Here is a 72,089-nt window from a genome sequence, read left to right as displayed (position 1 = left end):
ATAATATAAATATATTTAACTAGGCAAGAACGACAGATAAATAGTTTCGTCTCTGATTGCCAGATATAGTTTTCACACGAAATTCGTTGTTCCTATATCAAACCACTTTCTGCAGTTATTCCTCACAGTTATGAGATTAAGACATCGGTATATAGGCAGTCGTTTATATTTTCTTTCACCTTTAGTCACAAAGGTTGAACGGCAGCAAAAAGTGCTTTCTTCTAACACTTCAACAATTTGCGGAAGGAAACACCAACAAATGTTTAACACTCAGATCATCATCTCAGCTACATATTCATAAAGAACGAGGAGAAAGATAGATTGGCCTGTGAGTGAACATAATCGCTATGAATAAATGAAACTCTTAGAAGGATTTCCAGTGAAAACACAAATAATTTAAGAAAAGGCCGCGCGGGATTAGCCGAGCGGTGTAAGGCGCTGCAGTCATGAACTGTGCGGCTGGTCCCGGCGGAGGTTCGAGTCTTCCCTCGGGCATGGGTGTGTGTGTTTGTCCTTAGGATAATTTAGGTTAAGTAGTGTGTAAGCTTAGGGACTGTTGACCTTAGCAGTTAAGTCCCATAAGATTTCAGACACATTTTTTTGAACATTTAGTGTCGATCACCCCGTCGACGACGAGGTCATCAGATATGGGACACAGGATTAGATTTTGGGGAGGTTGTAGAAGGAAATAACAAGGACGTGTCTTTCTCGTAGGGATCACCCCTTATTTTGTCTGACGTGATCTAGGGAAACTGTATCTCGTCTGACAGGGATTTGAGCAAGCAGTAGCTACCAGTAACGAGCATGACACCCAGTGGAAGGATTTAAATATAATGACAAACAGCAGATACACCAATATCTATTCCAATTTACGCGAAACATATCAGTTAACTAACAACAAACACAGACAAGTACTTTCACAAGTGATTAAAGATAGTCTGTTGGAAAACGCTAATCTCTAAAACCACTAGTCGAAATTTCATGGGATTCCCACAGGTAACTTTAGCGTATCTTGAGGCCAGCGTATAGGCTTAATTTCATCAAAATCAAATCCCGATAAAAAAGAAAAAAAATATCCGTACGTACTACAGAAGCGTGTGTATGTATGTATATATGATCTACATCTCCTCCTAAACCACATGACCGTTTTCAACCAAACTTGGAACACATATGACTTAGTATCAGGAAAGAATCGATGTTGGGGTAAGAAACACCTAACGGTCAAAGGGATAGGGGTGAGGATGGAAAAGGAGTGTAGTCTATGACGCGTGACTACTCGTACTTCATCCATCCAGTATTTGAGAGGGAAAGCACTTAGTGATTTTCAACAAGTTTTATTCATGATTTTAAACATTCAAAACACTTTTTCGAGCTGACAACCCCCACAAAATAATGAGAGGAACAACATTTATCATTTACTACACTTCCGATATTCATACAGTAAACCTGCTGCATCAGGCATAACATTTTAATTTGTTACACCTTTGCTACTAACCCTATTCGCAACACATTTCGCAGCCAGTATTCACATATGCTACCAATTGTACACACAAAATTGTATTGTGTGATACAAAGTTCAGGAGATATTAGGTCGTAAACACAGAGCTGCTCGGAAACGAAACTGCATTGTAAAATTCGATAGAGACACAGGCGAACTATGTGCACAAATGTAGTATGTGGAATGTGTTAAATATGTATGTGAAATATATGTGACATGTGCGTACATTGGCAAAACCACGGATAAGAAGCACCTCTTAAATCCCTGTACCGATTTCAACCAAGCTTGGTACACATACTAGGGGGACTTCAGTACTTACTATCTGGAAATAAGTGCTGTGGGTGAGACCCAGCAAACTCCTATCCTCGTAGGGTGGTAACGTGGGGAGAGGAGAGGGTAGGAGGAGATGGACAGACACAGAGGAAGAAGAACTGATGGACTTAGAGGGGATGAGAAGGAGGTAGAGGGGTGGAGGAGATGGACTTGCAGGGTGAGGAGGAAATAGATGGAAAGGAGAGGAGCCGATGAACGGTTGTGGGAGGAGCAGATGGACAGAAAAAGGAGAAGAGGAGACGAACAGAGACAGGTGAAGGAAGAGGTCGACAGTAATAGGGATGAGGATGAGATGGACAAAGTGTAAGGAGAAGGAGATGGTAAGAGAGAGGGAGGAGGAGAAGATGGATCAATAGAAGATTAGAATAAATAGTTACCCAGGCAACGTTGGGTGTTCAACTACTATACAGAATGAAGAGTAATATAGAAATACAAATTCTCATGAATTGTTCGAAGATTATTCAGAAAACAATTTTTCCATAGCTTACAGGGATAAGCACATGGAAGAGCGCACGTGATGCACCCCACAGATGAATCGACGACCTGTACACATTCACAGATTTAAAAATAGATGATACCATCCTCATAACAGAAAGTAGCCACAAACTGAGACGGAGCGAGGTGGCGCAGTGGTTAGCACACTGGACTCGCATTCGGGAGGGCTATGGTTCAATCTCGCGTCCGGCCATCCTGATTTAGGTTTTCCGTGATTTCCCTAAATAGCTCCAGGCAAATGCAGGGATAGTTCCATCGAAAGGGCGCGGCAGACTTCCTTCCCCGTCCTTCTCCTATCCGATGAGACCGATGACCTCGCTGTTTGGTCTTCCCCCAAAAAAACCAACCCAACCCGGAAACTGACCTCAAATACGACTTGGAGAGAGCATAAGTATATTTATTAATATAGTTCAAATGGTTCAAATAGCTCTGAGCACTATGGGACGTAACGTCTGAGGTCATCAGTCCCCTAGAACTTAGAACTACTTAAACCTAACTAACCTAAGGACATCACACACATCCATGCCCGAGGCAGGATTCGAACCTGCAACCGTAGCGGTCGCGCAGCTCCTGACTGTAGCGCCTAGAACCGCTCCGCCACTCCGGTGCCACTATTAAAACAGTTGTCTAGATTTTGGTATTTCTACAGCTATTTTTAACACTGGTTCATTAATATTTTCACGATATTTATCGAACTTATTGCAAATATTTTTTGTGGATAGGCATTAAATTTAATTCTTCTTGGTCTTTTTATAAGCTACATCCTTTCGCTCTGGTCATCTGAGATTCATACTTTAAATATTTTTGTGTAACAACGTAAAGTAATCAGCGTTGCAGCAGTCATTCGTTGCAGCAATTACTGGGGGATTCAGCTTAACAAGCTACAACAACATTGTGCTAAAGGCAGATTTTTTAATATTAACAGAAAATTGCTGTTTTGGATTGTCAACAAAATAGCCATTTCAGTCTAGATATCGAAGTGCTTCCCAGATCAAGGGTGCTCCATTGTCTAAAAACCCACTGGAAGCCAGCCCATCGCGAAGGAGCTGCGTGAGGCTGAATGTAGCAGGTACGAGACAGCGACATAGGAGAACACGGAACACCATTTTAAACTGATGCACAGTACTTTGGACTACTAAGTTTTCGATGCTCTGTTTCACAAATTGAAGTAGTTCGGTCATCCTCTAAATAATCTGATATAATGTAATTTATGCCTCAGAAATAAGTAACTGTGTGCCTGGGTGTGAGCTTGCTTAATGCTAATCGAAAGTCCACATTTAAAAAGGCATCTCGTGCATAACGCCCCCATTTTCACTGTTAAGTTAGTGTACCCAACTAAAAATAGAAATGGTAATGGTGACACAACCGTATTTTCTTTTAAAAAAACTTATTTAACTTAAATTATCAATGATATTATGTTTTATTGTAGACATGATCAACTTTTGTATTCATGTGTTGTAGTACAACATTGTCTCGAAGCATTTCTGAGGATTTCGATCGTGTTATATTTTAGCAGCACAGTACATCCACACGAGTACTGGCACAAAACACAAATCATTGTAAGCAATAAATATGTAATTCCTATTTAAGATAATATGTGTGCTATTAGGTTGACGTATATCTGAAGTTTTCTGGTTCCATTATTGTTAAAGAGTTCTAATTAAATTTACAAACCAGAATTTTGTCGTAGAATGAACATAAATACATCGAATACGATGACGATATAGTACGTAAATAACATGAATGTCACTTACGTCCTGGCGTTTCTGACACATAAGAATGAGCTGCATGAAATATGTCCCATAATACAATAAAAAATGTATTTCTTCTGATGGCCTTATACATTAGGTGCGCCTCCTAAAATGTTGACAAGCTTTTAGATATGATATCCAGAAAGCTGTTGAGTACGTTCTCTTTTAGTTTTCTGCCTGCTCATAGAGGAGAACATAAAATTTTATTTCGCTAGTTTACTGCTCGAAAACTGAGAAACAGTGCTGTATCTGCAATTCCTTAGTGTTAAATACCGTTGACGCACAGATGTGAAGGGTGACCAAAGAAAATATTGTAATGAAAGATGCCCTAAGAGTAACGTTGACTGACTACTCGTGGTTATCATTATTTAATGGAAAATTGTGAATCAGGAAGACGCAGAAGTTCCTTTTACCTATATTGGCATATTTCACTAGTTATGAGAACACTGCAAAATGTGTACTGTTTAGTGATCTTCAGATTTGGTAAAAGTTCTTAGGGATGAGTAACATATCATCCTTGGATTACTCACCCTTTGCTGCCAACTAGAGGCAAAAGGCCACAGTAAGAAAACTGAAAAACCGGGTCGGAAAATCACGCAGGAACGAAGGACAATCAATACACAAGAACATTTAACGTAAACTTCAACGGCCCTGACAGCCCGCGTTCTTATAGGATCTTCATTTAACTGAACCTCTGGACTGCTATTATCGTGAGTTCGTTTTTGGCAGTAGACTCTAGTCAAGACTTAGTGAAGCAATAGTCTCCATGGGACTGTTGCTTGTGGAGCAGACACGGAGCTGAAATGCACTTCGGACTACAGAATACTTACAGCTCATCAAGTTGATGAATATGGATTACAATGTTAATGGCCAGAGTACATAAATGGTATTTATGCTTCAGCTTCCAGACGTTCTAGATAACTATCAATATATGCATAGTAAAAATCTACTTCGAACAAGGAAGCTGATATCTGTGACTATTTCTACAGTACTTATTTACAGTTGCAGACTTCCATACGAATAATACATTTATACATCTTAAGGTGGAAACACTGGAACGAAATTTGATGGCACCTATCTATTGATACACGTGTGGTGTGGTTGTTCAAGATGTTATGGAGTGTTGTATGACAGTGAAACAAAGCCACATGCATGGGATATTAATACCGTGTCCTGTCACTACATGGCAAAAGCCTGAATAACCACCATCTGCAGCGTGAACCCTTGCGAGACGTGCAGGTAGAGAGTCAGTGAGGTTGTGGAAGGTACCGACAGGGATGCGGAGCTGTGTCGACTCCAGTGCCTGGAACAGTTCTGTTCTTGACGATGGAATGGCGGATCAAAGACGCTCCGTTGTCCAAAAGCCCACTGAAGGTCAGCCCATCTCGAAGGAGCTGCATGAGGCAGAATGCAGCAAGTGGGAAACAGCGATATAACCGTAGTCAGCTGTGCAAGGCTTCTCGGTTGAGGCTCGATGGCGTGAACAGCCCGATCGAGGTGATTATACAGATTTTGGTTTAAACCCGGGCAGTTTGGTGGCCAGGTGAGTACGGTAAACCCATCCTGGAAACCTTCGAATTACGCTCATACACTGCGAGCTATGTGACATGTTGCATTGTCCTGCTGGTAGATGGCATCGTGCCTAGGAAGAACAAACTGCAGGTGATCATTGTCACCATGGATAGATGCATACTTGAGTTAATCAATTGTGCCTTGCAGAATAACTCAGGGAATACCACGAAAGAATTCCACAGAGCATAACGCATGCCGTACATGCCAATGGCCATCTGCCGGATGGAGCAGAAAACGTTATTCATCAGAAAAGGCCAGTTGTAGTATCGGCTGCAAATTCCAGCTTTCGTCGCCGACGAACAGCAATCGGCATGAGTGCATGAACCAGGCGTCTGCAACGGAGCCCCATACGCAGCAGTGATAGCTGAACGGTCGTTGAGAAGACACTGTAGGTAGCCTCTTGGTTCATCTGGGTTGTGAGTTGCTCAACATTTGCACCTCTATTTGCTCGTACACATCGCCGTAGCGGTCGTTCACTCCTTCCGTCTACGGCCGTGGTACACCACATTTGGTTCAAAAAATGGTTCAAATGGCTCTGAGCACTATGGGACTTAACTTCGGTGGTCATCAGATACTCTAATGCGTTAATGCGGACGCAGTTTAAGGTGGTGAAAAAATAGTTACATTTTGGCCACCAGAGGCAAATCTGTGCTGCTGTGAATGCACGAAAGACATATAGCCGGCTGGTGTGGCCGAGCGGTTCTAGCCGCTTCAGTCTGGAACCGTGAAACCGCGATGTGTGTGATGTCCTTATGTTAGTTAGGTTTAAGTAGTTCTAAGTTCTAGGGGACTGATGACCTCAGATGTTAAGTCCCATAGTGCTCAGAGCCATTTGAACCATTTTTCAAAGACATATAGAAATGTTTCTGTGTGTAATGGGTTAGGGACGGAATGTGGGCAGATAAAGTCAAACAAATGAGAAAGGTACACTGTTGATTTTATTATTAACCTCCGCTTTCACAAACTGTTCAGTATGATCACCAGAGACCTTGGAAGGATGTTGTAAAGCGACAGATTTGCAATTGGTGGTCAACATTGGAACTAATTTTTTTCCAACGTGAATCGGTTTCCCAAAACGCATTAGCTTTTCTACCAAGTTTCGCTGTCATACGATAATTACAGCCAACAGTGGACCTCAGTCAGTAGCAGCAATTTAATTATAACCAGCCGGTACTGACCTCATACTGACTGATCGTAGATGGAGGCCGTAGGTTGTGGAAGAATAAAACCGCATCCTGCATGATGAACAGCTCTCGGGCTTCCAGTCGGGTAGTAACGTTAAGATATCGCATCCTTTCGACGAGCGTCATAATAACTATCTTCGTCGCCAGAAGATGATGAGTATAGATGAGTAAGATATTCTTCGAAATGACGCATTATCTTAACGCTATCACGCGGCTGGAAACCAAAGGGATTTTTATGAGTAGTATACGCCGTGAAAGTCTACATTCGTACATGCACCCCTCATTTTCACTACCGCCCTGAGAGAAGTGCTGTGGAGCAAGAAATATCACCTCCTTCATGCAGTGCAGGGAGCTACTGGTGTTTTGTGCTTCGTAGCGCGCTGAAGTGACATACAGGGCTAACGAACTCTTAAATGTTTTGATTAATTTAGAAACTGAAACCCCCTTGTAAAGTACAACACAGCTAAAGTAGATCACCCCACTCCTGAACGAGTCTTCATTCCGAATACTGGTTAGATGTGGCTCTCTATGCTAATCTATCCTGTGCAGACCTCTTCATCTCTGCATACCTATTGCAACCGATATCCATTTGAAGCGGTTTATCTTCATGTTCCTGTACAATTTTTATCCCCCACTCTTCCTTCCATTAACAAATTGGCGATTCTGTGGTGCCTTAAGTGTGGCCGGCCGTTGTGGCCGATCGGTTCTAGGCGCTTCAGTCCGGAACCGCGCTGCTGCTACGGTCGCATGTTCGAATTCCTCCTCGGGCATGGATGTGTGTGATGTCCTTAGGTTAGTTAAGTAGTTCTAAGTTAGTTAAGTAGTTCTAAGTTCTAGGGGACTGATGACCTCAGATGTTAAGTCCCATAGTGCTCAGAGCCATTTGAACCATTTTTGAACTTAAAGTGTGTCCTTGTTTTAGGTAGGTATTGTCACAGATGTCTTAATTCCAAAGTTATATTCAGTTATTCGATCTACTCATTTAATGTCCAACGTTCTTGTGTTGCACCGAATTCCAAAAGCTTACATTCTCTTCCTGTCTAACCTGGTTATCGTCCGAGTTTCACTTATGTACAAGGCTACACTCCATACAGATAGTTACCGAAAACATTTCCCAATACTAAAATTTAAATTCGATTGAAATACTTCTCTTTTTCAGAAATGATTTTCTTGCTGTTGCCAGGTTGCATTTTATATCCTCTCTACTTCGGCCGTCGATAGTTATTTTGCTGCCATAATAGCAAAACTCGGCTATTTTCAGTGTCTCATTTCCTAATTTAATTCCCTTAGCACCTGATAGAATTACACTACGTTCCTTCGCCTTGTTTCACGCTTGTTGATATCCAGTTGATAACATCATTCCAAGACACCATCCACTCCGTTCAATTGCTCTTGAAAACCCATTGTCGTCTCTGACATAACTACAATGTCGACGTCAAACTGAAAAGTTTTCATTTTTTTCTCCCTAAACTTGAATTCCCTTTCCAGATTTCTCCTTTGTGTCCTTTGCAGCTTGCTCAGTGTAGTGACTGAATAACATCGTGGAGAAGGTACAACTCTGTCTTACTCAGTTACTAACTACTGCTTGCCTGTCTCGTCCTTCGACTCTTGTAACTGTAAGTTCTCTGTAGAAATTGTAGATAACTTTCGCTTCCTGTCTTTTATCTCCGCTAACTTCAGATTTTCGAAGCGTGTAATCCAATCAACAGTATCAAAAGCTCTCTCTAAATATACAAATGTAATAAACATATGTATGCCTTTCTCCAAGCTATCTTCTAAGATAAGTTCTGGGGTTAGTATGTTCTCATGTGTTCCTACATTTCTCTGGAATACAAGCTCATCTTCCCCGAGGTTGGCTTCTGTCAGCGTTTGCACTCTTCTATAAATAATTCACTTCAATATTTTTAACACGTCTTATGAAACTTTCCGCACGTACCTTCTTTGGAATAGTAATTACACTACTGGCCGTTAAAATTCCTACACCAAGAAGAAACGCAGGTGATCAACGGGTATTCATTGGACAAATATATTATACTAGAACTGACATGTGATTACATTTTCAGGGAATTTGGGTACATAGATGCTGATAAATCAGTACCCAGAACAACCACCTCTGGCCGTAATAAAGGCCTTGATACGCCTGGGCATTGAGTCAAGTAGAGTTTGGATGGCGTGTACAGGTACAGATTCCCATGCAGCTTCAACACGATACCACAAATCATCAAGAGTAGTGACTGGCTTATTGTAACGAGCCAGTTGCTCGGCCACCATTGTCCAGACGTTTTCAGTTGGTGAGAGATCTGGAGAATGTGCTGGCCAGGGCAGCAGTCGAACATTTTCTGTATCCAGAAAGGCCTGTACAGGACCTGCAACATGCGGTCGTGCATTATCCTGCTGAAATGTAGGGTTTCGCAGGGATCGAATGAAGGGTAGAGCCACGATTCGTAACACATCTGAAATGTAACGTCCACTGTTCAAAGTGCCGTCAATGCGAATAAGAGGTGACTGAGATGTGTAGCCAATGGCAACCCATACCATCACGCCGGGTGATACGCCAGTATGGAGATGACGAATACACGCTTCCAATGTGCGTTCACCGCGATGTCACCAAACACGTTAGCGACCATCACGATGCTGTAAACAGAACCTGGACTCATCCGAAAAAATGATGTTTTTCCATTCGTGCACCCAGGTTCCTCGCTGAGTACACCATCGCAGGCGCTCCTGCCTGTGATGCAGCGTTGAGGGTAACCGCAACCATGGTCTCCGAGCTGATAGTCCATGCTGCTGCAAACGTCGTCGAACTGTTCGTGCAGATGGTTGTTTTCTTGCAAACGTCCCCATCTGTTGACTGAGGGATCGAGACGTGGCTGCACGATCCGTTACAGCCATGCGGATATGAAGCCTGTCATCTCGACTGCTAGTGATACGAGGCCGTTGGGATCCAGCACGGCGTTCCGTATTATCCTCCTGAACCCACCGATTCCATAATCTGCTAACAGTCATTGGATCTCGACCAACGCGAGCACTAATGTCGCGATACGATAAAACGCAATCGCTATAGGCTACAATCCGACCTTTATCAAAGTCGGAAACGTGATGGTACGCATTTCTCCTCCTTACACGAGGCATCACAACAACGTTTCACCAGGCAACGCCGGTAAACTGCTGCTTGTGTATGAGAAATCGGTTGGAAACTTTCCTCACGTCAGCACGTTGTAGGTGTCGCCACCGGCGCCAACCTTGTGAGAATGCTCTGAAAAGCTAATCATTTGCATATCACAGCATCTTCTTTCTTCTTGTCGGCTAAATTTCGCGTCTATAGCACGTCATCTCCGTGGTGTAGCAATTTTAATGGCCAGTAGTGTATTACATCCAACTGGAAGACTGAACATATTTAGCCTGTATATCTTACAGAAAAGATGGAATAGTTTTGCCACGGCTCTTTTTCCCGAGAATCTCTATAATTTTGAAGGAATGTCGTCTACTCCAGCCGACAAGTTTCGATTCAAGCCTTTTTCAGAGCCCTTTCAGAATCTTCTCGCAGTATCATATCTCCCATCTCATCTTCTGTTACTTCATCTTTTTTTTCTACGAGTATAATATTGACTTCACCTTTGATTCCATTATATATACCCTTTATGTTTTGTAAGTAGGCTGTTTATGTTTTCTTATTAGCAACGTTACGTAGCGCTCTGTATGAAAATCACTTGCTGTGCTGTGTGCAGTCTGTGGCTAGTTTGCATTGTTGTCTGCCATTGTAGTGTTGGGCAGCTGGATGTTAACAGCGCATAGCGTTGGGCAGTTGGAGGTGAGCCACCAGCAGTGGTGGATGTGGGGAGAGAAATGGCGGAGTTTTGAAATTTGTAAAAATGTATGCCATGAACTGCTGTATATACGTATTATGACTTTTGATGACTATTAAGGTAAATACATTGTTTGTTCTCTATTAAAATCTTTCATTTGCTAACTATGCCTACTAGTAGTTAGTGCCTTCCGTAGTTTGAATCTGTTATTTAGCTGGCAGTAGTGGCGCTCGCTGTATTGCTGTAGCTTGAGTAACGAAGATTTTTGTGAGGTAAGTGATTTGTGAAAGATGTAGGTTAATGTTAGTCAGGGCCATTGTTTTGTAGGGATTTTTGAAAGTCAGATTGCGTTGCGCTAAAAATATTGTGTGTCACTTCAGTGAATGTTTGACTACGTTCAGTTTTCCTCAGCTGTTTGAAAAGCAAATAATGTAAGAGGTTTATCAGCACAGTAATTCTAAAATTGTTCTAAGGGGACGTTTCATATGGCGACCCTGCCAGGATACCTCACTGGAATGTTCTGATTTTTTCTTGTAGTTTGTGTAATTAGTGTAGATTTTGTTTATTGCTAGTGCGTATATGTAGAGAGAATCTCCTTTGTAGTTGCAGTTTTTCATTGTTGTACAGTAAGACAGGTGTGGCACGCTTGTAAATTTGCACCTAAATTTGCACCAAGTATTTCGCAGCTGCGCTTGCAATTAACTAGATATTATTTTCAGTGCTATGTTAATGTGTTCTCTTAATTTTGCTCTTCAAATTGTGTTTTTCTGTGTTGTCGTGTGAAATATTGTGACAATAATGGCGTGTGAAAAACGTAATACTAGGCTCCAAAGTAAATTGAGAAATAACAGTGAAGACGAAAGCAGTGTGTTAACGCCACCATGTAATGAATTAACAAATATTCAAAGTAGTAATTTGGTAACTGTGCAAAGGGGAAATGGAGTGGGCGTCAAATAATGGTATAGGCAGTGAAACAATTAGTGAACAGGGACAGTGACAGGACACAATCTTGCAAATACTGTAGATTCATGTTTTGCGTCCTCACCGTTTTCTCAAATAAAATCAAGACACATTTTCTGCTTTTTCAAATGCGAATATTGCCGGTTCAAATGCACTGCCGAATAGCACTGAGGAACATGTTTCAGACACCAGTGCACTGTTATTACAGTTAATGCAACAAATGGGACAAAGGCTACAAAAGTTAGACACAACGCTTGAACAAAATCAGAAACAAATGGGACAAAATCTTCAAAAGTTAGACACAATGGAACAAAATCTTCAAAAGTTAGACACAATGGAACAACACCAGAGACAAACACAGCAACAGTTAGACGCAATGGAACAAAATCTTCACACCACACTTGAACAAACACATGAAGATTTAACTACTGAGTTACATAACATTGAATCGAAATGTCAAAAAGTCTGTAATGACGTAAAAACACAAATTCGTGAGCATTTCCAACATATTTTTTCGCGGCATGAAAATGCATTACAGAATCACGTAGCAGCCATAAAAGAACTGCAAACTATTGTTCATGAAAATCATGAGACCTTGCAAGCTAAAATTGACTCAGTTGCATCTACCGATTTGGTTACGCAACTTGCAAAAACTCAAGAAAACTTACAGGACACAGTAGATACCCTGACAATTGGTTCAGAAAGACACATGGAGGAAATTAGTTCATTATCAGAGAAAGTAGTTGAACTTTCGGATCAGCTAAATAATTTATCTACAAAGGTAGATGATGATGTGAATGACACACGACCTGTAGCCTTTACTGAAACTGAAGAGTATGCACAAATTAGAAAATTTCAGACAAAATCAAAATCAAATCAATACACTGTACAAAAGAGAAATCCGGGAAGTACAAGATCAGTTGGCACAAGTAATACAAGAATTACATATTTCAGAGGACACTCGCGCTCCAGTACGGGAAGAGGGACATAGAAATACGGCGCAACCACAAAATAATAACACAGGACACTTCGGAATTTATGAAAGAAATTGGCAAAGTACACCGAATTTTGAGATGGAACCGCCGAAACGACGTAACAATGACATACATTCGACTCGCCGACATGATGATTTTGACTATAAGCTGTTCATTACTACACGTAAATTCAAAACATTTAAGAATCCTGACAACGACATTCATCCACAAGCATGGCTTCATCAATTCTCTCATTGTTTTCCTCCCAACTGGTCATTAGAACACAGATTAGAATTTATGTGTGGCTACTTAGAGAATGAACCAGTTGTAAGAATGCGATCGGTCATTCACGATTGCCACAGTGAAGGAGAATTTTACATGCCTTCCTCTCAGCATATTGGTCTCAAGCCACACAAGACCGAGTAAAACATGGCATCATAATGATGAAACATTTCGAACAATCTGAACTTTCCAGTCTTGTGAAATATTTTGAAGACATGTTGCACAAGAATCACACCTGTCAAACCCATACAGCCCCTCAGAACTCATCCGCATTTGTTTAATCAAATTGCCTGAACATTTACGACATATTATTTTGGCAGGACGTTGCAAAGACGACATTGAAGCTTTTCAGGGACTCTTACAAGAATTAGAAATTGGCACTGACAATCTCGGAACGCGAAAACAGGAACACAACAATTACAGGTCACATCCGTCGCAATTCCGCGATGAAAGAAATAATAACTGGACGCGACAAGGCTATTCTCACAACACAAATCGTGACCAAAATAGACACCACCCATACGACAACCGTTGGCAGAGTATTAATAATTACAGGGAAAGATCACCTCTTCGCGGTAATGACTATCACAGAGACAATAAGAGAAACAGACAATATGGGAACCAAAATAATTATTATCAAGGGAGACAGAATAACTTAAGATGCAACGGTCCAGCGCGCAGTTACGATTCAGGGAGAAATTTTCCACCACGTGACCGACAAGAAAGAAACTATGAAATCTGCCGACATGACGACAGACGATATGATCGTAACGACAGACCTGAATTGCATGAGAACTGGCGGGATTCAAACAGAGCAGAGCCCTATCGACAAGGTGAATTTGTAGAAGTTAGGTCTCCAAATCCCAATAACGACGCGCGCCAACAAAGACACAATAGGCAATGACTCATACCGCTGGCAGCCAAAAAACGTACTTATGAAACTGACGACGCAGCTGCCGTAACTAGGAATTACGTAAAAATGGAAGACATTAGGGAAATCTTACTCCAGGAACACTACCTAAAACATAACAACATTGCATATCCTGTGATTCACATTACAGTAAATGACGTAAAATTTATGGCAGTACTTGACTCTGGCAGTCCCATTTCAGTAATTAGTGAAACAGCCTTTAGCAAATGCAACAAATCGAACGATTGTCCCACACTTCCGTTACGTAAGATTAAATTACAAGGTGCAATCTTTGGAAAAAGTGTAGATGTACGCCAACAAACCAACTTAGAATTCTTTTGTCAAAGCCACAGCTTCTCTATGAACTTTCTTATTGTTCCATTATTGTCGAAGGAAATTATATTGGGAGTAGACTTTTTGAATGAATACAAAGCAATCTTAGCCCGCATCTCGTGGTCGTGCGGTAGCGTTCTCGCTTCCCACGCCCGGGTTCCCGGGTTCGATTCCCGGCGGGGTCAGGGATTTTCTCTGCCTCGTGATGGCTGGTTGTTGTGTGCTGTCCTTAGGTTAGTTAGGTTTAAGTAGTTCTAAGTTCTAGGGGACTTATGACCACAGCAGTTGAGTCCCATAGTGCTCAGAGCCATTTGAACCAAAGCAATCTTAAACTTTCACGATGCTGAAATAAGTTTAGAGAAGGAAGGTAAGTCAATTGCTTTCAAATTTGAAGATGGGCTCTCAAACCATGACGAAGAAATTAATCGGCTTTACCTCCTGTTAGACAACAGTTCGGAATTTTCGACGGAACTTGACACTAAAAATCACTCTGCAAGTACTGACAGGAATGATATCGACGGCGCATTTGATACTAATGAAATAATTCAGAATAAAATTCAAACAATTGAGAATTGTAATGACACTGGTAGGCAAGACCTTTTTGAGATTTTACAAGCACATTCCACAGTTTTTACTCACAAAACAGTAACTATCAAGGGATTTCAATACCAATTTCGTGTTCGTGAACATACTAAATTTTGTGTTAGACCATACGTAATTCCGGCGCATTATAGGGACCGTGTTAGAACAGAAGTACAATCTATGCTTGACGAGGGCATTATTGAGCCTGCAGTAAGCTCATAAAACAATCCATTACATGTTGTTGAGAAGAAAAATGGATCGATCATGCTTGTCTTAGGTTCGAGACAAATCAATACTATTATCATTCCTGAAACAGACAGGCCGCAATCGTTAGAAGAACTTCTTCAGAATTTTAATGGTGTAAAAGTGTTGTCTTCTATTGATATCAGATTCAGCTTTTATCAGATCGAACTTCATCCAGAATGTAGAAAATACTGAGCTTTTCTTTTTTTCGGCGTTTGTTATCAATTTCGGAAACTTCCTTTTGGTTTGAACATTTCTTCGGCAGCATTCATTCGCGGGCTAAATTCCATATTACCTGAGTTCTTAAAACGTCACATCACCTTATATGTGGACGATATTCTGATAGCAGAAGCCTCATGGGAACAACACAATCGCATCCCCAACAGCGTGTTACGTATTTTTGCAGAATCTGGAATTACAGTTAACTTGGAAAAGTCTGAATTCGGTAGGTCAAAGGCGAGGTTTTTGGGACATATCATTTCTTCTGAAGGCATTCAGCCGGATCCTGAAAAGTTAGAAGCAATCAAAGCCATTCCAGTTCCATTCACAAAAAAACAAGTCCGCAGTTTTCTAGGTCTCGTAAATTTTTACCGTCGTTTTCTGAATATGCAAATTCTTGTTACACCAAAACTTTGTTCTCTCACCGGAAAAAATACTATTTGGAACTGGGACGAACAAGCACAGTTGGAATTCAATTCTTTGAAAGAATCGCTACTTAACGCGCCAATACTAGCTCATCCAGATCTGTCACAAGATTTCTGCCTTAGCACGGATTCTTCTAAAGTCGGTCTTGGTGCCCACTTATTTCAAGAAGCCATAGAAAATGACACTACTGTTCAGAAAACCATTGCTTTTTCTAGCCGAGTGCTAAGAAAATCTGAAAAAAATTATTCCGTTACTGAATTAGAAGCCTTAGCTATCGTTTGGGCATTTAAAAGTTCCGTTTCTTTCTTTCTGGTAAGCACGTAAAAGTATACAGTGATCATCGTGCATTACAATTTCTTATGTCTTCAAAATTAAATCATGACAGGTTAAAACGTTGGGCATTGTTTCTGCAAGAATTCCACTTCACAATAGTCTACATTCCCGGCAAGGAGAACATTGTTGCGGACGCACTGTCTCGCGCACCGGCTGGGCTTGGGAAAAGTACCACAGAAGGCAACCTCGAGAAAAATTTCAGTATTCTTTACATTCAGAAAGTCGCCTTTGAAAACTTCATCACCACATCTTTAAAGGACATTGCTCATGAACAAGATAAAGATCCGATTTGGAAAGACATCAAAAGTAAATGGCATGAAAAGACACACACTCAGATTCGGCATTATTATCTGGTTAGAAACAACGTACTGTTCAAACGCTGCACTGTTGATGACAAGCTATGGGTACTTTGCATTCCTGACGATTTTGTTAATAAGCTCATTTGGTACATGCATTTCAGCTATGCACATTTTGGCCCACGAAAATGTTATCATATTCTTCGAACGACTTGTTATTTTAACAATATGGAAAAGAGAATTCGAAGAGTCTTGTCTATTTGTAAACTTTGTCAGAAGGCGAAACCATCTTCTATCTCCCATCGTGCTCCACTGTTTCCTATCATTCCTTCTAAATTAAAAGAATTTGCTGCTGTTGATCTCTTGGGACCGCTTGTCAGAACATCTAATGGATTTTCGTACTTTCTAGTCGCTGTTGAACTTACTTCAAAATTTGTTTCTTTCACACCGTTACGTAAAGCCACTGGACGGTCTGTATCCAACGCCTTTGTTAAAAATTTCTTACGTGAAGTTGGACACGTTAGTAAAGTCATTTCAGATAACGGACCGCAATTCAGATCTGCTGTTTGGTCACGCATGCTTCGGAACCATAAAATCAAACCTGTTTTTATTTCATTGTACTCACCACATTGTAACCCGTCTGAACGGATTATGAAAGAAATCAATAAGCTTTGCAGACTTTATTGTCACAGACAGCATCAGCATTGGGACAGATATTTACACTTATTTCAAAATGTGCTGAATGAAATGCCTCATGATTCCACTGCTTTACCACCTACTCTTGTACTAAAGAATGAAGAACCTCCGAACAGAATCAGAGAGCTTGTACCTTTCCCGAATACACATAAACTTCGACACAAAGACATAATTGATTTGGCTCTCAAAAATATAAAATCTGCAGCAGACAAAAGGAGAAAACTACACGGTAAAGCAAATGCGAAGAAATTATATATTGGTCAGAAAGTTCTCATTAAACCTCATTCATAGTCACAAAAGAAGAAACACTTGAGTCACAAATTCTTTCTAGTTTACAATGGACCTTACAGAATCCGACGTATACCACATGATAATTGCGTTGAAGTTGAAACTCTGCGTACTAGGAAGAGTAAAGGTTTACACCACATTTCACATGTAAAACCGTTTATTGAAAGATAATCTGCTTTTTAACTTTGTCTTTGCCATAAAACGTTTCACTTCACATTTCTAGAATGCATTGTCAGACTTAGAAACTGTTACCATGCAACAATGTTTGAAGTTAAATATCCAGTCAAGAACCAAGAGAACTTATTTAAACAGAAACTACGAAAGCATTGTTATAGTGAACAGACGACACAGTGTTGTTATTTGTACATTCTTGCTTGTTAGTTGCACGATCACGTAACGACTATAAGGCTCATATACTTAGAACATATACATGTACTGCTAATGAGATTTTAATGCAACATTTTGGTTCACTTGAAAATACATTCTTTATTTGAAGTACTTTCTGTGGAACTAAAGATGACTTAGCATTTGGTTTCTTTGACAGCTACACGATTATATCACGACGCTACTAATGTGTGACACAATTTACATTGTTGCTTTTGCAGTGTATCTGTTTTTCTGAATTCTTCTGGAAAGTAAAACATGTTTTAGTAGTAAGCTACAATGTGACAGCCTTTTTCATAGCACAAAAATACGTTACAGTATAGTACTTTGTTGATCACGGTAATGTACGTAATAACTACGATATCTATACACAAAGCATTTCACTTTCGTTTATGATGAGGTAAGTACATTGACTTCAGCAGAACTTTGCTTACAGAGGACGATAATTACGACACTTCCACAGAATTATCTTACAGCAAGACGCACATTTAGCGCTACAGGACACGCATTTGAGTGATTAATTTTGTACTTAAACCATTTATTTTTCAAGATTTTTGAATTACAAAGAAAGTTTTCCATGATACATTTCATTCCATTGCTGTAATCTGTAACACCTGAGGGTATAATTACATTAATACTCAGGGGGGTACACGATTACTTTGTGTATCATGTGTTTGGCAAGCATAAGGAGCCCTAGCTAATATGGTATTTGCTTATACAACTTTACACATCGGTACCATGATTCTCTAACACAGAATTACACAGCTATCTGATCATTTAACTGGGAGAGACAAACATTTATTTTACTACATCAGTGACAGATGTTTACGTAATTACACAGTTGAATAACTTCACACTTATGAAATTGTATTTTGTCTGTACTTTGTGAACTGTTCATATTTTTTCGGAACCATTGTGATACTATGAGTGCTTTGAATGATATATTTGGTATGGGATCACGAGTTTTAAAGTACGTTTGAGGTAGATGACACTATTGAAATGAGCAGATAATTTTTTTTAGGTTTTGAAATTATTTGAGGAAGCTACAACGATTTTGAGATTTGACTGAGGTGTTATGATGTTATTATTACGATGACGATGTGTATTATGCTGCTGAGGTATGTTTATCATCAATAAGCTGATGCTATATGAGGAATTTGATTATGCTACGTATTTATTATGATGAAATATTGAAGAAGTGTCGACGAATATGTATATGTGTAATAAGGTAAGGAATAATGAGTAGTGGTTAGGGACTCTGACTTGTGAAAAAGTATGTTGGAAACCAAGAATCGTACTTTAAGAGTTATGAAATGTGTCTAAATGGGTGAATGTATCACAATGCCGACGAATATTTTTTGGACACTGTTATATTTATAGGATTTTGTTTCTACAGATTTGCAACGCAAATTCTCGAACTGTGAAATTTTTATATGAGACTGTCACAGTAGTGCAAACTGGTGTCGTAAATAATTCGGTAAGAAATCCAAGTGACCTTGACGTAATGCGTCTTGAGCGGCCAGCTGTGTTAGATGCCTGGAAAAAAGCCATTAGTGTTAGCCTTTCACAGGCACAGGTGGAGAAAAAAGGAGACCATTATCCTTGCTATTGACATTTCTTTGTAGAAAGCATCACAAATACGACATGCTCAAACTTGAAAATATATGATTACACTGTGGAGCTCTTAATTTATGATATTTACTAAAATGCCTAATGAAATGATGAGAAACATTTTACATCTATTGTCTTTCCAGTTGAGAGATTGCTCATTTTGTTTGATATCTAGTTTCTAGCTGCACTGCAGCATTGGTTAAAATAAAATTTAATAGATGTACTAATATAGATATTTTATGCCTACAGATCCAGTAAATAACCATTTTATAACCTACTTCAAAAACACGAGGGAGCACAAAGAGACATTTCCCTTCACAGGAATTGCATACATAATTTTTGACAATGACTGGGTAACTTATTTAGTAGTGTAAGTTAAGGTGAAGCATCACCCTAGTGTTAAGACGTGACATAGGTATTAAACATGGCCATTTTTACTGTAATATTTTTTCTGCTTGAGCTTTGTCATGTTTAGATATAAGTTATTCCATTTGCTCCTGCTGTTTGCCAGGCATAATGTTGCTGAATTTGACTTTGTATTACGCTGTTAAGCCAGTTTTACTACGGATTTATTATTCTTGTTTGCTGCACAGTGCCTTATATTAGTTGTAATATTGCAATTGCTTTGCCAATTTCCATTTTTTGTCATTGCTGTTTGTGTTAATTTGGTATGTGCTGCTGCATTGCCTTGTCCCTTAGTTTATGCATCTGAGCTCAGTAGATTTAAGTTAAGTTTAGAGGGGGTAGACTATATAAGAAACTGACTATGGACAATAGGGAAAGAATGCATTGAGAAGTTATATGAAAAGGATTTGGGCCAAAATGAGTATTGTACACTGAGAAATAATTACTTTGAAAGAAATATGAATAGAATAGAGAAAGCAGGTATAGATAGGACTTTTTGGGAATAATGATGAATGAAGGGAGATCTCCAAGAAGTAAAGAAAGTTTTGTTTGCAAAATACTGCAGTAAAACAAACCCTGTCCTTTCCTTTTGTATTATTCCGCTATATGTTTGTGTACCCTTGTGTATTTGTGTTCATCCTGTCTTTATGTGTTTATCTGATACGTTTTATGTTGTAGAATTTTTCTAATACTCAGCTACATTCACTATGATGAGGAATACCATTACCCTCAAATATAATTTGCATTAATATTATGTTATTTACATTCTAAAGGTGTTTACACATGATTTATCTGTTCTGTTTTGTTGCTCATGTGTGAAGTTGATGTTTTGAAAGTTATTCTGATCTTTTATGTATGTACTTATGTCATAATTCCTGTAACACTGATGCATATGTTATTTCGATTCTTTTGTAAAGCCTGTACTACAAATGTTATCTGTATTGTTATGTTTTTAATGATGTATTTTGTACCTTAGTAATTGTATTCTTATGTTATAAAATTGTAATTGACACCAGTTCATCATATTATTAACTTGTAAGTTCCATTTCACTGCACACGTTTCTGTTGGTTATAGAATATGGACAATATGTGAGAAGTAGGGACTGTTAGTGTTTGCACATGTGTTAATAATTCAGCAAGGGACTGGATAACAGCATTGCTGGTTCTAAGGACAATTCCAAAAACTTTGTGAGTGCCCAAGTGGTGGTTATGGACTTGCTACATTATCTGCAAGACTCTTCAATGGTGATTGTGCACCTGCACAGTCACAACAGATGGCTGCTGGCCATCTCTACAAGGACTACAGTGGGTCTGCATCTTTGATGACCCACCAATTTCTACAAGGACTACAGTGGGTCTACACCTTTGCTGACTCACCAGTACCATTATTTCTACAAGGACTGCCATGGGTCTGCACCTCTGGTGGCCCACCAATACCACAATCTCTACAAGGACTACAGTGGGTCTGTTCTGTGATGACCTACCTACCAATATTCTTCAAAACGTCGAATGACTCTGCTGTGGGTTTGCTCTGTTGTGGCCCATTACCTGTCAGCATGTCAAGAGTCAGCACTGTCTTTTCGTTGGAAGGACAACACTACTTCTTCAAGACTGCATGGAAATCCACTACTTCCATGTGCATTTTCTTCTACTGCTCAGACTTTGAGAAAAACACTGCTATTTTACTGTGATGAACGATCAGGACTGTCTTTATGGACTGTGATAAAATTTTAGCTTTTGACCAACATTGTATCAATAAGTGTGTGCATTTGATATCTTTGTTATTGTAATTATGAAAAATTTTATCAAATCATTATTGGCCACTGCCCAAAAAAATTTGTAAAATTTTTTGTGGGGAGCATGAGGGCTATGTAAGTAGGCTGTTTATGTTTTCTTATTGGCAACGTTACGTAGCGCTCTGTATGAAAATCACTTGCTGTGCTGTGTGCAGTCTGTGGCTAGTTTGCATTGTTGTCTGCCATTGTTGTGTTGGGCAGCTGGATGTTAACAGCGCATAGCGTTGGGCAGTTGGAGGTGAGCCGCCAGCAGTGGTGGATGTGGGGAGAGAAATGGCGGAGTTTTGAAATTTGTAAAAATGTATGCCATGAACTGCTGTATATACGTATTATGACTTTTGATGACTATTAAGGTAAATACATTGTTTGTTCTCTATTAAAATCTTTCATTTGCTAACTATGCCTACTAGTAGTTAGTGCCTTCCGTAGTTTGAATCTGTTATTTAGCTGGCAGTAGTGGCGCTCGCTGTATTGCTGTAGCTTGAGTAACGAAGATTTTTGTGAGGTAAGTGATTTGTGAAAGGTATAGGTTAATGTTAGTCAGGGTCATTGTTTTGTAGGGATTTTTGAAAGTCAGATTGCGTCGCTCTAAAAATATTGTATGTCACTTTAGTGAATGTTTGAGTACGTTCAGTTTTGCTCAGCTGTTTGAAAAGCAAATAATGTAAGAGGTTTATCAGCACAGTAATTCTAAAATTGTTCTAAGGGGACGTTTCAGTTTCCTTCCACCATTCAGCCTTCCCTTCTTTGCTTAGTGCATGTTCGCTATGTGGGCTGCTAATAGTCAAGCTGGTGTCTCTCTTTTCTTCAAATCATTCTTTAATTTGCCTATAAGCTGTATCTGTTTCCCACAGTCTTTCATGCCTCTAAGGCCTAGCTCTTCTTCTCCAGCCATTCTTATTTACCAATTTCCACATCATGCTGAACTCATATTTAGATCTTTTGCCTGCTTAATTGTCGCAGTTTGGTAGTTTATCCTTTCATCAGTTAGATTCAGTATCTCAGGTTTTTTCAATTTATTTAGGTCCCATCCCTTTAACTTTGTACCTGCCTGCAATTTATTCATATTTAATATGCAGTTCATAACCAATAAATTATGGTCGCAATCCACATCTGCTCCTGGACATGGTTGGAAGTTTAAAATATGGTTTTGAAATCTATACCCAACATTACAAAATGAGTCTGAAATCTTCCGGATTCTCCAGGTCTCATCCGTTTATGTATCTTCTTTCATGATTCTTAAACCAAGGACTGGCTATGGCTAAATTATGCTTTCAACAAATTTCAACAAGATGTCTTCCTCTTTCATTCCCCCCTGAGTCCATGTTCTCTTCCTGTTTTTCCTTGTCGTCCTTTTTCCGTTATCGACTTTCAATCCCCCGTCGCAATTACATTTTCGTCCAGCTTAACTATTTGAATAATTTTTTCACCCATCACTCGTTCTTTCCGTGCATTTCATGGTCCGATCTGTAGAACGCCTGTATGTTTCTTTTGGCGACGACATCCTCCGCAGTACACCAGGACATTCGAATGAGGGACCATTTAAGCTTCAGAATATTTTACCCTGAAACATGCTGTCTTTACGAAGCCAAACTGTAAAAGTGCATGTACTCGGTAATACAATGGCTGTAGGTTCCCCTTGCTTTCAGACGTTCATAGGAACAACATATTTAGTCCACGTTGGCTAATGTCACAAGGCCTAATTAGTCTATCATACAGACCTGTGCCCCCATAGATACGTTGCTGCCCCTCTTCAGGAACTAAGTGTTTGTCTAGCCTGCCCACATATAGCCCTCTGTCGTGGTTGCACTACGTCACAGCAATTTGTGCTGTGCAGACACGAAAGCCACCGTACCTCAGAAAGGCCTGTGGCTCGTGGGGCACTCGTTAGTTAATGGCTCAGTAACTGTAGGAAGTATGGTAATGGCGGCCCACTTACATATTTCACTCCAGGCCTCTTGCTTCGCTAAATTGCACTTCCTAAAAGTGAGGTGCACTTAACATATATGCTAACGGGGTTTGGAGTGGTGTACAATGTCTTTAGCATCCACGATTATTTCACTCTCACTACATAAATAATACAAAAATAAGTTACAATAAATTATGTCTCTTAACAGGCTGCAATGAGCAACAGACAATGTTTGTGAATAAAAAAGCTTTTCATACATGAAACATGAATAATATACTCAAAATGAAATACGTATTAGGCACTTATGCACGAAGTCCACTATCAGATCATTGTCCAGGAGAGAAACAGAAAAATAACTTGAAGCCAGTTCAACTTAATCATCATATATTAAGCAGATAGTTATGCAATAATACAAGCAGACATGACAATTATCACAAATGTAATGAAATTAATTCTAAAAGCAAATGATAACGGCGGTTTACAAATAATATGATGGTCTTATCCCACAATTGGGTAACAGTAGAAATAAGGTAAACCTGTCATCAACCCAAAGAATGAAAACCATAGTGCCTTACTAGACATCGTCCAATAGCAAATGCGATGCCGTTGTCATCCACCGACCTTTCAACTGACTTACCCCGCAGTTATAGGGAGACCAGCAGTTTAACGTGGACTCCGAGTACGGTGCTATTTACTATTTTTCACTTGAAAAGCACGTTGCAACATGTGAAAGAAGTGATAAGTGGTAGATGAGCCTCCTAGGAATAGCCGGGTATCGAGACTAGGACCTTTAGACCAGTGGCCTGGGACTTGACTACTGAGCCACGGAAAACACTTACACTGAGAGGCTGGGACACTTCGTACAAGTACTGGCGATCTTCTACCCCACTGCATTCCAAAAATAAGCAAAGCAAAATAGTTACCCTCTGGCGTCTCATATAATCCTCGTAATAATTAAGAGAGATATACGATAACAGAAGCTGTGGTACGCAGACTTCCTCGAAAAATGGATTTATAAATTTACCCAAGTGTGTGTGGTTGAGGTTTACAGGCGCTACACAGCGTGGTCATCAGCTCCCAAACGCATGAAAACAGGAACACATGCAGTGAAGGGACGAAGTCGAACAGCGAACAATAAATTTACCCAAGAGTGTTCACTAAAATAATGTGGACTTTCTTGAAAACGTTATAATTTAAGTTCCCTAAACGTCTGTGCTAAACTTTCGAATCGATTATATAGAACAATTACGGACCTATAAAAGCATCTCTGACGCCTAATTTCATATACATTTAATGATAAATCTACATGAATACTCTGCAATTCACCTTTAAGTGCTTGGCAGAGGGTTCGTCGAACCACGATCATACTATGTCTCTACCATTCCACTCCCGAACAGCGCGTGGGAAAAACGAACACTTAAACCTTTCTGTTCGAGCTCTGATTTCTCTTATTTTATTTTGATGATCATTCCTACCTATGTAGGCTGGGCTCAACAAAATATTTTCGCATTCGGAAGAGAAAGTTGGTGACTGAAATTTCGTAAATAGATCTCGCCGCGACGAAAAACGTCTTTGCTGTTATGACTTCCATCCCAATTCGCGTATCATATCTGCCACACTCTCTCCCCTACTACGTGATAATACAAAACGAGCTGCCATTTTTTGCACCCTTTCGATGTCCTCCGTCAATCCCACCTGGTAAGGATCCCACACCGCGCAGCAATATTCTAACAGAGGACGAACGAATGTAGTGTAAGCTGTCTCTTTAGTGGACTTGTTGCACCTTCTAAGTGTCCTGCCAATGAAACGCAACCTTTGGCTCGCCTTCCCCACAATATTATCTATGTGGTCTTTCCAACTGAAGTTGTTCGTAATCCGGACGTTGTAGCAATACTCTAGAAATCCCGCTGCGGTTCTCTTGTACACAATTTCCATGTAAATGAACTTCACTTTCACAAAACCATCGAACTAATCTAAGTCTTGTGTTCACCTTCCCTGCAGTAGATTTTTATGTGTTTGCACCATTTTATGTAACTTTAAAATTTGCAGAGTGAAAAAGAAGTACACTCCATGAGCAGCTTTGTCCGCCGCTCGCGGTAGCGTTCTCGCTTCCCGAGCACGGGGTCCCGGGTTCGATTCCCGGCGGGGTCAGGGATTTTCACCTGCCTCGAGATGACTGGGTGTTTGTGTTGTCCTCATCATTTCATCATCATCCAGGAAAGTGGCGAAATTGGACTGAGCAAAGATTGGGTAATTGTACGGGCGCTGATAACCACGCAGTTGAGCGCCCCACAAACCAAACATCAACATCATCATCACTCCATGAGCAGCCGCTATGCAGTTTCTCCACCTTTGGTTATTACAACCGTCATAATACCGAAGATTTTAAGAATGAACCCCCCTAGAGGTGTGTCTCATAAATTTTGCGGATACTCGCGAAGACTTACAGCAACACAAGTACTTTCCAGTACAGTGCAATTTGGTACGAAACTCAACGAACGCGAAACAAGTGAGCTGGGCGTACGAATATCAGGCGGAGCTCGTAGTATGCAGCTGACGCTTCTTTCAAGTTTTATTCTAGTTACGTGCCCCGCCTGGTGACAATATCAAAGTTTCGTCCCTCGCAGTCTCTTCTGGAAACGCTGAATTTTATGCGCCCTCGCAGTACTAGAGAAAGAAGAAAGCTTCTCCGGTAGACTCAGCAATATAAATTCGTATCGGTTGCTGCAGCTTGAAAGTTTCGAACCCAATTTACGCACCGAAATATTTTTGCTCTGACATTCCTGTAGAATACGTGATGCGAAATCGGTTATAAAAACGGACACAACATGGTTTTTCCACACAGTTATCGACTGAAATACAAAAATGGCTATTCGTAATGGACAAAAAATTTGCCTCTCCCGAGAAAAATCCCTCTAATTTCATATAACACTGCCTCTCGCCTTGATAATGGCCTCTTTTTGGCGAGAAAGGTAGTCCATAAGATTATTCAGGTACGTCACATCGAGCGGAGGCCACTTATTGATTAACAGTTACCGTAGAGCTACCAAACTGCGTGCTTGTGGAGACAGACTTTTCACCCGTTGTTCCAAACAGTCACATATATTTTCTATAGGAATAATATTGGGCGACTTAGCAGGGCAGTCGAGGTGGGATATAGGGCCTGAGTGGAGCACTATGAGTACAGCTTTTGTCATCTTGGAAGACGGAGTATCCATAGCATACTAACCACGAAGATCGACAAGAAAGGGCAATATTTGGTCGCAGAGAACGTTCAGTTAAACACCCTGGTTCATCTTCACGGTAACTGTAATGAGTGAGGACTTGTCATGGTACGAAAAACAACATAAAATATTAGAAGGACCACGTCCGGCCTGTGCTGCACCCTCCACACACTGTGGGTTAAACGTCTCACAAGATCATTAGTGCATACCACTCCTTACGATTTTACGTAAATTCAAGTTGTGTTTTTAAACGAAGAAATTGTCATTTAATACAGAATTGATATTTTGTGACCAGTTGGTCCTGTAATTGTTTATTGCTTATGTTAACATCGTTTAAATGCACCAAGTGTGGCTGAAACTTTTATAATGAATAACGGAAGCTACTATTCCTCCTCATCGGCCGCTGCGCGAAAAGCGGACGCTGTAGCTGCTGTCTGCTGAGGTATGGCGCATGTCCTTGTCTGTAGCGCATTCCGTAATTTCAGCTTTCGGAAAAGTTATCAGTGAACACAAAACTTTCGCCGTCTCACTCACTGCAGTATTTGCATTGTATTTATTTCGGCAGCTGACGATATTAGTGTAACCTTTGGTTATGAACTGAACCACGAGTGTACTAAATGGATTGTCGTTAAACAATAAAGGCAATCGAATACTGATTCCGAAGTAAGTTATGAATGCAAGGGCACGATCGTAAAGGTCACTCCGTGTTACAAGAACACTCCCTTAATCATATCACTGGCTATCTTCAGTACGGTATCGCTTTGATGCTGTGAATACATCCATCTGTTGAACAGCTTAAGTTTCAGGCGCAGGGAAAGAGAAATTTGTGTCTTGCCTTATTAAACCCTCTGAAATAAATATTATGTCTAGATTCTCACGGTCACCAAGTTCTCAAGGAGCTGATTTGGTTTTAATTAATTCTGAGATTTACTGTGAATTTAGAAGCGAAGTTAACTCAAATTTGTACTCAGAATTCAGAGAAGAAAGCAAGCCAAATTGATCCTAATGCCATATTCTGGCAGATAGCTTTAAACTGCTGTACGTAATTAATTACTGATATTTAATTATTGGATTATGAATTTTCAATTACCAAAATTTACGTCAGAAAATTGAAAGCAAAGGCGACAAATCCACAGATACTTAAAACTGCGTTTTAAATGAGCTGCATTGTCAGCATTGTATTCAAAAATGCTATCTCTAATGAACTCGATGTCGACGGGTAGTTAAACAAAATCTTCCTTCCTTCCTTCTTTAAATGCCTATAGTCTTTGAAAATATTATCACGATACTAAACATCGTAATTTTCACGTAAGTTATTGTTGTAAGAAATGACAGAGGACTGAGAATCAAACAGTAATGAAATAACGAAGTCTGATTACTGTTACTAATAAACTATAATGTTCTAAGCAAATGTTGTTTCTCAGTGACTGATACTCTCTTAACAAAATTATTTTACTGAACAAAATTAAAACCTTATCTTATCGTGATTTGCGTAGATGGGAACGTATTGTGATCGGTTCGTCCAAACGGTGACGCGCTATGATCTTACGTAGTTTTTTCTTAATTAACGCATCAATCAACTCTTTAGAGCAGAGAAATCGCTTTCAGTCTAATAGTTAACTAATATATTATTTTAAATTCTTAAAATACGAGTACAACGGATAGAGATGGTAATAAATTTTACAAATTTACAAAGATATCTCTGTTACCCAACCTTCACATATAGTTTCCAGATTAATGGATCCATACGTGCACCGAAAGCGATCTTAAAAAATGTGTTATTGGTGTATACGCTATAGTTTTTCCTTTGAACGACTTGCGACCGAACCGCCGAATCTTTCCATCAGTAAATGGGGTATGTTCTCAACTGACTCGGTTGTTTTAACCCCCTCCTCTGACGGAATGACCCGCTTCCTAATTCCGTATGTATAAAACCAATACGGACTTGTAGCTGTCACGCCTTTGCGCTTACTGCTACGTATTTTAACTGTAAATAGCTCAGTCCTAATGGTAAAAGGTAGTAGTGAATTCACGTTGTTAATATTTGAATACAGCACAGCTGCCACAAGCTCAGTTCACTTTTACTCCACTCCTACCCTCGCCATTGCATCACATTAACTATGTGCTACGCGGACCTTGTTAAATTCACTTGCGTGTACATTTTGACCGTTACTCGCCAGTATTTACCTAATGATTAGCACACTCCTAACCGGACTATTTCCCAAAGAGCTGCGATGATTGAACGGGTTCGATCCACGGCCTACAGTGCCCTACAGTTCACACGGTAACACTGCTTACCTGACCCACTTAACTTGGTAGTGAGCTTATGTATCCAATCACCACTGCTAGCAGCAGTGGATAATCCTATCAGCACGACGAGAGCAGCAGACTTACCGTCGAATCCTCCTGAAAATACTTGTAACTACGGTCGCCATCTCTGAAGGAGCAAAAGAATAAATCAATTTTTGGCTCGTTTCAAAGTGAAACGGCTTGAGTTGAATTTAAACTTAATTCTGAATATTACTATTTCTGACCATTCGAGGTGATTCTACAAAGCAAATACTCTTTCAATTTCTGTGAGTTGGCTTGGTAATTACTACCAAGACTATTTATGCATCTTGGGTTAACAAAATTGTATCCTTCAACTTTATGTACTGATTTTGGATATTACTCTTTGGACAATTGATATAGAATTACTTAAGTGAATTTACTTGAAAGGTTACTCAGAAAAATTTAAGCAACTGTAAATAGGCGACTCATTCTGGTGTGACCATTGCTCTTTTCAACATTCTTATACGCTAAACTATTCAACAACAAAAAGAATTGTAAATGAAAGAGGTGATGGTGGCCTCAGTCTGATTTCACTATACTATGTTTGAGGTTACTATACTTTACAATGAACAACATGCGTCGTAATTGTACTCATTACTATATTCTGTCCTCTGTACTTGCATAAAAGAAAACTGGTATTCTCCTTATACATGTACACAAAGTTCGAATTAACAATTGCAAGCAGCCTTGCCTTGGGTAGACGTGTCGGTGCTGGTGGTGAGATGCATGTGGCTAACGCAGCTCTTCACGCCTCATGCCCTTAATGGCGGCTGGAACTACGAGCCGTAGCACTCGTATAAGCTACTGCACGTCCGCCATAAAATCTGGGCGCAGGGACTCTTAAAATCAGCCCCAGTGGCATAGAGGCGGCTTCGATAACCATTCGTCGCGTTTTACTCCACAAACGGCGACGATATTTGCCTCTTCGCTGTTGCACAATCACTTTTGCGTGAGCACCGTTACACACGTCCGATCGCGTCAACACTCCCCAGGCCATTCCATTGTTCAGTTCCTGTGTCTCCAGCTACTCCTAGGTACGCTCGTATCACCAAGAGTTCCCCTACCACCTTTTTACCGAAATCATTTAGTACTTAAGAACATTTATATTTATTACCCTGGAGTTCATACCGGTCATAATAATTTACTACTAGCGCTTTATAACATTAAATCATACAGTAATAACTTTTAATTACCAAGAAAAAGAATACATTTGACTCCGAGAGCTTAGTGCATTGTCTGCCAGGTAGCGCTAATTCCCAGTTTCGCCAATAGATGGCATCAGGGTGCACTCCCTGGCAGTCTCACACCAGCGTGCCCGTTTCCGACGCGCGGGCTCCAACTTACTGGCAGCCTGCCATCATTTCAGTTCCGTTACAGGCTCTCTCCCAAGTCGTTGACTATGCTGACGAATAATGTCACTTTCTCCTGTAAGATATCCAGTTCACACAAAACATGTACTTGAGGAAGACATTTAGTGACGTATATTTATAAGCAGCGACGCTGATGCGTTATACACGCTGATCGGAAACAATCTGAAAACCTTGTAAGCGTGTTGCAAGGGAGGTTTTGCTGGGATGTAATTATTGAGGGTAAATTGGATACGTTGCGTCGTTTCCAATATCATTAGCATTGAAGTTAGGCGAACAGGCCGTTGCAAGCGCAAAACCAAGTGGCCTGCCAGATGCAGTTGGTTGGTTGGTTTGGGGAAGGAGACCAGACAGCGTGGTCATCGGTCTCATCGGATTAGGGAAGGATTGGGAAGGAAGTCGGCCGTGCCCTTTCAGAGGAACCATCCCGGCATTTGCCTGGAGTGATTGAGGGGAGTCAAGTGTCTAACCACTGCGCTACCCCGCTCGGTTGCCAGATGCAGTTACTGTCAGTTATTCTCGTAGCGTAGATGATAGCGTATGAGACTGTTCGGCCTTTGGCTGACGTTTGATCCTTACTACCATCCCATGTCCATTTTTCATCGGTCTCTTGTTTGGTTTTAGGAAACCAAACGAAGCACACGACTGGCAACACCGTCTCTGGCGGCCTGCTTGAATTCTCGCGCGCAGCGGCTTTATTGGTTAATGTCAACGCTAATTAATTCGGAAACGGTACAACATATCGAATTTTTTCTTAACTGTTATTTCTCAGCGCAACCTACGCGGCAACAACTTTGCAAGCTTTTCAGACTGTATCTGACCACGTTGTATGCAGTGTCATTTCGGTTTCTCCCACATTTCGGGCCCTCTGTCTTACATTGTACCAGATAATGTTTACAGGGCAACACCAACCGTGCACCTGGTAACTTGGAGCATCACTTACTTTCTATAGGCTAACCCATGATTTTATTTTGTATTTCCTTTGTTGCAAAGGTTTAGACTTGTCAGCGTTTCTCTCTAAATTTCGTGGAGTCAGAAAGAGCGTGAATCACTTTTGTATCTTTCGGTCCACACTGACTTCCTGAACGAGACAGCCGTTGCCTATCAAGTATATCAAGTATAGCAGTCTGCCATATGTGGCAGCTGTTAACAAGGGATGTTCTAACAGCTTCTAGGACATATTAAAACGTTTCAATGCTATGTTAGTCTGCCAGTGGCGCTGAATTATATAACCACCCTAAATGTAACATTATGAGAGTCGGTGTGCCTTCTGCGTGTAGCTTTCTCTGAATGAGTTTTATTCCTCAGCCAGAAATGACTGCCCGGAGACTAGTTTTGTCAACTTGTGTAGAGTGCATTTAGCTTCAGAATATGCAAAATCTAAAAACATAAGGAGTTTCGAAAATCTTCTAGAAACAATAAATACCAAATAATAAACGTTCGATGTTGATCGGATTTGAACTGGCGGCCCGCAAAACATCAACCAGCGAATCTAACTACCTCTCCTCGTTGCACATAGCACAGCACGCCCTCTAGTGAGCCTCTGTTTGAGAAGTTCTCACTGGAGCCGACTACAACATCATGAATCTAGATGTGGTTTTTTTTTATCGTGCAGCACCACTTGCGCTTCATAATCACCGACGACATGCTATATGAGTGTTTGCTAATTGGTCGATGCTCCCCAGTTTTAGTACTGTACAGGATGGCCAGCCTGACCGGAATATTTTAAGGAATTGCTTAAAAAAATTATTTAAGATGTTCCAGCTGCGTCTTGCGTACATTCTCTCAAAATGAGTTCTCGCAATGACATACGTACCTGATGGAACCTGTAAGCGTCAGAATCACACCTCTCTTCCTGTTGTTGAATAAGTTTACATCTAGCCACCGTTGTCGCATTTTCTGACAAATGTTCAAATGTTTTTAAATATTATGGGACTTAACTGCTGAGGTCATCAGTCCCTAAGCTTACACACTACTTAATCTAAATTATCCTAAGGACAAACACACACACCCATGCCTGAGGGAGGACTTGAATCTCCGCCGGGACCCATTTTCTGACAAAACTAGCTACACACGCTACCCAAACTACAGATAAATAACATGGGAGACGAGTCATATACACGCTTGTTGGATTGTCACGGAGATAAATGCGCAGAGTAGACGTTCCCTTCTGCTTCTGAATTCATCCAGAGCGGAAGGCTCCCGTCGTCTGCCTCTGATCTTGTTCACCAGGAAAGACCACCAGCTAAACGAACGTAAACTGACTCCTCTCACGCTCCCTGCTCCTTTTATTTTACTCATGCCGCACACAGACTGACAGTTATCCTTCACTCCCGTTCGAGGCGAGCCTTTCTGTATTACAGAATATCAGAATATACTAAAGCTTCAGTGGAGTTCACTCCTTTATTTCATGCCACCACCCTTTTGGTGTCCCACTCTTCCATCTTAACCAGGTTCCTCTTCGTTTAAGCCTGTAAAAGTATTTTGCCATGAGCTGTTTCGTTTGTCTTTTCTCCGCTCTGAATTTGAAAGCTTCCAAATATTGGCATGGAATGGCTAACACTAGTCAACGTGGTTTCTCGGTCAGGTCTGATTTTATTGGCAATTCGATAGTAGCTTCCTCTGCTGTGTTGTCCGTTGTGATTCTGGAGCACGATCACTGGTCAATGTCACTGAGCTGCCCATCCTGGACTAGTTCGATTGTTTCTACACATACCTTTAGCGAATGGTTGCTGCTGCTCGGGACAGTAAGTCATATAAAGATCTGCTTGACCGCCTACAGTGTTTATGATCATCACCAGTATGTTGATTTATTTTGTAAGACTGAATAGTTTTTTTTGCAAACGAACAAAGCTTCAGTTTATCAGGGCATCTAGACTGGCGACTGGAACTCGTCTCGCTGATGATGACAGGATGAAAATATAGTCAACGGCTAACAACCGCTTAGAGCAATGTTTGTTATGTGTGATTGTCCGCAGCTCGTGGTCGTGCGGTAGCGTTCTCGCTTCCCGCGCCCGGGTTCCCGGGTGCGACTCCAGGCGGGGTCAGGGATTTTCTCTGCCTCGTGATGACTGGGTGTTGTGTGATGTCCTTAGGTTAGTTAGGTTTAAGTAGTTCTAAGTTCTAGGGGGCTGATGACCATAGATGTTAAGTCCCATAGTGCTCAGAGCCATTTGAATCATTTTTTGTTATGTGTGGTTGCTGTAATAGCTTCGTCGGTGTGGAGCCCTGATCTTGGACAGTCTATGACTGATTGTAATATCTACAGGAAGTCCTATCCAAGAATAAAATTATGACTCCATTCAATTAAATCGACAAATTCTAAAAGTTGTGTTCTATCATGGATAGCTATTCTTGCGATATATGTTGCAGTCAGCTGGCCGTTTTTCCCATTGGCGACCTTCAGAAAAATCGCTTTTGTGTCACGAAACATAGTCTTCTTAAGTTGACGATGATTAGCACTCAAAATTATAGAGAAAGAGACCTCTAAGTTTACTTGCAGCTGGACATTTTGGCCATTGTCAATGAAGTCGATGAGATTTCCTGCTCTAACCGTCGTCCATGGAGGAATTTTATCTGTGCCGGCCTCACCTGCATGGGTGGTCGTCTGGTTTAGTTATCCTACCTCATGGTTAAGCGAGAACCTGGAAATTCTATGCGCGCTGCAGAGCGACCTCGATGAGGGTACACCGATGTATTTCGACCCACAGGTCGACTATAATCGTCAGCAGTTGGCTGGCTTCAATAAGAATGTCGTGATGGCTGATATCTAGAGGTGTAATAATCGTCAAAAACTATTCTTATTTATCTGCAGTAGGGTACAGAGTTGATACCACACGCTACTTAGCTAAGCCAATAACAATCATCCGGAGAAAGAACGAGTTAACACCTTCTATATTACCTATCTGTTCCCTACTTTTTCTGTAAGTGATCACAAATGGCTGAATGTAAGAGAGAGTGCTTTTTAAAAGTTTTCACGGGCACACAGAATAAGATGCGTAGAGAATGAGTTCTGGTAACTTAACCTAATGGAAAGGAATAACAGACAGTTGTGATCAGTGTCAGAGAAGAGCGGTCATTCGGCGTGTCACAGGGCAGTGTTGATCACTCCATCCTAAAGGTAACTTCTCCTCCCCACTCCCATTATCCGACAGAGGAATGATATCGTCGCACGACTGAGCACTACTGTGCCTTATACGTAAGTAGTTATGCTCTTGTAAGCGGTCCTATTAGATTATGGATTCGGGTACTGCAATGAGTAATCTTAATTCGTAGTGGTGCTTAATCGTTCCTTTCAGAGGTGTTATGTTAGGGAAAGTGACTCGCGATTCTTTTTTGCTCCATTTTACTTATGTCTGCGTACTGGGCATAACTTATTATCGAGTTCTATGTCCTTTCCGAAATTGTCACCACGTTTGCCTACAATAGAAAGTGTATGGACTTTCATGAGCTGCTTGTCCACTAATTTGAATGCATATTTTTCTCACACGCTGTGGGATAATTAGTACGTCTAATTTATCCTAATTTTAGCCAGATAGCAAGTATGTTAAATATTAAAACGTTAGCCCGTTATAAAACTACATTTTACCATAGAGGAACTGAACTCACCACAAAATAGTCGAGTATTAAGTTGAAGTTTCTTCGGCAATCATTCTTTGCTTATTTACGGTTCCTTTTTCTTACGCTATAGGCAAGTTGTAGTTTGGAAAGATAAACGAATTATCTGTACTTCGCCTCAGCCGACGAGTGTGAAGCATAGCGCATGTCCTTTATTTTATGACTATCACGTAATATTATTATTCCCTTTGCAATAAGTCAATTTATACGCAAAATGAATATCTGCATGTGTAGGGAAATTCTTCCCTTTCCATTCTCTAGCTTTTACGTGTTTTTATGATCACATTCCAAGATCCAATACTCCCCCCTCACCCCTCTGCTTATTCTCTGAATGCTTTAGTGACAGTGGATTGCTAAAGTAAATGCAGCTTATTTTTGTCTGGTACGCTTGAGTACTTGAATACATGTGTGTATTACGGAATCCTTATCCGGTTGACCGCACTCTTTCGGTGATTCGAACAAGAGGCTGATTGCATTTATACTGGAGCAAATGGTTTCACTGAATCCCACCTTGGTGTGTATAAAGGGATCGTATCTTTAACTAGTCGTCACCGATGGTGAACTGTATATGGCTCCTTATGATATGAACGCTTTGTATTATGACGTCTCACTAGTTGCACTGCCGTGATGATTTCATCATTATTTGAAATGAATTAACAAACCTGCGGCGTTTGCGCAGAGTTGTCAGTACTAACATACAGGCAGCAATGCGCAATACATCCGCAGATATCGATGTGGGAAGTACTACGACGAACGTATCCGTTAGGACAGTGCGGCGAATTATGCGATAATGGGCTATGGCAGCAGACGACCGACGACAATGTCTTTGCTAACAGCACTGCATCGCCTGCAGCGCATCTCCTGGCCTCGTGTCCATAATTGTTGGACGCTAGACCGTGGTATCGAGAGATGAGCCCAAATTTCAGTTGGTAAGAGCTGACTGTAGGGTTCCAGTGCGGCATAGACCCACGAAGCCAAGGACCCAAGTTGTCAAGAATCCACTGCGCAAGGTCGTGGTTGCTCCATAGTGGTGTGGGCTGTGTTTACATGCAAATGGCTGGGTCCTCTGGTCCAGCTAAACCGATCATTGACTTGGAGACAATTTGCAGCCACTCCTGGACTTCACGTGCCCAAACAGCGATGGAATTCTTATGGATAGCAATGCGCCATGTCACTGGGCCGCAGCTGTTCGCCACTGATGCGAAGAACATTCTGGAGAACTCGAGAGAAAGATTTGGCCACAGAGATCACACTACATGAATCCCATCGAACATTTATGGCACACAATCGAGAGGTTAGTTAGTGCACCAAATCCTGCACCGACAATACTTTCGCAGTTATGAACGGCTATAGAGGCAGCATGAGTCAATATTTCTGCAGGGGTCTTCCAATGACACGTTGAGTGTACGCCACGTCTGGTTTCTTCACTATGCTGGGCAAAAGGAGGCCCGACACGATAATATAAAGTATCCCACGACTTGCGTGACCTCAATGTAAGGCGAAGTGGGCCGAGTCCACAATTCATGAGGCATTCGACTGGCGATGGAGATTTCTGCTAAAGATCGATACATCTCATCTTCAGTATTCTCTATTACCTACTGACATATGGTACGGACATTCATGACTGCTGTGTCTTGTGTATTCGTTCCGACAATTTTCGCTGACATAAACTGCCTGATTCCTTCTTCCAGTACCTGACGTAATGATAGACGGGTGATCTTAGTGGACCTCTACAATCGCCATAAGGACCACTTTGGGAGTTATCTATTACCAGAAAAGCCTGAGTAGTGGGTCTATGGTGACTATTATCCCTTTTGCACTGAAATGCGCCAAACAAAAACGTTAGTGTGCCAAATGAAAACGTTATTGTTTGTTGCCTTCATGCAGGGGCAATTATTCAAGATGGTGGTAAGCCACAGCCTCCTTGTCAATGATGTCATCGTCATCATCATGTAAAAATTTATGCCCCTTCCCTCCAATGCCACTTCCATCCCTTCCCTTCTCCTCCTTTCTCCTCTACTTCAGTCCCACAACAGTCGTCTACAGTCCACTGAAACGAAAGGGTCAATCACAATGTAGCTCCAGAGCCACTATCTTGGCTGCGCTCAAAAGTTTATGTACAAACAAAATTTCTTTGTTCAAAAGTATTTATGTGAAACTGAGATAATGGGTGTAAAGTGCAGCCTTTCCACATCTAAAATACGTCAGAAAAGCATACTCTCTCCTACCCATCCACCGCCCCCTCCCCCACACATACAAGCACTCTCACTCACTCGATATACAGGGTGTTACAAAAAGGTACGGCCAAACTTTCAGGAAACATTCTTCACACACAAATAAAGAAAAGATGTTATATGGACATGTGTTCGGAAACGCTTAATTTATATGTTAGAGCTCATTTTAGTTTCGTCAGTATGTACTGTACTTCCTCGATTCACCGCCATGATTTCATACGGGATACTCTACCTGTGCTGCTAGAACATGTGCCCTTACAAGTACGACACAACATGTGGTTCATGCACGATGGAGCTCCTGCACATTTCAGTCGAAGTGTTCGTACGCTTCTCAACAACAGATTCGGTAACAGATGGATTGGTAGAGGCGGACCAATTCCATGGCCTCCACGCTCTCCTGACCTCAACCCTCTTGTCTTTCATTTACGGGGGCATTTGAAAGCTCTTATCTACGCAACCCTGGTACCAAATGTAGAGACTCTTCGTGCTCGTATTGTGAACGGCTGTGAAACAATACGCCATTCCCCAGAGCTGCATCAGCCCATCAGGGATTCCATGCGACGGAGGGTGGATGCATGTATCCTCGCTAACGGAGGACATTTTGAACATTTCCTGTAACAAAGTGTTTGGAGTCACGCTGGTACGTTCTGTTGCTGTGTGTTTCCATTCAATGATTAATGTGATTTGAAGAGAAGTAATAAAATGAGCTCTAACATGGAAAGTAAGCGTTTCCGGACACATGTCCACATAACATGTTTTCTTTCTTTGTGTGTGAGGAATGTTTACTGAAAGTTTGGCCGTACCTTTTTGTAACACCCTGTATATGCCATCAACTTGCCGGTTAAACGGTACTAGTGAATAGACAAAGTTAGTTTTCTGTACCATACTTGGAGTAAGGTGCAATGGATCCCCAGATTAGTTATTTTCCACATCTTAATGGGACTTCGGTGCATGTCAAGTGTCACAATGTTAATTCGACGTCTAAAGTTTCTGCAAAAATATATGAACAAAATAAAAAAATGAAATGTTATTTTCCACTCACATATCCATTAAATTAGCGCCTAAAACATGATTCTGATGTAATGATATATTCATGCCTAATCACATGTGGTCATAATGTCACATACTAAATAGGCAGGTAAACGACATTATTAGGCGTAATTGAGGTGATGCAGTAAAAATAACCTGACGAAGCTTGTAATTGCAGAAAACACATGTTTGATAGAAAAGGACGCAAGTACACAAGCAAATAGGCAGTCTAAATTACTGTCAGAGAGTGCAGAAATATTATTAATTTCATCTCTAGACTAAAACTGGTGTTAGGCAAAATGAAGCAGAAAATTAAATATTTTCACATCTAAATTGTTCTATGATGCTTGTCATATATTATAATGATATGCCCGCTTCTTAAACAAGTAGAGGGTACTGGTATTTTTCCCCGAGGTTGTGCGATTGGTGTTTCATGGAACGAACGGATATAACCTAGCGCTTTTACAAGGTTTTCAGTAATGTTTCACCTTAGCAAAGCCCATTTTAGGGAAGATGAAGATAATGCATCAGGTTCTACACTATAAAGTATAATAAATGTAATTTACAGCCTACATTGTTTTTAATTGGACTTGAACTAGACCTTCAAGAAATTACGTACAAAACGAACATTTGAGGAATGTAGCAATATTTACCGACCGGAACTACGAATATAGTGCAAGGCTCAGTAAAACGTTCGCAGACTGTATTTAGAATAATCAGTTACTAGATAACACCAAAATATAATCCATATGTGATATGACACACACACACACACACACACACACACACACACACACACACACACACATACACTCACACGCAACATAGCCAAAAGACAATCATACAGACCAAATACGATTTTACGATGGAGGGATGACTAGATTTGAACTTAACACTTATATTGCAAACTTTCCTAATACACAAGAATACTACGTAATACAAATTGTTTATGTTCCACATAACACGACTTAAAACGTTGTGGAACTAGACAGAATTGAAACATGTGCAAAGATAATGATGGAGCAAGACAGACGGAAAAATTATAACTTCGCGCCGTAAATTAACTGTTCTATAAGATTTTTTATAAAGGTACATGGCTTGCACATTGACACTATATCTAAACCATACAGGTTAAGCAGCTCTTATTGACAGTCGAAATTTAAGTGTCCTACCACACTTTGTAAGGACAATGGAATTGAAATTAAATATTTCCACACCCAAGTTGTCTCCAGTACTTATTAAAACGAACGCAGCTCTCTTGTTGGTGGTACTGACATACATAATAGGTTAGTAGACAAGCATAGTTTATCGTGACGAGTCTTGTCACGTGATGATGATAATGATGATGATGTCGTTGATAAGGACATCTTGGATTGTGACATCATTGCCATTGCATGTATGCAACACATACTAGCATTGAACTTGACGGCAGTGGTATCAGGGGGTTCAATATCGCATTTAAGTGAAAAGTGCTACTCCTTTAATCAAACCTGAGATTTTTTCAGCTTCTTTCATATTCTGATTCACATTGTAGCATAGTTACAAAACGTTCTGTAGGTAAGACTTTGTCGCTTTCCCATGATGTTGGGCCCTGTTCTTCAATTGTTCTTCCGCCATGTGGACTTGCTGCTGATTGTCACTAAATGTTTACTTCAGTTCGGTCTAGAATTTGCCCCAGCTATCGAGCTTCTCTTAGTTGCTCTCGAGCCACTGCTGGGCTGTGCCTTGAAAGTAAAACGATACAGTTTCCAGTCACATCATATCATCCAACCTGTTGTATTCGGTGACTCGGTCAGATCCTAGCATCCATTTTGTCGGTTCCTAACCAGCGTCTCCAGAAAACACTGACGAATATGTGAGATGCAGCTTATTGCTGTTTTGGAATCCATCCGTCTCCTGAATATACTGACTGTTGGAATGATGTACTGCTTGCATTCCGGTTCCTTTCAGTGTAGGAGACGGCTTTTACGTTTCCTAATAGCAACCACGGTGATCCCCATCAAACAATGTGAAATCATAACCACTATATAGTCCAAATGCTAAAGCAGGGTCGTCAGTGATGTACAACACTTAGCACTAAAAGCACGTTTATCGCGGACGCCAATGCACTGACAGAGCAGAACTGTTTCCTGCACGGGGAGTGGTGGTATTCATACATACATCGAATATTCCAGAATACATTCAAACACACAAAAATTCGTGATCCTTCTAAAAATGACAAATAATAAATATCTGCCTGTGGTCAGTGGCGCTAACCGCTACTACTGTTTTCCTGCAGCACACCTCATGGCAGTATTTATGCACTTGTCATTTTTGAAAATTCTTCGATGCTGCGAAACACATCTCCTCTCCTGATAAGCGCTCATGGCACTTAAGGTATGGATTTTAAAGAACATGTTTAATAGACAGTTTTATCGTGCTTTGGTCCATACTCCCTCCTCTAAAAATATGGAAAGTAGAAAGCTTACAGTTGAACAAATTTGTTTCGTAGTATCGAAGGTGAACAACTGCCCATAGCTCTTAAGGTATGCATTTTAGAGGACATTTTTACTAGAAGTTTTTGAGTCCATTGATCGTTGGTGTCATATTCGTGAATTCTCCCTGGAACACCCTTGTGCACATTCAAGCAGACTGTTAACAGTCATGTTACATGGCAAAATCTAAATTACAAATGGATAAATAACTATAAAACTTAGAAATGTGGAAGGAAGGGAGCGGGGACATTTATTACGTTTACAAGAAATGACTTCTATTTATGACCTCCGAGCAGGCAATGTTCGTAACATCGATATTAATCATCACAATTATTCCCAAAAAATTATCAATCATTGCAGTTATAAATTTCTGCCAAAAAGGCCTCGGGTGCTGCGCTTCAAGTTACTAAAATTTAAACGTGGGACTACGGCGCATAGGAATATTCAATGCATGGGACCAAACAATAAAACATGATAATCAAAATTTTGAAAAGAATAATAAGCAAGAGTAAAAATTTCAGCCAAACTATTTAACCGCAAAAGATCAAAAATATAACTTCAAAATGTGGAATGGAAAGGACCAGACACATTAGATACATTTAAGAGGAGCCATAGATTTTCGCGGCTTAGTATCAAAATGTATTCACAATATTGTGTTCATCACTCAGTAAGTATACAACAATACATCAGTCATCACTCACTGCAATTCCATTAATGCCGGCCGAAGTGGCCGCGCGGTTCTGGCGCTGCAGTCTTGAACCGCGAGACCGCTACGGTCGCAGGTTCGAATCCTGCCTCGGGCATGGATGTGTGTGATGTCCTTAGGTTAGTTAGGTTTAACTAGTTCTAAGTTCTAGGGGACTAATGACCTCAGCAGTTGAGTCCCATAGTGCTCAGAGCCATTTGAACCATTTCATTAATGGTACCAGTCGGATGCCGTACTTCACCATAAAAACAAAACAAACCAGAGTCATTTGTGTGACACCACGAAAGCTGCAGATGACAGCGAATAGTGCTAAAAGCAAAATTAAATGTATCAACATTAAAATTTGAATTGTGACAGTCATTTGAATTACAAATTTCTACGAAGACCCCTTGACGCATACGTATTCTCATTTTTGTGCTATGCTACACAGGCTAGTGAAATTAAATGTTGAGCATGATGCCCATGAGCGTTGGCTCACTTCTATTATCCAAGCTGGTCACGCCAACGGGTATAGAATAGGAAATATACGTAAGTTGCTCCATGCTATTATTTCGTCAAGAACCACACAAATATAAGCATTGATTCAAAAAAATTGAAAAGGGAAATATTTGTCGTTCGCGTAATATGGTCCAGTCCAGACTGCAAATTCATTTAAAGATAGTTGATGTAGGAGTAGATTTCTGCACTGGGAAAGAGTTGGATTCATGCCTCCTTCACAGTCTGACGAAGAGGACTAATTAATATGAACAAGTACGTGTACAAGTTGAAATTCGGGTCTTGCTGAGGAAACTGTATTGGGCAGACAGGGCATGATTTGAGAACGTGTTGTAATTCGAGTGAGTGAGGATGCAATCTTTGAGGCAATAACAACGTATTACAGTCTACTGGAGAAAGGGTGGAAATTCTGCGTTCGGCGTCGAGGGGCACCACGCTTTATATCCTCAAAGAAACTGAGATCTTTTCACACCAGAAAAATGAAGCAGAACGCGTTATAAACGAAGAAAGTGGTTTCAGCAAAAATTGTTTCTTTTTTCTTTTTTGAAGACAATTTGGGCTAACTCTTGCCCTCTATACTTAATTAATGAGCACTATATTGTATAATTCTCTTGTGAAAACCTTGTCACCTATGATGCGTTTACATACCTCTTTAAGTCCTTTCCATTATGACCAGATGAAGACACTTCCTTTTGGCCACAATTGTGGGTTTTTGATTATTCTGTGAGGTGCACATTAAACTAGAATACCTGAAATATTACTTCATTTTATTATATAAACGAACAAAAGATATACTTAAGTGGGACACGCTTCTTTGCCACAGAATTGCTTGATAAGTTACAACTGTTAATGACTATTAAAATATCACTTTGTGCACTGATTACAAATTGCTCTCTTGCAGCACAATATTCAACATTTAAGCGAACAAGTCCATCATAAACTTTAATCATCACGTTGGTCCTACGTTGGCGTAAGCTGTCACCAGCATACCGGTCGGTAGAGATGAAGCGAAAATCGATTATGAGGCGCTGGATCAAGCGCGCCTATCAAGAGAGAGGCCAGAGACACACTGATTAGCAACATACCACCAACGCCCTCTCTACAGCGTGTATTTAGGCCGCCGCCGCTGACCGGAGGTCCTCACTGTTCAAATGGTTCAAATGACTCTGAGCACTATGGGACTTAACTTCTGAGGTCATCAGCCCCCTAGAACTTAGAACTACTTCAACCTAACTAACCTAAGGACATCACACACATCCATGCCCGAGACAGGATTCGAACCTGCGACCGTAGCGGTCGCGTAGTTCCAGACTGTAGCGCCTAGAACCGCTCGGCCACCTCGGCCGGCGTCCTCACTGTCTCACTCATTCTAGTTTGGCGTCTGTCAGTTATTCGCAGAGTGGGTCACAGGCTACGACAGTACATAGCGACCAGATTAGTGACCGTAGCGCGACTTGTACTTTCCTGGCAGTGAGACTAAAGTTTATAATAGCAAGATAACCAATATTGTCTGCAAGGGAACTATTACTGATGAGCTTCTACCACAACACATGCTCTCTATTCAAGTAAAGTAAATGTTCATGTAAATAAAGAACCATATTAATCCACGTGCGCATTGGTGTTGTAGAAAGAGGACTCCAGCCCCCGTAAAAACATTCTCTTCCTTGCTTCCATACGGTACAAAACTCTACAGTGGCGACGAGGATACTACAGTGGCGACAGGGGTACTACAGTGGTGAACGAGCGTAATTCAGTCGTGATCGAACTTAATCAAGTTGTCCGAAGATTTTGCTTGCTTCTCTTGTGTTTTAGCTTGCAGGGGTGATCGTGTTCAAGTGCTTCTATTTGCTAATTTGTTATTGTGTTCTTGCATGTATACCAGGAGGGGAGCCGCAGAACTGATCAAATTTCTCTTTTCAGAGGCTTTGCTTGCTTTTTGATATATCGTATTTGTGTAAACCATGAATTCCCCGCCCCTTACACCCCTTGCCCCGCTCCTCAGCCGCTGACGCCCAAATGAAGAATCTAAGTTTTTCATTTTCAGAACCAACAAATTGCTTCTTACTGACGACGGTACAACAACTACTGGCTGCTGAAGTGGCGGCGGCCGCATAACCACAACCGACCATCCAACCAGCCCAATTAGCGCCGCCGACCAGTATACCAATGTTCCGGTAATTTAACGAAACAGAAGAGGAATGGAATGTGTGTAAATTCCTAAGGGACCAAACTGCTTGAGTCAGCGGTCCCTAGAATTACACACTACTTAAACTAACTTATACTAAGACTAACACACACACCCATGCCCGAGGGAGGACTCGAACATGAGCCCCCAACCCACGCTGCCACTCCGCGCGGCAGAAGATGAGCAAATGTGTGTTATGGAACTTAACTGCTAAGGTCATCAGTCCCTAAGCTTACACACTACTTAACCTAAATTATTCTGATGACAAACACCCACACACACCCATGCCCGAGGGAGGACTCGAACCTCCGCCGGGACCAGCCGTCCAGTCCATGACTGCAGCCCCATAGACCGCTCGGCTAATCCCGCGCGGCGCGGTAGAAGATGAATGGCTCGAATACCTGACTGAGTTCCAAACACATTGTCAAGTTCATCGTATTCAAGGTACTGTAAAGTTACAATATTTTCTTTCGATTGCCGGGTCCCCGTGTTCTGGTTAATACAAAAACTATTCCGAAGTGCACCTCCCGACGAACTCAACTATGACCAAGTAATCGCTGCATTATCTCAATACTATGGCCAGCAAGTCCAAGTCGCTGCAGCTAGATATCAGTTCTTTGCTCGCAGAAAAAGCCGAAAGAGACGTATCGCCAGTGGTACACACAATCAACGGGCATGACTGGGAAGTGTAAATTCAAGTGTACTTGTGACAACTTTTACAGTCATTTAAAGATATGGGGCGCAATAACATTCAGTGTCCCAGATAGTAGAATACGGGAATATATCTTAAAGTACTCTGATCTATCACTTCCCCAAATGTTGAAAGTCTTAGAGCAATGTGATTCAGGTACCATAGGGGCCCTAATTTGTCGAGTCGAGTCGCCCCTTGTTAGCGACCGCCCCAAGCAGCCATAACAAGGAGCGCGTACATAGCCGCGCGGACAGCGATGTAGACATGTTAACAGGCTTGTGAATTTAGTGAAGTCTTGCCCTAGATGTTTTGCTGTGAATTTAGTGAAGTCTTGCCCTAGATGTTTTCCTCGTCATAAAAGACATGATTACCCATCACGTAATTCAAAGTGTTACACGTGTGGGAAAAAGGTCATGCTCAAGCACTTTGTTTGCAACGGCACAAAAAAGCCAATTTTTCCCGCTTCCAGAAAAAGCAGGTCCATCACATGCAGTGAACGCTGCGTTTTCAAAATCTACAGTAGGTTCTGTCAAAAGAAAGATTAAGATTGTGCCTCCTTCTCCCCCTTGTGCTGTGCAACGACGTTCTAACAAACTATTTGCCCCCTTGGGAATTGCTGGCCGCCGTGTGAACTTTCAGTTAGACACAGGTGACTCATGAACTTTACTCAATCATACGAACGGTTAGGCTCACCTTGCCTTTCTATATATAGCAAGAACCTCACTGCTTACAACGGATAGGAAATTCCATTGCTTAGGCAGTGCAGTTTGCCTGCCACTTACAAATCTCACACTAGGACATTGAATTTTATTGTGTTGAAATCAAGAGACAGTGAGAACATATTCGGTTTAGATGCCTTTGATTTGTTCGGACTTAGCATCAAAGACAATGTACTTTCATTGACTGCTTTTTTTCGAAAAGACAGTGTAGCTAGGTTGCTAAAAGAATTTCCTGAACTATTTTCTGAAGGAATGGGTAAAGCTAATAGCTTTGTAGCGCATGTTATATTGAAAGACAATGCACAGCCTACGTTTTTCTTGGCCCGTCCCATTCCAATTGCTTTAAGAGTCAAAGTAGCCAGTGACTTGAAATAATTGCAAGATAATGGTATAATTGTTCCCATCCAAGCTAGCCAGTGGGGAAGTCCTCTAGTTTTGTTGCCTAAGCCTATTGGTCGCATTCTCATTTGTGTTGATTCAAGTCTTCAGGCAACCCATAGACAGTAGTTGAGACTTACCCGTTACCTCGCCCTGAGGAACTCACAGACAGGCTTGGTGCAGGGTGTTACTTTTCTAAGATAGATTTGCGTGATGCCTACTTGCAAATGCCATTGGATGAAGAATCACAGAAAGTTTTTGTTGTAAATACACGATTAGAACTGTTCAAGTATTTGCGTTTGCTCATCGGAAGTGCTTCCACACTCGCGATTTTTCAACGTTACTTGAAACAGCTGACTGCAGAAGTGCCGTTTTGTTCAAACTAACTTGACCATATGGTCGTCTCAGGTCGTACACCAATTTGCATACTCTTTTTCGAGTGTTGTCAGAAGCAGGACTCAAGTGTCGTCTCGAAAAGCTGCAGTACTTAGGTCATGTGACAAATGGCCAAAGTGTGCACCCCCTTTTATACCATTCAGCGCTGTGCGCTCGTCTTCCGATGTAGAAGTATCACGGATATGCGTTCACTATATTTCGTTCGCGGTGAGGTACAGCATCCCATTGGCATCGTTAATGAAACTTTACTGACTGACGATTGATGCTTTTTAGTATAATGTAATGTCTGATGACCACGATGTTACGAGTGTAACATGGTAGGGTCTACTAAACCATGAGTATCTATAGCTCATGTTAATTGTAACTTATGTCCCTGTTTCCTTCCATTCCACATTTTTAAAAGTTTTGTTACTGATGTTTTATTTTTTTTACGCTTAAACCTGCCCAGCTCGAAGGAAGAACCACAGTTAAACCAAGACCAGGCAGACCTGACAGGCAGGGATCGTAGTGCATTGCGGAGGGTGGTTGTAAAATGTCGCATGTGCATCAGCGGAAGGAATTACTCAGGTGTTGCAAAATGCTACCGGAAGTTCAAGTAACACAATGACCGCATGCTGATAGTTAAAAACAGTCAGATACAATGTTCGAGCACTCACGGATTTCCATACTTATGCTAAGCGACGCTTGAGGTGGTGTAAAGAGCGACGCAGTTAGACAGTAAAGAGTGGATGACTGAAAACGAGTGATTTGGAGCGCGACGAATCACTCTATGGCCTATGGAAATCCTATGGAACGATTCTGTGTTCAGCGAATGCCTGGAGAACATTACCTGCTACAATGTGTACTGCCAACAGTTATGGAGGAAATGGTGTAGTTAATTTATGGAAGTGTTTCCCGTGGTTCATGATGATCCTACTATTGCGCTTAAGAAAATGTCAAAAGCGGAAGGACATGAACACGTTTCACAGCGTTGTGTACTGCTTACAGTAGAACAGTTCGTAGCCGATGACTGTTTGTGTCATCTTGTCAATGCTCTCTGTCACAAAGCAACATCCGTGAGGCTATGGTTTATGAACAATAACATTCCTAAAGTGGCCTTCCCCACCCACAGTCTTGACGCGAGCCCGTAGGAACACTTTGGGATGAGTTAGATCGTTCACTTCATTCCAGACCCCAGTGTCCTACATCACCATCTTATCTATATCCGACTCTTTATGATGAATAGGCTGCCATTCCTCCACAGACATTCAGATACTTCATTGAAAGTGTCTCCAGCAGAGTTCAACCCATCACAAAGGAAAAGGGTGAACACTTCTTATATTAATGTGTACTAATAGATGTCTAGATACTTTTCATTAGATAGTGTATAAATAAGTTAATAATATGTGAGCTTTTTTAATAAGAATTATCATGTAATGGTTATGCCCTACGTCATGGGCATCACTACCACTAACTCCACCTACGTGCTATATTTTAATCTTGTACCATGTTGAACTTCCTATGTCTGTTGGGCACTGATGGAGGTATACAATGGTGTAGGAAGCGACAAAGTATTCTGCATTGATTGTCATAGGTCTGTTTCTCAGCTTTACAGTTTTGTTACAGTGTATTCATTTTAATACTTCGTCTTGTATCGCATGTTTTATGCCACAGATATGGTGATACGTTTGTCCTCAAAGACGCCATGAGATGATAAATAAAATTAATGTTGCTATCAAGAGAACTGTATTACCATTTAACTACAGAACTACTAGCACTGCGCAACATCGGAAAATGAAGCTCTTTTGGAACACACATACTTCCTATGGTGTGGAGTCCCTGGCAATCAAAGAGGATGGTATACATTTGTCTAAAAAAAGAAAAACAAGAAGAGTAAACGTACTAGGCCTTTCGTTTTCAACTTCCGATCTTCCGCAAAATTAAAACGACGGTGAAAATCTAGTGGAACTTTACGCAGAATGCTGAACGGTGTCTTTAGTGGGTGGTGCAAGGTCGCGAAGTGAAACTAATAATAATAATTGTAATCCTCCAACCCAGTCACAATATTTACACTGATTTTGGTACTGTATTAGTCCAGATTACTGCTTGTACAGCTGATTGCAGTGGCGGCAGACTCTTCTGATCTAGGTGCGAACGTTGACAACAGCGGTTTGCCCGCATCTGACAGACAGATGCGCCAAAGAACATAATGAGGCCAAATTGTTTAAACAATAACAAAGTGTTAAACATGCGTCTCCACGTAATAAATTAAAAAACAACGAAGGATGCCACCCACATCCCCACCAGGTCCCCCGTGCCTAGAAAGTGCAGATTTCCGAAATTAGCTGGCCTTAAGCAGTCAGGTTTTAGCAACGATGCACGGATTCTGCAAAACCCACAAGCGCCGCCTCTGCATTAGTGGAGGAGTTCAGCTTTTTACACGCAGTACTCGGAGTTGACCATCTGCCACCTCAACTGGGCACACACGTTCGGATTTTTATGGCGAAGCACGCCCAGAAAGGTCGTGAGTTTCTCAGTGGTTTCCAGGCGACAGCAAGCTTTAGTTGCTAAAAGTATAGTGAAGGAGAGGATCCACAACCGCATCGAAGAACATATATAGTATTACCGCGAAATACCTTTTTTTGTTGAAACTGACACATGGATATATTACACGAACAAACATGGAAAACAATAGGACGTACAAATAGGTGGTCGAGACATATTTAGCTAGTATTCCAAATGTGGACCAAAGTATAATAAAATCCGAACTACAAAATCTGAAACAAAATTTCAGAAAATAAAAGCTTCATTTCGTGACCACAAAGCACGTAGTTGCTTTATAACTATTGATGGTCTTTGTAACTCTGTCTTTTCAGCTACAAGGTAATGAGTACCTTTGCCACCAAATATGTTTCGTTTGATGGAAATAAGACATCAGTGGCCTGTAATGAAACATATTTACAATCTGGCTTGCAGTTCATCACAAAAGATGTTCATTTTGATAATGGTATTTTATGTCAGATTTTCGCTCACGCCACTCAACGCCGTCTGCTTGCACGTTTTTGAGTTATTCCCTCATTTAGTACGTTAAGAAATGTATAGTTATGCCAAAGACTGTATGATTAAGGGAAAACAACAGTGTCAAACGAGGGAAAAGTGCAAGCAGACAGCGTTTCATAATGTGAGCTAAAATCTGACATAAAATACCGTAAGGGAATAAACATCGTTTTTAACGAAGTGCTTTGAGACGTAGATCGCTATCCAGACTATAAATAAGTTTCATTACAAAACACTGATGTATTACTTAAATAAAACGAAACATGTTTGGTGGCAAAAATTCGTATTTCCTTGTAGTTGCCAAGATTAAAATAAATACCTTCAACAGTTTCAGAAAAGAGCTGATAAAAATGCAGGCCTCTTGAAAGAAGCGGAAAATCGGAGATCAGTTGTATAAACCAACTCTGTGGTGAGTGGCAATAAAAATTTGCTTTTACTATGTTCAATCCATTCTTTGACCCATTTTGTGCGATATTTCTTTCGAGAAATGTGTGGGAACATAGCGTACAGATCGCCAGCGACTACCACATTTTTCTTCCTAGTATCTGTATACTAACATGCTGTCGACGATATAAACAAGTTGCAAAATCTAAAAACGTATTACAATAAAGTGACGCCCAAAAACGCCGCTATGCACAACGTACTTTCGGTGAGATGTGATCGTAATTACTGAAATCTGTCGCTTGTGGCCTCTGGCCTGTCGAGCATTCACCACGCTCCTGGTTGCGCAGACAAATTACAAAAATCTATCTATTTATGGCTTACACAAAGGAACATGACCTCTGGGGACATCTTAGAGACTAGATTCGGCAGGCAGGGCTTGCACTCCAGTGGAAAATGACAGGTAGTCCGGATCCGTCAGAAATATCGGCGTAACTGGTCCGCGATTCTGACCTGTCTCAGAAATACGCTCGTGTGTGGCCAGCTAATCGCTGAAAACAGATGAAATTTAAGAAAATAAGCATGACTGTAATCGAATCCGCAATATTTAGGTAGGACACTTCGTCTACCCTTGGGGGAGGTTAGAAGGAATGGAGAGAGATGGAGAGGGGAAGGGCAGATGGCGAGAGGGCAGTAGAGAAAGGGAGAGGTTGGGGAGAGAGGAGACGGGAGGGTGGAGAAGGGAGAGGGAGGGAAAAGAAGTGGAGGAAGGGCAAGGTTCAAATGGTTCAAATGGCTCTAAGCACTATGGTACTTAACATCTGAGTTCATCAGTCCCCTAGACTAAGAACTACTTAAACCTAAGTAAGCTAAGGACATCACACACATCCATGCCCGAGGAAGGATTCGAACCTGCGACCGTAGCAGCAGCTCGGTTCCGGACTGAAGCGCCTAGAACCGCTCGGCCACATCGGCCAGCGAAGGGCAAGGGGAAAGGGAGAGTAGGGGACTGTCGTGACACAGACGTAGATAAACCGTAAATTGTGCTTAAAACAGCAGACTTACTTTACTCAAAAACATCCCATTTCTCAGTATTGTTATTCTGAGATTCATTAGACATACTGGGTGGTCTTAACCTCAGTGTCAAAATTATACCAATTACTGAAGCCCTTGACTAAATGCTTTGAGATAAAGAAATATTTGTAGGAAATCGGTAAATAGTATTTTAAATAGATAAAATACTCGCAGCCTTATAGCAAGAACCTACGCCGATAGCAACTGATCATGATACGGCCGCTAGGATTAATTTATACGTTACTACATAATACACTAATAAAATGAACTTCTGCATCTAAATCATTTGGCTGCACTGCATGCCCACATTGTGTATGATAGCTGCGTAATTTTTGCTCCATCAGTAATCTTGACACTGTGTATTTCGAAATGTGCATGTCACGCGAAAGATGATGGGCGCATGTTGATGAATCTTCTCAAATATGCTCCACAAATTTACTAATTTTTGGATGTGAACCGTTGTTAGGTGAGAACTTAATATCTGTGGCCTGAACGACTCAAGTGTCTCGACGTTCCTATTTCCTTTTTCCGAAATATGATGATATCTTCTGCGAAATATTTCTGTGTACATCCGTCAGCATAACTGTTACTACACCCAGCTGCAGCACACACTAAATGTAGACCTGCAGGTGTCTGCAACGCGCAATGCTTCATCTTCGACAAGCAGTAGTGAACTGTAAACAGCCATAAACTCTACCGTGGATATTTCAAAGACGAGCGTGTTGTTTTTTTAAGGTGGAGCATCAAATTTCGCAACAGTAAGTAGTTGTTTTTTATGTAACATAAGCAGTTTATAAGACCACGCATTGCTCATTCAAGACCATGTACGCCTGAAATATTCGTTCCGGCTAATGATTCTGTAACTCAAATAGGAATTTTACGATCCATTGGTGTAACTGCTTTGTACATCAACTGTATCTGTACTTTACGATTGTGAAAATATGAAAATTTGAATTATTGGTAGTTGAAATATAGTCCACAATGTTAATGGAAATGTTTAATACAACATTAAATTCGTGGAAAATAGTCTGTCACAAATAATGTAGTAATTTCAGAGGAAAATTAAATTATATTTGTTGTTACTGTGAACAGTGAGTGACAAAACGGGAAATTAAACTTCCTAAGTAAAGATCAGATGAAGAATATTATGATAACGTAAAGGAAGAAAGATTATGTCCTGTCGACACCAAGGGCAGTACGCATGCAACACAAGTTTGGACTGGAAAACGATGGGGGAGAAAATGGCCGGTGTCCTTTTAAAAGGCACCATTTCGGCATTTGCCTGCACCGATTTGAGGAAACCACAGAAAACATAAATCTGAACCACTTTCATGCCGTATGAAATTTACTGTCTTATCATTGGGTAATCTCGCGGGTTTAGTATCATATTAGAAGAGCTTAACGGATACTGGGTGAAAGAAAAAACTGAAAAAGGATATGGAAAGTAGGAACAGTAAATCCACAAAATAGGGGAAAGTGGAATACCTTAACAGGTGATTACTTATGAATCATAAGGAAAGAGAGTTGTAGGACGACCAGAAAACAAATAACTAGTGTGAACACGGAACAGGCTGTAGGCCTACTCAAAGACATGAAGAAGAAGTTATTAAAGTTCTACGGAAGATAATTACCATTGTTTGTCTTTTTTAAACTGTAGTGCTTCAGCTAAGGTAACACTGCCGTTCATCCCTTAGACTGATTCCATCTGCTGGCTGCCAGGCAGTTTCCTGGATGGCTATTTCACAGCTTGAGTTCCGGGAAAGCAGTTTCTCGTAAAAACATTAAAGGCTGGGGGAGGCATTGTACAGCCGCTGGCAGGGGCGTCATAACGCTGGCGACTGAAAACCAGCGGCAGTTACGTCCACCTAGTGCAAGCGCCTTATGGCGTATAAAACTGGAACCTCCAATCCTGCTCGCATTTGCTCCCTCAAGCAAGAAAATATTTTGTGATCTGAGACAACGACTTACACTGATCTGAAACTGTAAGCAGTCACAACATGCTAACACTGCAAAAGCAGGCACAAAGGTAAATTGATGCTATATTTTACACCTCCGAGCGGAAGAAAAACGGGGGTGGTATCTTTTGGATGTGACTGTGAAAGAGTACACTAAGTGAATTCAATAGACAAAAGTGTGTAATTAATATCCATTTTTACATAAAAGGAAAACATATTTTGTCTTAGGGATGAAACTTCATGTAAATACAGCCGATGGGTTAAACGACTAACAAGCAAACACTCGCACTTCTTTGTTTAGTAATATACGTTCAACTTTTGAATTGTGATGGACACATGCGACTAAAGGAATCTGCGTTCAGTCAACTTACGTTAACATCAAAAAATATATTCGCTAAGTCAGTCTCAGTCGCTCAGTGAATTCATGAAACAAAGCAATGATGTGTCCTGGAAATATTTTGACACTTGACGTAATAAGATGGGGTCGTGCTGGAAAGTAATTTTCCGAATTTCTATGCGAAAACTTTAAAAAAATGGCTCTGAGCACTATGGGACATAACATCTGTGGTCATCAGTCCCCTAGAACTTAGAACTACTTATACCTAACTAACCTAAGGACATCACACACATCCATGCCCGAGGCAGGATTCGAACCTGCGACCGTAGCAGTCGCGCGGAAAACTTTTAAAGCTTTCAAAGCGAAACAAGCTTTATTACCATTCCACCTCTTTATTCTTCATGTCTACATGTTCATTTCTCATATAGTCACCCTAGCGACGAACATATTTCTCCCTACGAGATATAGGTTGTTGATACCATCACTGCAGCATATTTGACTTCGCTAATGGAGCCACAACCTCACCTCTCCTTGCTCCTGTTCATCGCTATCAAATTGAAGTCCTCGAAGGTGTTCTTTAAGTTTTGGAAAATGGTGACAATGAGTCGGGGCCACGTCGTGACTGGATGGAGGATGATCGACGAAAGTGAACCCAAGACTTCAGATTGTTGAAAATGTCGCAGCTGTCTGTCTAGTCTGTCATTGTCAAGCTGAAGGAGAGGGCGCTCCATGTGTGGACGACCGCTCCGATTTCTTGATTTAATTTTTGTCAGGGTCTCGCAGTACCTTTAAGAGTTTATGGTGGTGCCTTTAGGTTGAATTCCACACCACTCCACACCTTGAACATCCCAGAACACTGTGGGCGTGGCTTTGCCTGCTGACGACATGGCGTGGAACTTTTTTGGCCTCGGCGAGCCTTTGTGGCGAAACTCACTCAATGCTCTCTTTTTTTACGTGGTCAAACGATGAACCCAGTTTTCATCACCCGTCACAGTATTGTTAAGGAACCCACCGCCATCACGCTCAAAACGCAAAAGAAGGTTTTGACAGATGTCCTGTTTCCTATGTTTCACGTCAGGAGTGAGCATTCGAGGTACCTACCGTGCACACAGTTTAATGTAGTGTAGTTCTGCAGTGATGACTTATACACCCTCTCGTGATATGCCCCATGTACCTGAGAGCTGTGTCTGTGATATCATACGATCTTCCCTGATGAGTTCAACAACCCGATTCGGCTAAGTCTCGTCCGTTGCCGTTCGTGGTTGTCCACGCCGACCTCTGTCATACACTCTGACTTGAGCACAGTCTTTTCCATCATTACGAGCACGAAAAACCTAAAATCACAAATTACTGATGTCGATGCAATCATCACCATACATAGCTATCATTTCTCTAAGGATTTTAATTGGAGGCACGTTTTCTGTGGTTAGAAACTCAATACCAGCACGCTGTTTCTCAAGCACTGACATAATTACGTTACACACCGCCATGTCACGCGCTAGAATTCGGAACCCTGTAGCGAGAGTGTGTTGCAACTTGCGTCACCGAAGTGGGAAAATCGACCGAGTAATATACGTGATATGTAATACTTCAACCGATATTGAGAACAGAATAAAAATTTCGGAGGTACTACTTTTCATTACGCCCCCGTACAAACAGAAGTTACGCCGGTAGTCTGTCCGTTAACCGCTTGTGTTGTCCGAACTCCACTGAAGTAGAGTTCATCAATAATGCGTCACGAAAAAGGCGCACATAGCTAAGCTTAATGTCATCTTTATGGGACGCATCTGTCACAGTACCTCTCCGAATCATATGCCTAAGTTTAAGATAAAAGTGCTCTTAAGATATACTGTCTGACAAAAAAAAGTGAAGCACCCTTGACACATGGTTGGATTTCAGTGTAGCTTCGTACACTTACACGCCATCGGTGAGTATGTAAATGGATAGAGTTGCAGTTCGCTGTGATGGTTGGAAGAGCCACCATAGTGCATTAGAGTGGTTCGTCTTTAGTGTTGTAGCGTGCATAAGGGGCGTGGAAAGCGTCAAATATTGACTGAGCACTGTGAATGACACGGAGATACCACAGAATCAAGTGACACAGAGTTACCAGAACCTGGCAGAGTTTGAAAAGTGCCTCATTGTTGGTCTTCATTTGGCCTGGTGTTCCAGTCGTGCAATATACAGATTTGAGCGACATATTCGTCGTCTAAATTACGGTCGACCACGTCTGGCAGCCATGCGGGAGGATCGCCGTGTTGTGCAGCACGCACTTCTGTACTTCTGCGCCTGCCCTCCGAGAAGACGTACTGGACCCCCTACAACATTGTATGTCATCCCGCATATTTGGACTGAGACTAGAAGCAGCTTACTCCTGATCACACGTATTTTCTGTCAGAAATATCTCATAATAATGTCATCCACATATCTCTTCCACTGAGACACAAAACAACCCAAGATAGTCTTAGCAACACGCTTTTCTGTCCTCGCTGCAGACGTTCTTCTGTTCGTGGCGAGTTTTAGACAGTCTGCTCATACACGAGCAGCAAAGTCGCCAAGTCGGAGAGACTAGGAGCAATCGGGCTGGCGTATTGCCATCCAATGCGTACACTGCCGTGAACTCAACAACAGAATCGGCTGCCTTTGGAGTGGTACCACGACTGTGAAGCATGAACTGCTGAAGAATGGCCTCGCATCGTGTTCAGTTATGAATCGCAGTTCTGCACTACCCCGGATGATCATTATCAACGAGTATGGCGGTTAACTGGGAACAGGTCACATACTCCTCTCGTCATGGTGTGAACAGCGACAGCATATGACTTCTGGTCGTCTGGTAGTGCTTAAGGGAACTCCGGCAACACAACGGTACGTCATGGACATCCACTGGCCTCATGTCTTGTCCCTCATGCACAGCAGCTGTCCATGCAACGTTGGTTTTGATTTTGGAGACAAGGTGAGTGGAACACTCTTTGAAGACCATTTCCTCTTCTTCAAAACTTTCCGAAGAATGTCTTGAACATTTGATTTAGAGACATTCAGTTCATTTCTCCATTGTGATTTCCGATGGCAGAATATTGTTGTCACATTGTGGTCGCACTTCCACTACTTAACACTGAATGGTGAATGGTCACAACTGGGTGATCGAATACGGATCTATTGACTCACGTTCCTAGCGTAGTTACTGAGCAATAGTCATTTATACACCCAAAACAAAATCAGTTTCTGAACTTTTTAAGCAGATTGTGTATAAGGTGGACTCACTAAGTAGCAGTATCAACAAAGAGAATGTGAAAGTACACTAGCAATGAAGGTATAAGGGGCACAGTCTGCACAATTCGGAACACATTAGTGAAAGTATCAAGGAAATATTTCCACCCACTATTCATACTCGTAGGCTCCACTTCAACATAGAAAGACAAATACCTGGTAATATTTTTCATAACACTAGAAGATAATGTTCAGTAATGAAAGATTGTGTGTAAATCCTCACCCACATGGTTACAGAGCTCATATTTATTCGTAAATCACTGGTTTCTTGTTAATGCCAGCCATCAATAGAACGATTAAATTTATTATGGAAGAGAGATGCATATATTTACTTTTGATATTCCTTTCAAGTTTCCAGAATCCATTTCAACTATATCAACTTGCCATAAATCATCTAAGAAAAAAATTACATTCGTTCATCTAAAATTTTGTCTCATGAGGTTATGTAATTCATTAATAATTTCTACTCGAATATAATGTTGTAAGCCATTAGCTACAAAAGTTTTTTTAAAAAATTTACTTTTTAGTTTTATAACTGGAACAAATTTCTTTCACTCTTTGTCTTCCATTTTCTATTGTTGTTCCATGTGGATGATGCACATCAGTAATTTTTTTACATTTCAAACACCAAATATGATTGTCTGAAAGGTGACTGCAGTTATCCACTTACTTCTGTACCAGCTATCTACCTGTTAATTTTAGTTGCTTTAAGTTTAGTTTTACCACTCAACAAGGAATATTCAATATTAAAATTATTCATTCATATAGATTAACATTTTATAATAATTATGGTTGGAAACATCTTATTGAATATAATAAAAAAATTTATAAGACCCAACCATTGTTAATGAGGTCTATTCCTAATTTTTCTTTTCATACATCATTCCACTAACTGCCGTTGCTGCTAAACTCAAATGAAGCAACTTCTGCCATATTCTCTCTTTTGCAGTTAACTTAAGTTCTTTATTTGTTTCATGCCTTTTTTATTAATCTTTGAAATCATTAAATCCAAAACCATGTTTTTTACTAGCTTTATCTAATGGATTTATTCCTTTAAGACCTCCAACTAATCCTTTTTCTGATTTATTTCTTAGACTGCAATAATTATAACCAGATAGATGCAATTCAAAAGATAATTTAATAATCAGTGTATTAACAAACCAGTTAACATATTTCTTGACATCCAGAATGTGTGGGGTAAATTATTCAAAAATTTAATTAAGTAAGGAATCGCCACATGGAGTGGCCATGTGGTTAGAAGTGCCAAATCACGGACTGCATGACCCCTTCTGCCGGAGGTTTGAGTCCTCCCTCGGCTATGGCTGTGTGTTGTTCTTAGCATCAGTTAGTTTAAGTAGTGTGCAAGACTAGGGAGAAAGGACCTTAGCACATTTAAAGATTTTGAGATAATTAATTCCTTTCGAATTGTCCATCAAAAAATTGCTAAATTTATTTGTTAACACTTTTGTTTTTCCGGTTTTTCATTATAATAATTTTATTTCTAGTTAATTTTTCTCCATGATTTACTGCTAAACAATCGATTAATTGAGAGACATGATTCATCCAGATATGCTCAGTTGGTATTTCCATAGGTTTTTCAATTACCCTTTGCCACTTTTTTCGTCTCAACTGAAGTCTCATTTTAATCTATTGGCAATTTTTAAAAACTATAAGTCGAATACTTCTTTATCAAATATTTATATTTATTACCTTTACTTGATTTTATTTGATTTGTATTATTATCAAGGTATAATGCACCTGTTTGATATAATACAACCACATAACTTGATGAAGCAACAGTATCACGTTTTTTGCACATTATCCATACTAGTCTGTTGTTAAGTTAAATGATTCAATTGTCCAATTTTACATTCATACATTTTATCACCAACTGATAATTTATCGCCATCAAATTCTGCTGGTAGTTTACCAATAGATTTAAATATAGTGACAGACCTTATATAAAAACTCTGTCTTCATTATGCTTGATATATTCTAGGATACTTAGAATTATATGGTTTTTTAAATATTCTATACTTCTTCATTATCTTCCTATTTTTTCTGTTTTTAACCTCTTCTTCAAATTTATTCAAAAATCCATGTATATCTGATTTGTTTAAAGAATAATCTCTTTCATATTACATCATTATTTGTTTCTCATTAAAATCTTCTAAATAATATTGTTGTTGATGATAAGGAACAATTTTCTTTTTATATTTCTCTACAGTCTTCAACGATTTAGATACATGGTCAAGTATTTTTTCAAGCACTTCAATAAAGGGTTTTGTTCTTTTTTATATTCTTCATGTTCTGTTCGACATTATTTTTATCATTTTTAAATTCATCTCTTACTTTCTCCTCTACCTTTCTATTTTGTCCCACTTTTTAACAATCTGTAGGTAATATTTTTGAATATTAACTTTTGTCATTTTATGATTATGTTTCAATTATTGAAATATCTTTAATGTTCTTTATGTTGTTTATGTTGCCTAGAAACATTGTTCAACAGTATGTTTCAGGTACACGTTTACAGTTTCTGTTGTTTAAATAAAATTTTTAACATTTTTGTTTATTTTGTATATGTTGTTAAAATAGTTTATCTGTATTTTTGTATACTGGGTTTTCTAGTCTTATCTATTGTAGTAGATCAAATTTAACAATATTAAAACATTTAGTACACATTTGTTAAAAAATAACATATTTTAAGCTGCCATCAACAAATTCAAGATATATATGATTTAAATTTCTTAAGGAAAATTTAGAACTCTAAAATTATGTGTAGCTAATTCATTTGTTATTTCTGAACATGTTTGCTCTAAATAAAAGCAAAATATTGTTTAATTATAACTCGATTTTGAACAATAAAATTAGCAAGTAAAACAACTGAATCATTTTCACATTCACTTCATCATTTATGCAATAAAAGTAGTGGTTTCATACATTTTTTTATTTTCAATTTTTAAATTTTTTTCAGTAACTAAGTACATTAGTAGATTGGTACTGGTAAAATAAACATATAAATGATTAATTTTATCTCAGGTTAACCATCCTCGAGTAAAATACAATTTCCGATCGTTAAAGTCATTTTTCCACATCCACTTGACATCATTATTGGTCTTCGATTAGAATTTGTTAAAAAAGTTTGCATGTTGTTATTAATTTTTTCTAAAATCCTTATTTTAGGCTTCCAATTTCTTTTAATTTAATTAATTGAGTTTTTATTAATATTGAATGAGTCATTATTTCAAGTAATTTGTAATTTAACAGTTTCAAAAAAATACTTCTCTTCCTATATGAGATAGTTACAAAATTGTACCAGTTGTTGATCTTCATACAACTTTTTTAACTTCAAAAATTACTTCAAAAAATAATAAATTAAATTGTGATAAGGCAACTATAATAAATTTGTTGGTCAACATGGTTCAAAAAGTTTGGAAAAATTACTTGATGCGACAAACAAATATTTATATTTGGGAAGACGTAATTTTGAATAAAGTTGTCACTCATACTAATGTTAATTTATATATGGACATAAAACAGCATAGCAACAATTTTAGTCTTTAGTTATCACATTATTGAAGCAAATCAAAAAATTTCAAACCATAGATATAAATTCTTATCGCATTATTGAAGCAAAAATAAAAAAATTTCAATCCATAGATATAAATTCTTATTTCCTTAGATGAAATGTTTGTAGTAAACAAGACCATTTACAAGATCTAGAAATAAATAATACTAATAATATAATAATTTCATAGACTTTAATTGTAGTATACTGAAAATAAATTAGAAATACATAATTATATTATTAACAAATTGATCATGTGTATCTATTATATTAAAATATTCAGCTATCAAACTTTATGATAATTTTTCTATACTGAAATATAATAATTCATTAATAAGCTGAACAGTATGAGCAGTTTATTTTAAAAATTATTGACTGGGAAATACATTTTTTTTGCTATATTACTTCCTCTGAATATTTAATTACTAGATACTATGAGAAAATTTTCTTAGCACCAAATGATGAATTTAAGTTTTTTTGCAAGATGAATTTGTATAGGAACTAATTGATATACTTTTAATTAATCTGAAGATAAAAATCTTATTTAAGATTATAAGGGAAAGAAAAATTTAATAGTGATGGCATTGAAGTATGAAATTCACAAACTGATAAAAAAAATTTTCAATTGTAATAATTTTGGTATTGCTATCTAATAAATTTTTAATTTATAACCTTTTTCTACAAATTTAGTATTCAAGCCGTTTGCCACCTCCAAACAGATATTTTCTTTAAAAAATTTCCCTTTTAAGTATGCGAATAAAAGCAATTTTAATTTGTTGAAAATAATTAGGCTCTAAAATTAAATGTTTTCTATAATAGTACAACAGTGAATTATAAATATTAGGCACAGTGAAATAATCTGCTTGGAACTCTATAATAAATTTAAAACTATTTTCTGAAAGAGGTATTATAATGTAACTGATGCACATGTGTTATAGATTCTTGAAGGGGAAATTGCTGAACAAAAATATAAAAGAACTAAAAATAATAAGCTTCTAATCTGGAATTAACTTATTTGCCAATTCCAACTCCAGCAAATTGCTTCTTCAAATAACTGCACTGCAAATAAACTTACAAAATTTAATGCAATATTATAAATTAAGTAAACATAGTTTAATTACATACATAATTAAACATTTAATAAGAAACAGAAAAGTTGCGAATTCATTACCTTATGCTAATAGTGAAAATAATGAAGAAGTATTTGAAAGTAAACAATTACTATTCAGTCGATTAATCATTCTAAGAAAATTAGAAAATATACTCTTAGAAAATTATATAAACGTAATTGATCCTAATAATTACACAGACACAGTAAAACCAAAAACTGTGAAAGTAGTTAAAGATAATTTAAAATAATTTATAGCTTTAAAACAAAGTTCAATATATCTTGTCAATACAAAATACAAATAATGGGGTAAAAGCATAAGAAAACAAATCTCAGAAGTATAGGATTTCTACAGAAAAGAATATATTAAAAACACTTAAGAATATGAAACAAAAAATTTAAAAGCTCATGGTTCTTGCTGCACATAAAACAGACTTAATGGCTTACAGTTGGCAATTCATATTAATGTTCCATTATGAGGTTCATGTTACATCGAATTACCAGAAAAAATTAGAGACAGAAACGTTTGAATTTATGTTAGAAATTATAATCAAAAATGGTTGCTGTAGAAATAGATACAAACATAGCAACAAAGGTATAAATGTTATAGGGTTAAAATTAAATGATGAATCTTATATTATGAAATATCAAAATCATGAACTACGTGAATTTTCTCATTAAATTAAATATGTAAGAGGACACTACAAAGACCAGGTGTACATAGAGGCCTGAATTAACAGAATAATGTTCCTTGAATATATGAAAAGAAATTGATAAGGAAAGGTGAAAGGTACTCTGAAACTGAAGAAATGAAACCTCTAACAAGTGAGGAACAATTTTGACATGATTAATATATAATTTGTTGGTCATGTAAAAAAGTTATCCAAAACTATAAAAGATCAATAACATGGTCATTTCATTGGAAAACATTTAAATCCATTATATAATAATTGTAATCAAGAACTAAAAGAATACCAGTGCTCTACCAATTTATTTACATAATTTATCAGGATTTGATTTTCATTTATTTGTAAAAAAGTTGTTAAAATAAAAAAGGAATATATTTAATGCCAATAAATGAAAATAGATGTATTAGTTTTGGTAGACAAAGAAAAAATTTGAAGAATAGTTTTATTGACACATTTAGATTTATACCTTTCAGCCATGATAAGCATTTACCTAATTTAAAAAGAAAGAAATGAAAAATATTACAAATTGTTTTCCAAAAGGTCTAATATATTTAGTAACTAAATATGAAGTTCATTCTTATGCTCATTTGGATAACTGGGAAAAATTCAGTGATATTAGTGAAGAAGGTGATAAACACATACAATTAGTTAGGGAAAAATTTAATATCAAAACGCTTGTTAAATATCACAATTTAACTTCCAAACTGACGTTTTATTATTATCTGATATATGTGGAAGTCTTAGAAAAAAATATGCTGAAGTTAATGATTTAGACTGATCTTGGTATAATACAGTTCCTGGTGTTTCTTTCGATATAGTAATAAGGAGAAATACAAAAACAATTCAATTAATACATGATTATGATATGATTTTAATATTTGAAACAGATATAAGACCTAGTATATCCCTATGTTATAGCAGGTATGCAACAGCAAATAATAAATATATAGGAAATTATGATGTAAAAGAGACTTTAAATTATTAAGTATTTTAGATGCAACAATGTGTATGGTTATGCTATGTATAAACATTTACATATGAAAGATTTAAATGGGGTGAACCAAAAAATTTCATTTCTAAAAAAGTAAGTGGAATTTCAGACACATCAAGAACTGGTTATATTTTTAAATGTATTTAGAATATCGAAAACATTTACATAATTAACATAAATATATACCATTACACCTGAAAAATAAAATTTTGTCAGGAAATAATGTAAAAAATTATTAACTAATTTAATTTAAATCAAATTGTGTTCTGTTTTATTAAATCTTTTGTAGTATCTGTCACTTTGAATGTAAATAACAAAAATTCAGAAAGTTTTAGAATTTAAACAATGTGAGTGCTACAGATTCAGAGATATTTGAGAATGAAAGGAAAAAAAATTATTTTGAAGAAGATTTCAGCAGACTGATTAGTTATTATGTATTTGGAAAAACGATGAATCATAGAAGAAACACAGTAGATGAAAATTAGATTCACTTGTTAAAAAGTATTAAAACTCTATCACTAAAACAAATTTCAGAAACACAAGATTATTTAATAAAATTTTGGTTGGTCTCCATGTGAAGAAAACAAATATTTTGTGTAATAAACCAGTTTTTGCTGGAGTGACTGTACTTTACGCATCCCAAGAATTTATTTATGATTTGCATTGTAATGCTATAAACGCAAATATAAAGAAAAATTGAAGTTTGTTATCAAGATATGGACAGCTATCTTTACGATATAAAAATGGAAAATTTTTATGGCGATATGAAAACAATGAATGATAATTTTTATACAAGTACTTATCCAAAACGTAATATTTATAATTTACCTCAAGTTAGTAATGATGTATTAGGAAAAAGAAAAGATGAATATAAAGGAAAAATAATATAGAGTTTTGTGGTTTAAGATCAAACATGTCCTCTTATGAAGCTGATGATAAAGAAGAGAAAAATATCAAAATGAGGAAAATAAAACATGTTAAACAGACTATAAATATTTTTCACTCAACAGTCAACAACATTATAAAACTGTGATTTCAATACAAAGCTTTCAAAATCAAACTTATTCCGTTGACATTAGTAGAGGATCTGCAAATATATTGCCACAGGGTCTTTACACAACCAGGATTTGTTAGTAATCACATTTTATAACTTGTAAATATTTAGATTTTTCACATTTCAATTCCTATAAAACACATATCTAATAATTTATGTTTTCCAATAAAAAATAAATCAGTTATATGTTTTTCGATTCCAAATCCATTTTCCCAAGTATCATTATCTTTTTTTAAACTTATAAGATCAATCCAATTTGTAAACATTTTATATTAATTCTGTATGTATAATATGTATGTGGTAACTAACATTTTCATAAATTTTCTAACTCTTTCAAGACTATAAAAGGCGCATTTCTATAGAACTAATTTATTTTTGTATACTGTAGAAAATATTTTTTAATATATTTGAATAGTTGTCTGTAGTTGTTGTGTTCTTCAAAGGAAATTTAAATCCTTAATTTCCAGACTATTTACACATTTTCTGAATTTGTGTCAGTTAATGCTGACTCATTACTTTTTGTGTCTCCATCATTTTTTAATGGTAAGAATATTTTCGAATGTTACTTACATGGAATTCGTTTTAAATGTTTTTTGTGATAATGTATAGAATTATATTTTCCACAGACACACAGAATTTTATTGTTATTATATATTTTCATAATATTCACTTAAACAAGGACTACACATTCTTCTGTGACCATCAATTGTAAAACTAGCAGGTGATTTCACAGTACCACAATTTTTACAAATCTTAGACTGAACGACTTTCATTTATATAAAAATAAAATTCATTAGGCAAATGAAAAAAAACTTTACATTTTAAAAAATTAACTACAAAAATTGTAATTTTTATATGCAGATTTTTCAGTTAATGATTAATGATTAATTCACCCTGAATGACTTGCATATTCAGTTAAAATTTATAATTTTCCTGATTTTATTTGTATTTCATATTATTAATATTTATATGTTTTTGTTCATCTAATTCAGTTTTTTATTTTATTTTCTCAAGAAATGCTTTTTTTTGAAATTCATTTGGATTTCTGTTGAATGTAGAAACAAAATGGAATGAACACAAATTGTGACCTGGAAACCACATTTTCTTTCTCATGAGACATTATTGTCATCCTGCTGTGTTTCAGCTCTAACGTAGTTGCAGAAAGAGTACCATCCACTGGCTCATGCACTATCTTTCGTAATTTTGTTCAATGTAGCAATTCACACTAAGTAATGAAACAAGGTGAAGTAGCAGCTCTTCTGCATATGTGTGTGTGTGTTTGTGTGTGTGTGTGTGTGTGTGTGTGTGTGTGTGAGAGAGAGAGAGAGAGAGAGAGAGAGAGTGAGAGAGAGAGAGAGAGAGAGTGAGAGACGGACGGATTGTACATTATAAAGTTAAGTATAGATCACAAAACGCAAAAAAATAACTTCAGATTAATGTGAAAGGCAATCTTATAACACCACCTCCATAACAGAACCGTCAGAATCGCTGCCTTTAGTGCACCAGGAATGGGCTTTATTCCTAGCGTCGGCTAAGGAAGGGAGATCTGGAATGTAGTCCACTCATTGTCATGAGACCATATAAAGAGCTGCTTCAGTAAAGAAACGGCAGTAGCATCAGTATCCATCTACTGGTTATAACAGCTGGAGGGATTGGCGACATGCTGATCAGGGGTACACTTCACAAAGAATGCTACCACTAGGTGACAGAATACTTGTGGAATCCACATAACGGGTTTTTAGATTAGGCAGTAGTTTGAGATACTTTGATGAACAGTCGCCAGTTGATACGTAGCAAACGAAGTCAGACCATGTCAGAGCAAAGACACATAGACCTTTAAAATTTTATCACCAAATTTTTGAAGTATTCATAACAAATTTCCCAAATTTACTGCCCTCCAGGAAAGTTTTGCCCTCAAACTATTCTCAGGACCGAGGGGTGGGTGAAAGCCGAAGTGGAAAGCTCTGAGATATTTAGCGAGTCATATGTCGAAAACACAGTTTAGAGGCCATGTGAGGGGTAGCGTTTATTGCAGTTGACGGAAATATTGTCTTTATTGAGGCCGAAGTTACGTGTGACAGTGTAGTTGTCAGGTTTCTTTTAACAGGTGTAGGTGAAACCGAATTAATTGTTGGGTGTTCTTACTGACCACCAAATTTTTCTTTGACAGTTCTAGAGTCATTCAAAGAAGGTCTATCGTTAGGAGCTCTTAAATACCTAGAATATGCGTTACCAGTGGGAGGCGACTTTAACCTACCGAGTGTAGATTGGGATGTATATGGCCATATTGCAGTGGGAATAGACAGACAGTCAAGTGAAGTACTTTTGAAGACGTTCCCTGAAAACCGTCTTCAGAATGTAGTTCGGGAACCCACACGCAACGGAAATATCTTAGATGTTGTAGCTACAGTCTGACAATATCGATAACGTCTTTATAAGGAAGGAGCATTAGCGATTAGAATGCGTTACAGCAACTATGGTTACGGAAATTTATAAATCAGTTCAGAGGGTCAGGGGAGCGTATCTGTTAGAAAGAGCACTTAAACGGTTGTTAACATCTTCCTGAGACAGTAAACTGGCTTTAAATAATTCCAGTAAGATGAAGGTAGCGGAATTATGGGCAAAGTTTAAGCAGTATGTATATCGTGGTCTGATTTATTACGTTCCTAGTAAGCGGATTAATGGAGGAAAAGACCTACCAAGGTTTAATAACGAGATGCTGAGGCAGCAGAGGCTGTTGCAATTTCGGTTCAAACGAGTATGCGCAAGTGACATCAAGCAAAGGTTAGTCGAATCCGAACGTCTGTCAAACGATCTATGCGCGAAGAATTCAGCTACTGCCACCATCACACCGTAGAAAAAGAGCTGGCAGAGAACACGAAAAAAATTTGATCTTACGTAAAATCACTAAGTGGGTCTAAGACTTCCATCCATCAACTTGTTGACCGGTCTGGCGTGGCAGATGAAGATAGAAAAACGAAAGCCGGAGTGTTAAATTTCACGTTCAAGAAAACATTCACTTAGGGGCATCGTACAAACATACTGTCGTTTGACCATCAAGCAGACTTTCGTATTGACTGCATAGTAATAAGCATCCATGGCGTATAGAAATAAAAGAAGTTGGACGCAAATAAATTACCAGGTACCAATGGAAGCCCAGTTCGGTTTTTCAACGAGTACTCTACGGCACTGACCCCTTACTTAGGATGAATTTATGGCAATGTCCCAAGCGACTAGCAAAAAGTGCAGGTGACTCCTGTTATAGGAAGAGCAAAAAACGGACCCGCAAACTTACAGACCAATATCCCCAACATCGGTTTGCTCCAGAATCCTTGAACATATTCTCAGTTCAAGAAGGTTATGTCCAGGAATCAGCAAGGTTTTAAAAACTCACTTTGCCTTTTTCTGCATGATATACTATGAACTATGTGTGGAGGCCATGAGGCAGATTCCATGTTTCGAGATTTCCGGAAAGCGTTTGACACTCTGCCCTGATGCAGGCTATTAATGAAGGTACGAGCATGTGTAATATGTTCACAGAGATGTGAGTGGCTCAAAGATTTCTTGAGTAATAGAACCCATGATGCCGTCTTCGAAGGCGAGTGTTCATCAGAGACAGGGGTATCGTCCGGAGCGCCCCAGGGAGGTGCGATATGACCGCTGTCATTCTCTATATACATAAATGATTTGGCAGACAGGGTGGGCAGCAATGTGCTATTCCGGGCTGATGATGCTATGGTGTATGGTAAAGTGTCGAAGTTGCGTGACTGTAGAAGAGTACAAATTTCTAGTTGGTATGATGAATGACACCTAGCTCCAAATGTAGAAAAATTAAAGGTAATGTGGATGCGTAGGAAAACAAGCGCATTATGTTCAGATACAACATTAGTAATGTCCTGCTTCGCACACTCACGTCGTTTAAATATTTGGGCGTAACGTTGCAGAGCTACACGAAATCTAACGAGCGTGTGAGTGTTGTAGTAGGAAAGGCGGGTGGTCGATTTCGGATAATTGGGAGAATTCTAGAAAAGTGTGGTGTAAGGAAAACACATATGGGACGCTAGTATGACCTTTTCTTGAGTTCTACTCGAGTGTTTGGCATCCATACCAGGTTGATTGAAGGAAGACTTGGAAGTTGTTCAGAAACGGGCTACTTGATTTGTAACTGGAAGGTTCGAACAACACGCAAATATTACGGTGATCCGTTGAGGGAAGGGGACTTTCTTTTCGTGGAACACTGTTGTGCATAAGCGCCACGAAAATAAAATACGATAAATCAGGACTCATAAGGAGGCACATAGATAGTCGTTTTTTCCTCTTTCAGTTTGCAAGTGGAACAGGAAAGGGAATGACAAGTAGTGGCACGGAGTACCCTCCACCCCGCGCCATAAGGTGGATTGCGGACTATCGATGAAGATGTAGATGTAGATGTAGACATGTTCTACGATCACTGAGTGCTCCTTGTACTGCCTTTAGACAGCAGTGGGCCAGTTGGGACAGGCCCAAGGCCAAGTCTGTGATTGATACTCTTATTCATGTGAAAAGGTTTCCGACGTGATTACGACCGCACGAGGGGAATAAACTGACTTTTAACGCGGATAAGTAGTCGGAGCCAGAAGCATGGGACATTCAATTTTAGAAATCGTTAGAGAAATCAATATTTCGAGATCCATGGTGTCGAGAGTGTCGAGAACATCAAATTTTTCACCACGAACACCGCAGGGCCGATAGCGTTCACTTAACGACTGATAAGAAGGTGTTTGCGTAGAGCTGTCAGTGCAAACAGACAAGCAACACTGCGAGAAGCATTCACAGAAATCAGTGTGGGATGTACGACGAGCGTATCCGTTACAACAGTGTGGTAAAATTTGGAGTTAATGGCCTATGGCAGCAAACGACCGGACGCAAGTGAATTTGCTAACACCACGACATCACCAGCAGTGACTCTCTTGGGCCCGTGATAGTATCGGTGGAGCCTAGTCGACTGGAAAACCGTAGCCTGTTGAGATGAGTCCCGATTTCAGTTGGTAAGAGCTGATTGTATATTTCGAGTTTGGGGTGGACCCCACGAAACCAAGGACCCAAGTTGTAGACAAGGGTCTATGCAAGCTTTTGGTGGCTCCACGGTAGTGTAGGCCGTATTTGCATGGGATGGACCTGGTCCTCTGGTCCAGCTGAATGATCATTGACGGAAAATGCTATTTACAGCTACTTGCAGACCACTTGCAGCCGGTCATGGACTTCATGTTCAAAAACTACAGTGAAATTTTTTACGGATGAAAATGCACTATTTCAGTGAGCCTAAATTATTCGCGACTTGTTTGAAGAACATTCTGGACAGTTGGAGCGAATAATTCGGCCACCCATATCGCCCGAAGTGAATCTCACTTAATATCTATGGAGGATAATCGATAGGTCATTTTATGCACAAAATCTTGCACCGACAGCATTTTCTCAAATATGGGCGACTATAGAGGCAGTATCGCTCAATATATCTGCAGGGAACTTCCATCGACTCATTGAGTACATGACACATCGAGCTGCTGCACTACGCCGGGAAAAGAAGGGTCGACGCGATATTAGAAGGTATCCCATAACTTTTGTCTCCTCAGTTTAAATGGTGAGCCTATGTCCATACATTTCACGAAGAAAGAATATTGTAATTCTAAACAAATTATATATGACTTATTATAGAAATTGAACCTGGTGCATACGATATTCACGATTTAAACGAAGTTTTAAAACAGTCTGGAAAAGGAATTGAGCACCGCGCAAACATCAGTACACATAAACCTGAAATAATGACGGTGAATAAATTGATTGACTTTAAGCAGAAAGGGACAGGTTTTACAAATATGATAAGACAGTGGATATTCTCCCAGTCAGAATAATCCGTGTTGAGTGTAGCATTGCAACGAACTCATATCTCGACGATAGACTGGTTCATTCTATTTACAGATTCTTCCCATCAGTTGGGACAGGGTATCTACATCTACAACTACGTGATTACCCTGCAATTCACAATAAGTGCCTGACAAAGGGTTCAGTGAACCACCTTCATGCTGTCTCTCTACCGTTCCACTCCCGAACGGCACGCGGGAAAAACGAGCACTTAAATTTTTCCGTGCGAGCCCTGATTTTTCTTATTTTATCATGATGATCATTCCTCCCTATGTAGGTGGGTGCCAACAGAATGTTTTCGCAATCGGAGGAGAAAACTGGTGATTGAAATTTCATGAGAAGATCCCGTCGCAACGAAAAACGCCTTTGTTTTAATGATTGCCACTCCAATTCACGTATCACGTCTGTGACACTATCTCCCCTATTTCGCGATAATACAAAACGAGCTGCCCTTCTTTGTACTTTTTCGATGTCATCCATCAGTCCCACCTGATGCGGATCCCACACCGCACAGCAGTACTCCAGAATAGGGCGGACAAGCGTAGTGTAAGCAGTCTCTTTGGTAGACCTGTTGCACCTTCTATGTGTTCTGCCAATGAATCGCAGTCTTTCGTTGCCCTACACACTACATTATCTATATCATCGTTCCAATTCAGGTTATTTGTAATTGTAATCCCTAAGTATTTATTTGAATTTACAGCCCTCAGATTTGTGTGACTTATAGCGTAATCGAAATTTAGCTGATTTCTTTTAGTACTCATGTGAATAACTTCGCACTTTTCTTTATTCAGGGTCAATTGTCAATTTTCGCATCATACAGATATCTTATCTAAATCATTTTGCAAGTAGTTTTGATCATCTGATGACTTTAAGAGACGGTAAATGACAGCATCATCTGCAAACAATCTAAGACGGCTACTCAGATTGTCTCCTGTGTCGCTAATATAAACCAGGAAGAATAGAGGGCCTATAACACTTCCTTGGGGAACGCCGGATATTACTTCTGTTTTACTCTGTGACTTTCCGTCTATTACTACGAACTGTGACCTTTCTGACAGGAAATCATGAATCCAGTCGCACAACTGAGGCGATACTCCGTAGGCACGCAGTTTGATTAGAAGACGCTTGTGAGGAACGATGTCGAAATCCTTCTGGAAATCTAAAAATATGGAATCAATTTGACATCCCCTGTCGATAGCACTTATCACTTCATGAGTATAAAGAGCTAGTTGTGCTTCACAAGAACGATATTTCCTGAATCCCTGCTGACTATATGTCAATAAATCGTTTTCTTCGAGATACTTCATAATGTTCGAATACAGTATATGTTCTAAAACCCTACTGCCAATCGACGTAGTGATATAGGCCTGTAATTCAGCGGATTACTCCTACTTCCCTTTTTGGTTGAGTATAAGAGTGTTGAGACTCCTACCAACGCTATATTCCTTCCATTGACAGTTCATACATTGGACTATCTGGAGCTGCGATTGTGGATCAGAATAACAATCATGTTTACTTTTGTGGTGAGTAAATCGTTGTACGACTACATCTACGACAAGATTGGCATGAGGTATATAACCAGTGCACACAGCGCACAGCATAGGACATCGCAGCAGAAACGCAAGAGGATAACACGTGCGAACTACGAGTTTCTTAAATGAGTAGGCTTGCAATGACGTCGTCACTCAGTATATCTCACCCAGTGGAATACGATGAGTGAATCGTACGCCAAGAATACTTCTCGCAAAAACCTTGTGCTTCAACGACATTTAACAAGAACGATGAAATTAGGATTGTCATCCGGGACCAAGACGGTTTACCTCTTCCAAGCAGGAGTTTCATGTATTTGGATGGATCCTTCAGGAAAAAGGATGGTAGTTATACAGTAGGATCAAAGCTTACAGGTAATGCTTTGGCATTCCTGCTCCAGGAAATACGTTGTGAACTTAGTGTGGTTGAGACTGATCGTACACGTAATGTTGGCATAGCATGAACCCGTAAACCGTATGTCTCATCGTCACCTTCGAATTTGAATGGCTTAGAAAATGCAGGATGGTTCATAGACGAGCCTGTGGGCAGAATAGCAGAAGATTACCGCCGATTTACTGCATGCATATTCTAAGAATGATTATGGGGTACTATGAGGACATGGAGCGAATTATTATGTGTGCTAAACAGGAGTTTATTCTGGTATGGACAGCAACGGATAGCAACTCATACATTCATGGAGCTCAAGAAGAGAATCAGATCATCATTAATAAAATTATATGGAAAATGGCGCACGTCACTGTGGCAGACGAGGAGCCTTTGTAGCTTTTAAAAGTTCTGAATACTGGTACATATCTGCCATTAACTTTCCGCTCATGGGAGGTTTTTGAATACCAAGTGCAAGCGACAGCAAGCAGAGAAACATGAGCTATTAAAACCTCAGTGCAACTGGAAACAGCCCGCATCTCGTGGTCGTGCGCTAGCGTTCTCGCTTCCCACGCCCGGGTTCCCGGGTTCGATTCCCGGTGGGGTCAGGGATTTTCTCTGCCTCGTGATGGCTGGGTGTTGTGTGCTGTCCTTAGGTTAGTTAGGTTTAAGTAGTTCTAAGTTC

Source organism: Schistocerca cancellata, chromosome 4 (assembly GCF_023864275.1).
Source record: "Schistocerca cancellata isolate TAMUIC-IGC-003103 chromosome 4, iqSchCanc2.1, whole genome shotgun sequence".
Lineage (NCBI taxonomy): Eukaryota > Metazoa > Arthropoda > Insecta > Orthoptera > Acrididae > Schistocerca > Schistocerca cancellata.
This window is presented reverse-complemented; position numbering follows the sequence as displayed.